This window comes from Tamandua tetradactyla, chromosome 3 (genome assembly GCF_023851605.1).
Source record: "Tamandua tetradactyla isolate mTamTet1 chromosome 3, mTamTet1.pri, whole genome shotgun sequence".
Classification (NCBI taxonomy): domain Eukaryota; kingdom Metazoa; phylum Chordata; class Mammalia; order Pilosa; family Myrmecophagidae; genus Tamandua; species Tamandua tetradactyla.
Genome location: NC_135329.1, coordinates 198391127 through 198463215, shown reverse-complemented (window position 1 = coordinate 198463215; position 72089 = coordinate 198391127). Strand labels below are relative to the sequence as shown.

Sequence of the window (72089 nt, the reverse complement as noted above, 5' to 3'; positions counted from 1 at the left end):
TGTCATGAAGGATGGCAGCTGTGCTGGCTGCAGATCAGTCCTGATTGGCCTGGAAGGATGGAGGGAGGGCCAAGGAAATGAGCCCGCCAGGGAAAAGAGTCTCCACAGAGTATCAAGTTGGTGAGAAAGTTTATGGGGGGTGGGGTGGGGAGTTGTCATTGCGATGATGGCAAATAGTATCAAAATAAAATAAAGGGGAAAAAAAATCAGATAAAGGCGATTAGAAACTCCAGGAAAGATGAAATGATGAGCAAAAAGGAAACGCAATCACAATGATAAAATGAGTCTACAATGAGCAATCTTTGCCTAGACATAGTATAAACAGCACTGACTGATTTCCAACTTTTAGAATCAATGGACTTATGAAACACAAAGTCATGGTTCTCGGAAATCATGTAAATATTATTGACCTTGATAATACAAAAGGAAAAGAATAGAAGAGAGATATTAGAAGGTGAAAGGTCAGAAGAGAGCTGAAGGAAAAGATAGGGCTGTTAATATAATTTTTTAATAATCAGGGAGTCAAAAGATCTGGCTATAGTTGATCAGCACGGAATAAAAAGGTTTGCATACTACTGAAGCTACAAATATAGCCCAATGAGCGATTATAAATAGTGATATGATTTTATGTATTGATAGAGTCAGTGTCATAGGAGCCGAGCCCATTTAATAGTGATTAAATTGATGTCACAACAGGAGCAGCTTTAGCGGTAACCACAAGAAGAAAATGATTGCCTTTGAGAGGCAGGATGCAAGCAGTAGGGGAATAGATTAGTAAGAGACTATTCCTTTTCAGCATAAATATTTTAGTTCTACTTGATTTGAAAAAAAATCATTTCAAAACATATGTTGTATGAATGAGGTTAACAAGATTCTTACTTATTATCGTCACATCCCGTGTACCTTAAAATTAACTCTAAAATAGAATACGTGAGTTTATGAACAACCTATCATTTGTGTGAAATTTGGGATATATATACTTGTACATGTGAAAAAAAGATGTCTCTGGAAGGCAAATTAAAAGAAAAAAAACTAAAAACATCTCCTAGGGGGAGAGTAATTGAGTGGTTAGAAGCTAGAGGAAAAGTTTTTTGTTTTTCGTTTTTTGCTTTTTAAATTTGTATTAGAGAAGTTGTGGGTTTACAGAACAAACATTAATAAAATGTTTGTTCTCTACACCACCCCACCACCAATACTTGCATTAGAAAATTTCTTGCAATTGATACCACTTTTTTTGTAATTCTACTATTTTTTAACAGTAGTTATATGTTATAATTGATGAAAGATTATTAAAATGGTACTAGTAACCATTGTCCACAGTTTACATAGGGATATTTTCCCCTACGTTCCGAACCTGTTTTTTTTTTCCATGCGTATGTTTATTTAGTTACTCATCAAGCCATACACTGGATCAAGGGAGTGTGTCACCAGGTTTTTACAAGCGCATGGTCACACAATAAAAGCTATATAGTTACACAATCATTATCAAAGATCAAGGCTACTGGATTACAGTTCAACAATTTCAGGTATTTCCTTCTGGCTATTCTAATACACCAGAAACTAAAAAGAAATCTCTATATAATGAGTTAGTGGTATTAATCATTTGTTAAATCCTAATTTCTGTCCCATGGAAGAAGAGTTTTGACTGCATACACTTTCATATTTTAAAACGTTGAACCTTGGAAATACAACAATGATTCAAAATAAAAAATATATATAAATTCAATAAAATTTGTTAACATTTGATTGCAAATATTTTTGCATTATGATCCCATAAAGAACATATGACTAAAACATAGGTTCTGGAAAAGTAACCTATTACAAGTAGCCAAAGTTTTTTTTTTATTAACTTTTAATTTTGAGATAATTTTAGACTTACAGAAAAGTTGCAAAAAAAAAAAAAAGTACAGTGTTCCCATATATCCTTTATCCAGCATTGTATATAACCATAGTATAATACCAATTCAGGAAATTAACACTGAACACTGGTACAATATAATTTAATAAACAAAAAGGAATTTTCAGCCAAAGTATTAACTTTAATATTCATGTAAGAGTTTATAGATTTCTTTGTTGACTGCCAAAAAAACGAAAATCCAAGCATGAAAAATAGATCAGAACATGTCTAAACATTCCATTGTCAACGTAGAACTGGAAGAAATCTAATTGTCTAAAGTAGGGGAAAGAATCTATTAGGACTGCCTGATTTGTACCATTTCTCTTCTTCCCCCACTTTGTTTGGTAGTGACAATTTCCCCAATACCTCATCTACTCCTCACCACATGCATTTCCATGATTTAAAACTGCAGTTTGTTTCCAACTGACCCAGGCAAAGTAGTGATGTATTTATTTCTTCCATCCTTCCCAAACTCTTCATTCTATGAGTTCCTGGTTTGTGTGCTATTCAGGCATGCAGCTCCCTTGGGGGAGCATGGGGGCTGGTATATCCTCTCCCTATGAAGACCCATACTGTTCTCCAGCTCCTATACACTCTTCCAGATCAATCTTGTCTGGCCTTAATTACTGCTTAATAAATAGTTGATAGGATGTTAGTACTGAATGAATATGCTGCTCTAAGGGGAATTTACCTGGAATATGAGAATTCTGTAGGCAGCATGGTACAGTGGGATGGTGTTCCATTGGGATGGAAATGGGGTCAGAAAACCTGAGTGTCTACAGAGGTGTCACCAATAAGCTGGGTGACCTTGGACAAGTCACTCAACTGTGCTGGGGCCCATTTTCCTGTGATGCTAGACTGAGGCTAGATGCATACTTCTTAATATTCTTGGTTTTAAGGACAGTTTTGGAAATCTGATGAAATAAGTCCTATAGATTTATACCCTCTAGAAAATGCATGTCTGTGCTTATACATTTGTGTATTTCCTATCCCTTTCACTTTACCTTCTAAAGAGGATTTTGTGTTTGTTCTACTTTCCTCAGGACCCTTGTTATACAGGTCAAAGAAATGTACACAGAAAGGAGAATTGGAAGTAACAAGAGAGGCTGGATTGATTTATCTAAGAAAGACCAGGATGCCAATGTAGATATTAAGAATAGACATGAGGTGGATAAATTATACTTCTTCAAAATGAAATCTTTTTGTGCTTCAAAGGACACCTTTGAGAAAATGCAATGATAACCCACTAAAAGGGAGAAAATATTTGTAAATTATATATCTGATAAAGGTCTAATTTCCAGAATATATAAATAAATCTTATAACCCAACAATATGAAGACAAATAGACCAATGTAAAAAGGAGCAGAGAACTTGAATAGCCATTTATCCAAAGAAGGTATACAAATGCCAATAAACACATGTAAAGGTGCTCAACTTCCCTAGGCATTAGGGAAATGCGAATCAAAATCATAAGACACCACTTCACTCACACTAGGATGACTGCAGTCAAAAAGATGAACAGTAACCAGTATAGGTGAGAATGTGGAGAATTTGGAACCTTCATATCTTGCTTGTAGAAATATAAAATGGTGCAGCCATTTGGGAAAGTTTGGCAGTTCTTCAAAAGGTTAAGTATTGAGTTACCTTATGATCAGCAATTCCACTTCCAGGTGGATAACTAAAAATGTATGCTAATAAAAAGTATACATGAATATTCATAGCAACACTGTTCATAATAGCCTAAAGATGGAAACAATCCAAATGTCCATAAGCTGATGAACAGATAAATGGGATATGTTCATACAATGTAATAATATTCACTGAAAAAAGAAATGAAGTGCTGATAATGCCATAATGTGAATGGTCCTTGAGAACATTAAGCTAAGTGAAAGAAGCCACACACAAAAGACCACCTATTATATTATTCCATTTACATTGCAACATCCAAAAAAGGCAAATCCTTAGAGAGAGAAAGTAGTGTTTTCCAGGCACTGGAGAGAGAAAAGAAAGTGGAGGGACTGCTAATGCATAGAAGGTTCCTTTTTAGGGTGATGAAAATATTCAGGGGTTAGAGAGTTGTGGTGGTTGCACAACCTCGTGAATCTACTAAAACCACTGAATCATAATCTGTTGGGGATTGAATCGCATCCTCCATAAAGGGCATGTTCAGGTCTCAACTCCTGGTCCTGTGAATGGGAACCCGTGTGTAAATAGGACTTTGAAGATGTTTTAGTTAAGGTGTGCCCAAACTGAATGAGGGTGAGCCTTTATCTAACATAGCTGAAGCTCTTATAAGCAAAGGATGGTGGACACAAGGAAAACCACTGGGAGAAGCTATGAAGCTGGAAGCCGACGGAACACAGAAGAGAAAGGAGAGGCCATCACCATGTGATGGAAAAGCCAAGGAGCACCAAAGATTGCCAAACAACAATCTTTGAAGGATATTGTTGAACCTGTGAGCCAATAAATTCCAGTTGTTAAGCCAATCATTTTATGGTATATTTATAAGCAGTTAGGAAATTAAACGTACACTTTAAATGGATGAATGGCATGGGATTCATCAGCTCATATTTATCTCAATTAATAAAAAAAAAAATCAACCTGGGTGTAGAAAGAGAGAGAAGGAAGAAAGGAGACAAGAGAGCCAGTCTAAGTTGGAGTTTGAGGAAGGAAGAGGGAAAAATTTCAAGGTACCCGTCTTGTTGTATGGGATGTTGGGGAGATAGGTGGGTAAAGAGAATTTTTAGGAAGTTTGATGCGTATCTAGTATATATCCACTTCCCTCCTTTCGTAACTTATTCTAGAAACTTCAGAAAATGCATATTTTTTTCAAAGTGTTTGGAATTGGACTTGTGAGTTTTGGGATACTGAACTGAGTCTGGCTCCAAAGTAATCCACCTGTTTTGGGGTTACACATTCATTGAATCAACAAATGTTTATTTAGCCACTTCTGAATGCCAATCCCTGTTCTATGAACACCGGGGTGCAGTGGTAAACAAGAGGCACTGCCCTCCCGGAGCTTACAGATCAGTGGTATGTATGTGTGTGTATGTGTGGCTGGGCTCAGATCTGATGAAAAAGTAAATACATATGATAGTTTCAAGTGGTGATAAGTGCTATGAAGAAAAAGAAGATATGCAAAAGTAATAAAGAGCTACAGGATTCTGAGGGCTGCATTTTCAATGTTCATCAAGCCCCTAAAACCTATGAGTTCAGAGATCTCAGGTTCCAAATTCCTGGACAAGATCATATCTATGTATTTCCTTTATTCAAAAGAAATGTTGCCATTCATGGAACACATATGAGAGATGTTAAAGTGACAAGCACTTCAAACTAAAAGTAAGAATTAAAATATCAGTTCTTTGAAATATGCCAATTTGGAATTTGCACAAAGAGGGTCTTGGCTGAGATTTAGTGTTTTTTTTTTATCGTGAATAAAGAAAGTTTGCAAAATAAATAATGTTAAAGTCAAATACTTAGCTAATTCCCTCAATCAACTATTAGGCATTATAGGAGGGTTTGTTGTGCCTACGGCATAGAGACAGACACATCACAGATCCTAAAATTGGAAAGATCTAGATGTTCTGATAATGACTTCAATCCCTCTATTGTACACAGGAGGAAACTGATATTCAGAAGCTTAAGGAACTTGGCCAGGTTTCCGCAGTTGTCTGGTCATGGGGCTGGGATTACAGTTCAGGTGCCCTAATTCCAGGTTCAGTCAGAAGCATTCATTTAGAAATGACTGAGATGTTAATGTCAGGTCGTCTATTTACTAAAACTAGGACCCAAGGTTCCCTCTGAAGCAATACGTTCCTTCTTAGTTCTTAGAACTTGTTGGTTCTGCCAGTTAACAATAATGAAACAGCTTTTTGTTTATTGATTTAAAAACAATACATTGCTCTGTAATTTTGACTTTTTTGCAATTAACAGTGACAGATCGGTTTTTTCACTCACTCACCACTATGCTAGGAACTGTTAGGGATACAAAAGTAATTCAGTTTCAGCACCTGACCTCAAAAAACTAATAGTCTAGAGAAGGAAATAAGACGTATTCACACATAATTAAAATGTAAGGTGGATCTTGATGACACCATTAGATGGTGCCAGCTGTCATGAAGTTCCAGGGGAGCAAGATCATGTCTGGTTCCGGAAAGGAAAGCAGGAAAATACATTCTGACTTTACAAAGCTTCAGAGAAATAACTGTTAATGGAAACAGTTTTCATGCAACAAAAAGAATACAAAGTGCAAGATAAATGTAGCAATTTTCTTAAAAGCACCTAAACAAACTGTCTTTGTTCAACCACAGGGCACATTTTAAAAATTGGTTTCTGGGACTTTTAAAACATTTAACCAATACTGTGAGCAAATTTCTTGGCAACTTCATCTATAATTGTACCTAAGTTGACTTCACTGATGTCTACACTTAGAATAAAGTTAGGGTACTTTAAAGAAATTCAGATTTCTCTATATTGATAACTTTAGGCTCCATATTATAAATTGGCAGCTGTGACTGTATAAAGACCCCCACAAATGCCAGTGTTAAATGTTTTTAATGAGGCTTGATAGTTTACAAGGGAACGGATGCTTTTAAAGAGCAGTTTTATTAAGGTATCATTTATATACAGCAAAATCCACACTGTTCAGGTGTACAATTCTAATGAGTTTTAACAAATGGAATGCTCTTGAATGTGTTTCCCACAGTCAGCTATTAGCATGCTAAAAACCTGCAGAACCAAATAGAAACAGGGTCAGCAATAACATAAAGCAAACAATTCTACTGCGTGCTCAGCCACTAGAGCCAGCCTTTTACATGAATCATTTCAACCACTTTCCCCTGTAGAAAAATCATTTTTATAATCCCTACTTTATAAAGGAGGAAACTCAGTTTGGAGAGGTGAAGTCTCTTGGTCAAGATTGCACAAATCAGGAAGTGAGGAAAGTCTGAGCTGGGCTCCCACTAGCCAGCTCTACTGCCCAGAGAGATTTGTGTCCCTTTCTTTCCTCTGTCACTAAGTAGTTTTGTAATTTGGGGAAATTCATTCTGCTTGTTAAGACTCTTCCTCCTCTCTATAAAGAGAAGATTGGACTAGCTTTCTGGTTCCCCAGACTCCTCTAATTCACTACCAGAACCTCACATCATCATTCACAGGTGGAACTATAACATCCTGACCAGTAATAGCCCCAGGGCTGAAAGTCTTAGACAAACAGCCTGAGAAGTTAAAGAAACAAGTAGAAATGCCACGCGCGCATGGACAGCCCAGTCTTACCTTCCCCTTGTTCCTCACTTCGTAGTTGGCCTAGGAGATGAGTACAATGCCATCTAGTGAAGTTCAAGGAGGCCAGAAAAAAACAAATGCTGGGCAAGTCCATTTGCCCTCAGACCAGTAGAACAAGGTAACCTTTGTCTTCATCCCTGGCTTCTCTGGGCCTGTCACATCTTCTTAGAACATAAACAAAGAGATTTGAGTTGGCTTAACCACTATTATTCTCTCAGATTTCAGTTCTTGCATTTGCCAAACCATCCTTACATCACGTCACCTCATTTGCTTACTCCTCCCACCTTTCAGCAATAAAAGTCCATTATTGTCAGGTAGGCTCAGAGGGAAGTGTAAACCGAGAATGGGGAGCTGGGAACAATAGGTGCAACTATTCTTTCTGCAGCAGTACAGGAGATTGAGTCTGGGGCCTGGAGTCCAGAGACCTAGTTTCAAATTCTGACTCTGCCACCAAATGGCTGGGCATTTGGGGGCACTCCATTATCCTCTCTCTGAGGCTCCATTTTTACATAAGATGGGATTAATAATAACATCTGAATGCTGCTGTGAAGATCAAGAAAGGTAATTCACATAAAAAGCCATGTGTAAATTCCATAGCATGGCTTCCTGGCAAGTTTTACTTGATGGCACTCAGAGTAAAGGATTACATTTGGACAGTGCATTTGGGGTAAATGGATAAGACAGCCCAGAAGGAGTTCTCACAACCCCAGAGTGTCCAGCAACCCTAGAGACTCAAGACATACCAGTCCCATTTGGCTGTCCCTGGGATGAGGGGATGAAGAAATAGTACATGATAGGTTCTTGAATCAAACAGTGTTAAGGAACACCTCTGTAACAAACTTCATACAAATGTTCGAACGGAACAGAGTGATCACACTGATATGTATAAATCATTTTACCTTCATCCAATTGCTCTAGGGGACCATATAGCACCGTTTGGGCCAACAGTGTAGGTGGGAACCTTCTGGGTTGTGAAACCAACCAGAAAACTGGATTGACCTTGGCTTCACTGTTCTTACATAATAGGGAGACTCTGTTGGATAGTCACTGGTACTGGTTCAGGGCTTACTGATGCCAGGGCTCTGGCTGTGTCTTTGCAATTCTGTTGGCTCTGTTCTTGTGAAGTCAAGATAGCCGCAGGGAGAGCCAAAACGACATTATCACACAACATGATCACACTGCACAGAGGCAGAATGCAGGACGTCCCTCCTTGGGCGCCAGCCCCTCAGTGGGCAGGAGAAAATGTTCCAGAAGCCCCCAGGCAGATTCCCTCGTCCCTCACTGGTCAGAACTGGGAGAAAACCAAGAAGGCAACTATCCAACCTGTTTAATGGGAGGCCAGCCAGAGAGAAGGGGCTTTTAAAAAGCAGCCAATTAGTAATGTATGGCTCCATGCTTTGCAGAGAATTCTGGTTGTAAGTTAAAGGGAAAAGTAAATTTTCATTTTCCAACATTACCCAAAAACTTCCCATTATTGAAAAATGTAAACAACATTAAAAAAAAAATAGAGCATTTGCAATTTGTACAAAACCTGCCAACCCTCTGGAAATATTTAGTGGCTTGGTCTATAAAGGTTTTCTCAGACTTCTTCAAACAAGAATTCTTGCTTTCCCTCTGGAAAGTTCCAAGGTTCTTTCAAGTTCCTTCATGTCTTATGTGCACGTGTTCTCTTTTAAACGGTCTTTCCCCTGCTCTGTAATGCTACTCTTCTCATCAATGCCTCACAGAGAGGCTCTACCTTTATATCTCAACATCTTATTGGGAAGGAGTCTTTGAGACATGGTATTAATATTTTGTATTATATAAAGGTATATATATGATATTTTAAAATAATATTAAAAGGGTACAAATGTTAAAAAATATTTTGAAGTTAGTGCATGCAAGGAGTAAGTCAAATAGTATTGGCTTATAATAAAAAGCAATAGTCTCTGAGCCCCCGGTCTTGGGGTTTGTTCATATAAAACTTAACCCCCACAAAGGATAGGTCAAGCCTACTTAAAATTAGGCCTAAGAGTCACCCCCAAGAGAACCTGTTTTGTTGCTCAGATGTGGCCTCTCTCTCTCAGCCAACATGACAAGCAAACTCACTGCCCTCCCCCTGTCTACGTGGGACATGACTCTGAAGGGTGTGGACCTTCCTGGCATTGTGGGACAGAAATCCTAGAATGAGCTGAGACTCAGCATCAAGGGATTGAGAAAACCTTCTCAACCAAAAGGGGGAAGGGTGAAATGAGACAAAGTGTCAAAGGCTGAGAGATTCCAAACAGAGTTGAGAGGTTATCCTGGAGGTTATTCTTACGCATTAAGTAGATATTACCTTGTTAGTCAAGATGTAATGGAGAGGCTGGAGGGAACTGCCTGAAAATGTAGAGCTGTGTTCCAGTAGCCATGTTTCTTGATGATGATTGAACAATGATACAGCTGTCACAATGTAACTGTGTGATTGTAAAAACCTTGTGTCTGATGCTCCTTGTATCTACCTTGTCAACAGACGAGTAGAACATAGGGAATAAAAATAAATAATAGGGGGAACAAATGTTTAAAAAAAATAGCCTCTTCAACCATATCATTCTCAATTCACACTCTCAGAGACAATAATTTTTAACTCATTTAGCTTTTCCTTTACATATTCACACTTCTACAGTGTGTGCTTGAATTGCTATTTCTGGGTTTTCCTATTTTATGTATTATCTGTTGGCTTTCTCTTTGCAGTAGGGGGATGTGGTTCTCTCAGACACTCCTGTACCTATTATTCCCCTCCCCCATCATCCCAGTAGAGTTATGTCACTTTCTTCTCTTCTAAATGTTCCTTCTTACATAGAATTCTGTTCTTGTTTCTCTGCTACAGAATTGTCTCTTACCTTTCTGAGGATATAATGACTATTTTCTAAAGTCTTATCTTGCTGTCTCTTTCTCTCCCATGTTCCTTGTTAAGTGATTCTTGAGTGACCCTTCTGTCACTAGAAAGCTCTGTGTGAATGGGTAGAGTTTGCTGGTTTCTGGGTCTCACCATAGTATGGTAGATGGGGACCCACAAGATTTGGAATCTGTATGTCTTCCCTCTCAGATTGGTCAGTTTCCCTACAGAGGAAGCCTCTAGTCTTCTGCTGGAAAAATAGAAAATTGACTGCTCAGGATTCTGGGAACCTAGTGTAGGAAGGGCCTGTGGGGTTTACCATTCAAGATGAAGATTTTCATTGCCTTTCTCCTCATATGGGATTTGATGTCCAGGGCTGAAAGTCTCCCTGGCAACATGGGACATGACTCCCAGGAATGAGCCTGGCCCTGGCACTGTGAGACCAGCAATGCCTTCCTGACCAAAAGGGGGAAAAGAAATGTAACAAATAAAGTAACAGTGACTGAGTTCAAATGGAGTTGAGTGGCCACTCTAGTGGCTACGATTATGCGAATTTCAGCTAGATATTGCTAATTACCATGGTTTGCCAAACTCCAACCAAAACCATTCCCGCTAACCCTAAAGAATACCCAGGGTGCTTTTGGAGATCCTACAAAAATTTCATGTGCTATGTTTACTTTACCAAAACCTAAAACCTTCAGATGGTTCCTGTTCTAGTTTGCTAGCTGCTGGAATGCAATATACCAGAAACGGAATGACTTTTATTAAGGGGAATTTAATAAGTTGCTAGTTTACAGTTCTAAGGCCAAGAAAATGTCCCAATTACAACAAGTCTATAGAAATGTCCAATCAAAGGCATCCAAGGAAAGATACCTTGGTTCAAGAAGGTTGATGAAGTTCAGGGTTCCTCTCTCATCTGGAAGGGCACATGGCGAGCACAGCGTCATCTGCTCGCTTCTTCTCCTGGCTTCCTGTTTCAGGAAGCTCCATGGGAGGCATTTTCCTTCTTCATCACCAAAGGTAGCTGGTTGGTGGACTCTACTTCTCGTGGCTATGTTGTTCTGCTCTGCTCTCTCTGAATCTCCTTCATTCTCCAAAATGTTTCCTCTTTTATAGGACTCCAGAAACTTATCAAGACCCGCCCAAATGGGTGGAGACATGTCTTCACCTAATCCAATTTAGCAACCACTCTTGACTAAATCACATCATCCAGGGAGATGATCTGATTACAGTTTCAAACATACAGTATTGAATAGGGATTATTCTACCTTTGTGAAATGAGAGTTTGATTAAAACATGGCTTTTCTAGGGGGCATACATACTTTCAAACCAGCACAGCTCCTAGGCCAGATACGTCCTGAAATCCAAAGATACCAGTTCCTCCAAGAACGTCAATCAGTTCCATTCTTTTTCCCCATATTGTCGACACCCCTTTTCAGCATGAAAAGAGTCAGAATGGACATAACCCAAATATCTCTAAAGATTGGGAGAAGGATCAAAGGAGAAGGAGGAATTATAACAGAAAAGTTAGGATTTAACAAATGAGTGCGACTACTGAACCGTTATATTGATATTTCTTCTTAGTTTCCAGTGTCTTGGAGCAGCTAGAAGGAAAAACCTGAAATTGTGGAATGATAACCCTACCAAACTTTGAAATCTGTTCTATAACTACTTGTTAAAATGTACTTTGAAATCTATTTTGTGTGTGTGTATATGCTATATTTCACAGTAAAAAAAGTGTTTTAGAAATCTAATAAACAGAAAATATATGAAACAACAATAAAAAAATGAAGATTTTAACTCAATTCCTTTAAAGGCAGATCAGCACTCCTTCCACTTCAGTTGAGCCTGGTGCCCTAGAACTCACAGCTTCCCTAGAATTTACTCAGGCAAAGGATGGACAAGCTGCAGGAGCTGGGGCAGGGACTCTGGTAGTCTGCTGCTTAAAGAGACTATGGCCTATTCATTATTTTTGGTCCCTTCTACATTCAAATTTCAGAGAAAGGTGATGCCTTCCATGGCTCAGCCGTTCTGAGATTCTGCAGTGGGAATCAATTTCTTATTGGACTCTCCCCCTCAATTCCCTCTGGCATTAAGTTTCTGCCTTCTCTGCTCTGCCAAGTCAGTTACCTCTTGTCCGTCTGCTTTCCATTTTGTAAAATAGTGTTGACATCAATTACTCCTCTTCGGTTCTCTTTGTTTTTGTTTTTGTTTTTTAACTTTTTACCATTTTTATTCCTTTATTCTTATTCAGCAGAGTGTCATGAAGGAGTAAAGGTTAACACAAACTTTCAATTTATCATGTTTAACTGAAAGTAAAATGTAACATTAACTAGTTCCATCCCCCATCCCATATTATTGACAGTCACTCCAACAAGAAAAAGTTAGAATAGGCATAACCCAAATACCCCTAAAGAGTGAGAGAAAGATCAAAGGTAATGGTGGAGTTATACAGAAAAGGTAGGGTTTAACAAATGAGTATGATCGTTGAATCATTATGTTGATATTTTGTTTAGTCTCCAGTATCTTAGAGCAGCTAGAAGTAAAACCCTACAATTGTGGAAGTGCAACCCATACCAAACTCTGAAATCTGTCCTACAACCTAATTGTTGTGACGTGCTTTGAAATTTATTGCTTTTTTGTATATGTTATTTTTCACAAAAAGTTGATTGTGATTATTGAAAAAATGTACATATATTCCTTCTATCCTCTAATGTTCTGGAGCAGCTACAAGGAAAAATCTGAGATGATGGAATAGTAGCCCAAGACAAACTCTGGGATCTGTTCTGTAACTACTTGTTGAAGAGTGGTTTGAAAACTATTGCTTTTTTCTTTCTTTGCTTTGTATATGTTATATTATACAATTAGAAAAAGTTTAAAAATTAAAATTAAAAAAAAATTCCACCCAACAATATTGAATCAGTATTAAAGACATGGTTTTTCTGGGATACACAACAGTTCTAAACTGGCACAGTACCCAATTTTAGCTGGGCATATGGCTAAGTATGACTAGGTATATATGTGAGTGTGTATATTCAGAAAGACAAGAAAACAATTTTTTTTTTTTTTTATGAGAAACACTATACTTCCTAGCTTCTTTTGCAACTTGTTCTGGGATATGACTAAGCTCAGGTCAAGGTAATGAAAGCGGATGTGCTGGGTACCACTTCTGGGCCTTAGCCTTGAATACTATTTTGTGCTTCTCCATTCTCTCCTTTGGCTTTCCACAGGGGCTGGAATGTGGATGTAGAAACAAACAGCTTCAACTGTGCAGATCAGTACAATGTCTGGGGGGTGAGAGAGCCACAAGATGAAAGGAATTTGGTCTCAGAATAAACCAAGAGAAGAACCCCAACTTTCCTGGACCATTCACCTCCAGACCGTTACATGGGAAAGAAATGAACTTATTTAGGCCTCTGAAGTTTGGGGTCTCTTAGCTGTAGCAATTTAGCCTGCCTCCTAATGCATCCCAGCTCAGCTCATGGCTTTGGTTCCCAAAGCAAGTCCATAGATGAGCTGCATGTGGATCACCGGAGATGCTGGAAAAATACACAGATTCCAAGACTCCATCCTTAGAGATTCTGACTCCAAGTCAGTTTGGAGTCAGATTCAGAAATATGATTTTTTTTTAACTATCTAGTTTTTTTTTTAACTAATAGATTTTTAAAATATAACACCAAGACTATGAACCACTGACCTGGCCCAATTTACTGTAAAACATTTTTTTTACATATCCATATTTTTTTCTTTTCTCATTTCCCCCATCCCTTTTTTTGAGTGTCATATTCTCTTTCTGACTCTTTTACTAAAAATCATACGTAAATGTTATTGCAGTGGACAACATTATTTTCCCCCAGAATTCATTCACCCTGATTTTCCTCTGGGGAACTATGCAGCTTCTATCCTCAGTCCACATGGTTCAAGCAAATCATCCAGCCCCATAACACACCAGCTCTAGGATGCACACTCAACCACTCATCCAGGCCAGGCCAACCAGCATTTTCTCAACTCTAGACCACAGTGATGGTCCAGAGGTGGACACGTAGCCCACATCAGTTTAACAAGACTCAGTTCAAGGAAAACCACAGCTTTTCCTCAGGAGATGCTGAGCTGGTAGGATGTGTGCCCACAGCTGCTGGTGGCATCTTACCAGCACAAAGAGAGTCTGAGCATGAAGTCAACTCAGTGGAGAGAAAAGAGAAGACACGCGTAAGACTGAGTTCTGCTGATAGCATTTCCGCATCTTGATCCATGTCTGAATCCTTGGACTTTTCAGCTATGTAAGTCAATACATTTCCTTTTTCAAGGAGTATTCTATTAGAGTTATTGAATTATAAATTAATTTAATTATTTCAGGTTAAGCTTTTCTTGCTTTTGCCGAAAGTCTCTAAAAGGTCTATATAACATAGATATTTATTTGTGTTCATATATATTTATACAGACACATACATACAATGTGATCACAAAATTAACTGTCAAGTTCAAAGAGACCAGCCTATCTGGTATGCTACAGCCTTGTTTTAACTAGTAACTAGGGTAGTTTTATCTTTGAATTTTCAAGAATCCAACGCGAACAGCCCTTTCAACAACTCCACAAACGTCTGTGTTGTTGATTTTCCTCTTCTGATTACAGGTCTAGACTCTTCTAGAGTTTCCTTGTGAAAGGTTTGATCCTGTCTTGTAGGTAGCACAAGGCAACTTAAAATAAAATATGTAAAATATATACATCCCTTGGTCTAGGAAATCAATAATAAAGATATTCTGAGTTAAAGGTATCTGGTAAAGTTCAATTCATTCGTGACAGAGAACATGAAAGCAGGCTTTTCTTGCTGACCTTAGGGAATTAAAATTGGCCTGATAAGTTGAGCTTCCGTCATCACTTCTCAGTGTTCTGTATTCGAGGCCCTCCGCCTATTGGCCGCCACACTTTTGCACTGTTGGGGAGTCTCCCAAAGCCAGCTGCGCCCCCATCGCACACCACAGGGCTTGGGTGGGCAAAGTGTTGCCCCAATCCAGCTGGCTGACTGTTTTTATACAGCCCAAGAATTAAGAATATTTTTTACATTTTTAAATGGCCGAAGAAAAACCAACGGCAGAATAATATTTCGTGAAAATGATACGAAATTCTTATTTCAGCGTCCATGAACAAAGTGTGATTGGAACACAGCCACATTCACCCATTTATATATTATCCACGACTGCTTTTGTGCTGCAACAGTAAAGTTGAATGATTGTGACAGACATCTAATGGCCTGCAAAGCATAAAATAGTTACTATCTTAGTCTTTACGGAAAAAATTTTCTGACTCTTGGTAAAAGAATGGAAAGTCAGATACTCACCTTCTTAACCATATTTGTAGCTGGAGTGATCCATGTAATTCAGTGCTGACCAAGGAGATGAAGAGGCAAGTTTGCTAAAGGAAATTAGTAAAGATAGTGTGCTTCCTAATAAAGTAAAGCAGAGAGTAAGCTTTTTTCTCCTTCTTCCTGCCTTAAACACAGATGTGATATCTGGAACAGTGGCAACATTTTTGCCACCGTAATGAAACAAGCATGAGGTTGACAGCATTCCTGTATGATACATTACTGGGTATTTTGATCCAAGATGCAATGCTTTCTTAAATCTCTGGAATGGGAATTACTTGAGGCAGTCTATAGTTTCTCTAAACTTAGTCTTAACAAGGGTGACGGGGAAGACAATTTAGACAGATGCTTCTTGTGGGAAACTTTCAGTTTCTTTAGGAATTTGACTGTGGTCATGTAACCCCAAACTCCAATGGAGGGGAGTTCAACCTCAGCTCAAATGAAATCTGCCAAGGTACTTGAAGTGGGAGGGATGCCCAAAACAAATTTAAGAAGCTGTTTTCAAAGGTTGAATGTTCCCATTTAACTGTGGGAATGATGTAAGGCATGAGTGATTACTCACTCCTATTACTCACTGGTTCTTCTGTATAGGAGAGATGATTTTATTGATGTAAATGAATACTCAACTAGAATTTGATGTACTTATATTCACTTCTCATTTTTAGTAAGTTTCCTAAGTGGCAATTTAGACTAATCAATCTCTAACAGAGCTATTACATCTACAATCCTTTTGGGAATAAGGTATTAAAAAAAAAAGATAAGATTAATATAAAGATACATATCAACATCTAAAAGACAGAGAAACTGAAAACTTAGAGCAAACACTATATAAAGATCAGGGCATTTCCCAATATTACAGACATATAAGTATATTTTGAGCTTTTACAAATTTCAGAGTCTAAGCACCATTACACTGAAAATATTTTAGAAATCCTTTCTAGAAGAAAATCGTCTCTTCTCATAGAGATGGAAGCTAAAGTTCAGAAAAGCTGATTACAGAGCAAACCTCCATAAGACTCAGATTCCTAGGGAATCATTCACTCAAGTTAGTTTAAGGCCACTCAAGCAAGACAGTGCATTAGAGAAGACTCAACAAAATCTCAGCCAAACATATGGAAACATTCCAAGCCTCAAGGCTGTCATTCTACATTGTGCTCCTAGTAATGGAAATTTCAGGGTATTATAGTATTTTTGTCTCCTAGGCTTCTTAAAGCAGATACCATGAAATGATTCAGCTTAAACAATGGGAATTTATTATTTTACAATTTTGAGGCCATGAAATGTCCAAATCAAGGCCTCATCAAGGCAAGGGGCTGCTTTCTTCCCAAAGACTCGCTGCCAGCTATCCTTGGCTCCATCTGCACATGGCTGTGTCTGCTAGTCTCTCTCTTCTCTTCTGGGTTTTGCTGCTTTCAGCATCTTGCTTATGTGTCTCTCTTTCTCACTCTCTAGTCACTCTGTAAAAGACTCCAGTAATAGTATTAAGAACCATCCTGATTGAGGTGGGTCAGACCCTGACTGAAGCAACTTCATCAAAAGCCCCTACTTAATTGGTAGAGTCCCTTGAGGGTCTGGAGTGAAAATGTGGAAATATTAAATTTTCCCACCTGGGAAACCCCTGGTACTCTCTCAAACATTAGGAACTCACAAGAAAATGTGCCAAGGCCTTGATTTTGAGGATTGTCTTTACTAAACTTATTTCTGTAGCAGAGAAGCTAAGAAATTATGCCTAAGAATTGCTTTCAGGAAACCTCTTTGGTAGCTCAGATATGACCCCCCCCCCCCCTAAACCCAACGCTGCAAGGACAATCCTAATCCTCTCCCCTATGTGGGATCTGACATTTAGGGGTGAAATTCTTCCAGACAATGGGGAATATGATTCCCAGAGTTGAGCCTGGCCCTGGCACCATGGAATTGACAATATCTTCCAGACTAAAAGAGGAAAGAGAAATGTAACAAAATAAGCTATCAGTGACTAAGAGAGTTCAAATGGAGTCAAGAGGCTATTCTGGAGGTTTCTCTTATGCAAGCTTCAGCTAGATATTGCTAATTACCATGACTTGCCAAACTTCAATCAGGAGCATTCCTGTTAACCCTAAAGAACACCTAGGGCTCTAACTGAGACTCTACAGAAGTTTCATGTACTAAGTTTACTTTCCTGAAAACTATAACCTCCACTGGGTTCCTAAGCCAGATGGGCTAGCCTTTCCAAGAATATCAACGAATTCCATCCCCCTATCCTGTATTGTTGATACTTCTTTGCAACATGAAAAACTTAGGATGGGCTTAGCCCAAAGATTCTATAGATGGTGAGTAGGATCAAGGAAGAAGGAGGAGTTATAACAGAGAAGACAGTATTTAACAAACGACTGTGATTGCTGAATCATTATAATGATATATATTTTTTTAAGTTTCCACTGTTTTGGAGCAGCTAGAAGAAAAAAACCTGAAAATGGAATGATACCCCATGACAAAATTTGAAATTTGTTCTGCAATTAGTTGTTAAAATGTACTTTGAAAATTTTTGCCTTTTTTTGTATATATGTTATATTTTACAATAAAAAAAGTTTGTGTTTTTTTTTTAAAGGCCCTATTTACAGTGGATTCACACTCACAGGAGTGGATTAACTACAAGAACATGTTTATTTCTGGAGTACATACAGCTCCAAACCACCACATACAGGATATATAGCTAATTTGGAATTAGTGATTTTTCCAAAAATTAGTGTAAAAGCTGCTCTTTAGAACAGCAAAAATTGTCTCCTTACCATCTTTCCCAAAGATGGAGAGAGCTGCTGGCTGGGCACTGGATACCTGGGCCATAGGGTATTCTGCCTTCATCCCTAGGGTGACCAGCAGTCCCAGATCGCACGGGACTGAGTGGGTTCCAGGACATGAGCTTTCACTGCTAAAGCCAGGAAGGGCCCAGGCAAACTGTGCCAAGTTGGCCACCCTGTCCTCACTCCTTTGCCCGAGATTTCCCTTAATGTTCACCTCACCTTTCTTCATCTTTGCAAGTTCAATTCCATTTCCTCCATGACTCCCTCCAGATCTCCCCAGTCAGAATTCATCTCTCCACGTATGTGCTCAAAGCACCAGTTGGCACTTCCCTTATAACACTTGCATCACACTTTCTCATATTAGATGCTTTTCTAAGTCTGGGCCCCAAGAGGACAGCACACAGTCCCATACCTTGGTTGATTTCATCAAATCAAGGCTTGATCAACACTGTTCCACTGAAAGGCTTCTGGGAGAATATTCAGGAGAACTGGGTCCTGAGCATCTTCCCCCAGGCTGCACCTACACTCCTTGCCTACACTGGCAGAAACATACCTTGCTGCTCTAGCCCCAGATCTTCTTAGGATCTTTGACTCTCCAAGAGATGCAGGAAATTCCAGCTGAATCAAGTAACCACAAACAAAGCTGAAAGTAATTCTTCAGCGGATTCTTGCCAAATAATTCTGGCAGAGAACTAGCCCTGGTGGAACTTCAGTGAATTAGCAGAAAACACATTACATACCCCAGATAGACGATCAGACTGAAGTCACTGCATCCCCATGTTACACAAAAAAACTAGAGCCCAGAGCAAAGAAAGCACAGGCAACAAGGAAGAGAAATTTCTCCTTTGAACTAATGGCCTCAGGGTAGTTTCTAAACCTATCAAGATGTGGAAAGGGAAATAACCTTTGCAATAGACAGGCCAAAAGGATGTGGTAACAGCTTCACAGAGATTCAAAAGTTCAAAACTGTCAGTTCCTTATGAAAAGCATTTTCTCTGTCCACAAATAACAGGGCACAATACTTTACATGAGCTCTGTCTCTAAACATCTAAACTCAACAGTTGTAGCAGAGGCCTCCTGAAGGTTTGTTTCATTGAACTCTCAACAACGACTGTAGAAATATATAGTTCTAAGGGACACATTGCTTGTGCAGGTTTGAGGAAAAGCAATTTTATTCTTCTATTTTCACTTGGCCATTTGATCTTTGAACTAGTTACCAGAAAATCATCTACCTACTTGGCACACTATTGGGAAAAATTGGGTTTGGGGTCTTCCATATTTTTATTTTTTTATTTTTTAACATTTTTTTATAGTACTGTATAACATATATACAAAGCATAGAAATAAAAAAACAGTAGTTTTCAAAGAACTCTCCAACAAGTAGTTACAGGACAGATCCCAGAGTTTGTCTTGGGCTATCATACAATCCTCTCATATTTTTCCTTCTAGCTGTTCCAGAATATAGGAGGCTAGAGGGCTTAAAATTGTTTTTGTTTTTTTTGAGGGGGTGCATGGTCCAGGAACCGATCCTGAGTTATTATTTTTTCTTTCTTTCTTTTTTTTTTTGTGCAAGGGCAGGCACCTGGAAACAAACCCAGATCTCTGGCCTGGCAGGCGAGAACTTTGCCTGCTAGGCCATTGTGGCCCAAATTTTTTTTATCATAGCAATTAACTTTTTTCCTTCTTTTTTTGTGAAAAATAACATCTATACAAAAAAGCTATAAATTTCAAAGCACAGCACCACAATTAGTTGTAGAACATATTTCAGACTTTGACACTGGTTACAATTTCACAATTTTAGGTTTTTACTTGTAGCTGCTCTAAAATACTGGAGACTAAAAGAGACATCATTTTAATGATTCAGTATTCATATTCATTTGTTAAATCCTATCTTCTCTATATAACTCCACCATCACCTTTGATCTTTCCATCCCTCTCTTTAGGGGTGTTGGACTATGGCAATTCTAAATTTTTCATATTGAAAGGGTTTGTTACTAATATGGGGTAGGGAGATGGAACTATCTGATGTTCTGGAGAGGTTGGGCCCTCTAGGTTTCAGGACTTATCTGGACCAGGGACCCATCTGGAGGTTGTAGGTTTCTGGAAAGTTACTCTAGGGCATGGGACTCTTGTGGAATCTTATATATTGCCCTAGATATTCTTTAGGATTGGCTGGAATGGTCCTGGTTGGGGGTTGGCAGGTTATGATAGGTGGCAAGGTCTAACGGAAACTTGCATAAGAGCAACCTCCAGAGTAGCCTCTCGACTCTATTTGAACTCTCTCTGCCACTGATACTTTATTAATTATATTTCTTCTCCCTCTTTTTGTCAGGATGGAATTGTTGATCCCACGGTGCCAGGTCTGGATTCATCCCTGGGCGTCATCTCCCACGTTGCCAGGGAGACTTTTACCCCTGGATGTCATGTCCCATGTAGTAGAGAGGGCAATGATTTCACTTGCAGAGTTGGGCTTAGAGAGAGTAAGGCTGCATCTGAGCAACAAAAGAGGTCCTCCAGAAGGGCTGTCCATAATTTTTATTTAATATTCTCAGGGGTCTAGGTAGAGACTGTGGATTCATAACAATTATTGGATAAATAGCAAAGGTCCATACCGTAGTGGCCATTAGGTGAGGTTAATAAAGTTGTACATTTCTAATGCAGGAGTCACTCTTGCATTAAAAGTTATATCTTCTTACCAACAAGAGGATGTACCTTCCTTCAGGTGCTCTTTCCAAGGTCACATTTCACTTAGCGCAGATGGTTCCCTGCCACTGCTCCTGAAATGAAGGTCTTCGGGGCAAGGACACACACATGGTCTTGAAAGGACACTCAGCCACACCAGGGGATGGAACATGTCGGGTCCATTAGCATGAAATGTATAATGCTAATATGTCTTCCACTTCTCTTCTTCTGTCCTTCCTGCTCAGTGGAGTATCACCTCTTCTCCCTGCAATTCTTCCCTACGTTCATCCTCCTTGATCTTTCCTCTGACAGAATGTACAAGTTTCTCAGTTGCTTCTCGCATTCTGAATTTCCCTTGGTTCTCCTCTTCTACTTTTAGTTTTATTTCTCCTGAATTAGGGACAAAGCAGAAGCCAATGGGATGGGGAAAATCAAAGAACAGAAAATGAGAGGAGTTTGGGTGGATGCCCCCTCAAGGCCTTCCTTGGTCAGGAGGTTTATTCACACCCTCTAGAGCTGGACGAAGTGCTCTTAAGGTGAAGATATGTTTGTGTCCTGGTTTGAAAGGGTAAAATTTGATGTTGCTTTCTATAGAAACATCATCAAGTGCCATTATGTCATATTCCCTGTGTTTACTTATAAAAATGGCACTAAGTTCCATCAACCATATATTCAAAATATAAATCAAACTCCATCTTTAAAGTTATAGCCAGTTCCCAAATAAACCACATTTTCATTTATTCCCAGTGGTTTACAATTTAAAATTTCCTTTATTTGGGTATTATCTCAATAACAGTAAAATATATATTACCCTTCTGCAGATCCTGCTAAAATTCTTTGATTTGACTTAAAATTTTATGTTCATTTTATCTACATGTAGGTGTATTGTAAATTGGATTCAGTGTTATTTTTAAATTGTCAACTTAATATTACAAATTGTATGACGCTGCTCTTATACATTCAATCAACCTAAGAGAATACAGCATTCCTTTATCTCCGCATCACACATAAAATGCCAATTTCAAGGCCAAATTGAGAATCTAATTTCCTTTTGATCTAAAATGTTTTAAAGATGTTGCCAGAAAATTGGAGAGAAGGCAAGGGTGGGTGTGTCAAATAGAAGTTTCTTAAATTTGGAAAATGTCATATGGAGAAAAAAAATTTTTTAAAGGTACACACACTCGAGATGAAATGAATTAAAAAATACATTTTGGAATAATGATCTTTCCCAGCTAATGCTCCATGTGTCACAGCCATGAAGAGTCAAAACTTTTAACTAAACAAGTGTGCTGAATATAACATGTTAAATGCTTAACTTTGACAGCACGCTAAGTTAATGCCTAACTTAGTCCCAAACTCTTTGGCTTTGTCTTCACCGTGGGTGACACACCTCTGACATTCTGCTATCTCACACTCACACCCTGGGCCTTGTTCTTTGTTCTGAGGTTGGCTCCTGTGCCTACTGGATTTGGAGGGGCTGCTCAGAAATGTAGATGGCTTTAGAATAGAATCAAAGCTAGGTAGGTCCATAAAGAACCTTAATGAACAGGTCCCACCCTCTCACTTATGAGGTGAAAAATATAAAGTCACTTACCCAAGAGTCCCTCAGCAAGGTAGTGGCAGAGGCAGCACACACCCCAGGACTCCTGAAGCCCAGGTGCACTGGCCACCCTCAGGGTGACCTCAAGCAAGGTCCTTAGATCTCCGAGCCCCAGTTTCTTAAGGGATGAAAATAGTACTAACCTTATAGGGTAATTTTAGGAGTTAAACTACCTAAAGGATAGAGTACTTAGCCTAATATGTGGCACATTGTAAGTGCTCAATAAATGTTGACTATTGTTTTCATATGCTCATATTTACTAATCACAAAATTACAGCAATAATACACTGGAAAAATTCAAGTCAAACAGTATTTTACACATTAATAAAATGGCATGTTCTTTACCCACAAAATGCTTAAAAAGAGCATTGAAAATAATTATTTAATGGTGTCTTGTTATAAAGTCTCAAAAATCAAAGCATACTAAGAATCACCCCCCAGAGAATCTCTATTGTTCTCAGGTGTGATTTCTCTCCCTAAGCCAACTCAGCAGGATACCTCACTGCTCTTCCCCACTACGTGGGACCTGACTCCCAAGGGTGTAAACCTGGAAACATGGGACATGACTCCTGGGGATGAGCTGGGACCTACCATCATGGGATTGAGAAAGCCTTCTTGATCAAAAGGGGGAAGATAGAAATGAGATAAAGTTCCAGTAGCTGAGAAATTTCAAACAGAGTCTAGAGGTTATCCTGGCTATTCTTATGCATTATATAGACAACTCTTTTTAGTTTGTTGTGTATTGGAATGGCTAGAGGAAAATACCTGAAACTGCTGATATTTGTTGATTCTACTAGTCCAGTAGCCTTGATTCTTGAAGATGATTGTATAACTATATAGCTTTCACAATGTGACTGAGTGATTGTGCAAACCTTGTGGCTAACACTCCCTTTATCCAGGGTATGGACAGATAGTAAAAAATAAGAACACAAAAATAAATGAATAAATAAGTAAATAATTTTAAAATTGGGTAGATTACTAGTGGTCAATGAGAGGGAGGGGTAAGGGGTTTGGGATGTATGGACTTTTTCTTTTTTCTGGAATGATACAAATGTTCTAAAAATGATCAGATGATGATCATTTGTGTGATGATATTGTAAGCCTTTGATGATATACTTTGGATAGATTGCATGTGTGTAAAAATATCTCAAAAGATTAAAAAAAAAATCAAGGCATAAACTTTGCACAAGGTGCTGGCATCCAAAGGAGACAATTTCTTACCCATCTTCCTGAAAGTAATCTGTTACTAGCCTTTGTTTCCTTCCATAGCATTCTTTTTAAATACTTTTTATAATGAACAATAAATGAACACACAAACTTTCTTGACACACAAACTTTCTTGTCATGGCTACAATCAATGGCTCACAATATCATCACATAGTTGTGTATTCATCACCATTATCATTTTTTGAACATTTGCATCTCTCCAGCAAAAGAAAGAAAAAAGAAAAAACTAATACATCCCATTCTCCTTATCCCTTTCTCTCATTGACCACTAATATTTCAATCTACTCAATTTATTTTAACCTTTGTTCCCCCTATATTTGTTTATTTCTTATCCATATTTTTTACTCATCTGTCCATACCATAGATAAAAGGAGCATCAGACACAAGGTTTTCACAATCACACAGTCACATTATGAAAGCTATATCATTATACAATCATCTTCAAGAAACAAGCTCTGGAACACAAACTGGAACACAGCTCTACAGTTTCAGGCACTTCCCTCCAGCCTCTCCAATACACCATAAACTAAAAAGGGAATATCTATATAATGCATAAGAATAACTTCCAGGATAGTCTCTTGGCTCTGTTTGAAATCTCTCAGCCACCGACACTTTATTTTGTCTCTTTCTCTCTTCCCCCTTTTGGTAGAAAAGTTATGTCAATCCCTTGGTGTCGAGTCATTCTAGGATTTCTGTTCCATGTTGCCAGGGAGGTTTACACCCCTGAGAGTCACGACCCACGTAGAAGAGGGGAGGGCAGTGAGGTTGCTTGCCGTTTCGGCTGGGAGAGCGAGGTCAAAATGCGAGCAACAAAAGCGGTTCTCTGCGGGTGACTGATAGGCCTAATTTTAAGTAGAATTAGCCTATCCTTTGCTGGAATAAGTTTCACAGGGGCCAACTCCAAGATTGAGAGCTTGGCCTATTGATTTGGTTGTCTCCCCTACTTGCGAGAATATCAGAAATTCTCCAAATGGGGAAGTTGAATTTTCCCCTTTTCTCCCCATTCGACAAATTCATTCCTGACACATAAGAAAAGGAATTTTGTCTAAGCTTTTTCTTCTCTTATTTTAGCAAGTGTATAATTGCCTTGATTTTTCAAAGCAGCTTTATTGAGATATAATTAATTTACCATAAAATCCACTCATTTGAATTACAGAATTCAGTGGTTTCAATATATTCACAATTCTACAACCATCACCACAATCTAATATTAGGGCATTTTCATTGTGCCCAGAAGAAACCTCGCATTTATTAGCAGTGATTGACTTGATTTGTAATCAATAAATTTTTTCTATCAGTTTTTGAAAAGTTTTTCATCCTTATTGCAGCCACATGACCCCATGTTAGTTTCTTGATCTGCTTCTTTTTGTAGACCCTTTTCTTGATTCATACTTAAACATCTGTGGTTATCTGTTTGGCCCCCATTTATGTTTTGCCTTTTATCTCATCAAGAGAATTTTAAATACTGACTCTTAAGTATAAGAATTTTCAATGCTCATGGAGCATTTTGTTGCAATTCTCTTGTTTATATTCATCCCCAAGACTAAATTCAATCAGCCTGTCAAGGTGTGAGAAATGGAAACCATTCCATCCACGTTAAAAAACACATCAACACATTTATAACATGGGCATAAAACACATTTATTTTTCCCAAATGCTACCCTTTGAGAAATTTTTAAAAGCACATAACAACAGTGTGTACAGTCTAGAAAAGATAAATATTCACTGTCTCCTATAAAGATTTTAACAAGTAATAAGCTATATTATTCCATGGCTTTGAATGATAAAAAAGATGAAGCCTCTTAGATAAATTTCTCCTACTTTTATTTTGAGAATTAAATTATTTCTTAGAAATACTAAAAGCAAAGCTCACTGAGAACCTGGAGAAATTTCATAGCAATTTGTGTTTTACTTATACAAAGAAAGTGAGACAATCATGCCAGCATACCACATTTCCTGGAGGAATAGAATCAAGTAAGGATAGTAAAGAAAGAGGAAAGTCGTCAGATAAACTACATCTCCAATAGATATCATTACCATGACAGGGAAAAGGTTAGAGACCATAGTATACAGAGGCAGAAGAAGCTTTGGTGATCATTCACTCCCAATTCAATTTACATATGATGGCTCAAAGCTTCTCTGAGGCCCAAAGCCACTAGCCCTGTCAGTTGGTGGAAGACAGGGGCTCTAGGAAGAAACAGAAAGCTAGAGAGTAGAAAACAACGATGTAGGTATGTTGGACATCACTGTACCTCCACATGGAAGGGCATGGAATTCAACCAGGAAGACTTAAGTCTCCAAGCTTGTCTAGAAATGAAGCAGGCAAGAATTATGCAACTCTTGGGAACAGAGAAGAGGCAGGGACAGCGTTGCTTCAGGAGAGCCTGTGATGATTCCTCGCCAGAAACTAAGAGATTAAAAAAAAAAAAAAAAAAAAGCAGCTGCAACAACCCAGCTGGGTGAGGCTGGAGCCTGAATAGACTCTGGAGTTGGGGCTGTCAATGAGGCGCTAGATGCTTTATTTCCGCCACTGTCCAAGTAACAGTATTACTTTGGCCTGCACAAAAGGTCACAATTCAACCACCCATCAGTTGTCCAGGCGTAAGGCAGCTTGTCTATTTCTTGCTGTTTCAATACATAAGACTTTAGTAGCTAAGCCCATTGTTGAAAACTTGGACTTCATACAAGACATATTACTAAAATAGCCCTTGTGAAAGGGAAAAATCAACAATGTAGTGTACTGGTTTGAAAAAAGAAACATGTTCTCAATACCAATAAGACAGAGCTTGCTTCAGAGTCCTTAAATTCCTTGCTTTAAGTGTACCTTTAATTCATATTCCACTTTTTTTTTTGCTTTTCTGTCTTATAGCAGGATTCTTAGGTTATATAATCAGTGATCATGGAATAGCAGAACCTCCTGTTCAATCTGGGTCACAGAAATATGAACATAAAGCCTGTGCCAAACCATATTAAACTTTACTGGGTCCCGACTCTTCATTTGCAGAAGGAAGAACCTGGCAGACTATGAAGTCCCTCTTAGCTCTAAAACTTGGGTTCTATCATAAAATCCACCAAACTTCTGGTTCATGCCATAAGCATTCATTGAGAGAATGCTAAAAGTGTCAAGGTCAAAATGCAAACAAGGCAGATTGTTCTATGGAGAAAAGTTTTATCCCATGGGTTAACAATGGCTTGATACAAAACTTTCTTCCTCTCTTATAAGATATTAAGGCACTAAATTGGAGGTATTTGGGAAGGATTAGCAAAAATACTCAAAATGCTAGAGCTATCCCTTTGTTTTAAATATAAAGAACCCCTTAGGTATCATCCTAGAGAAAGAGGCCAACTGGCTGGTTAATTTAAATTTGACCTGTTCTTCTCCCTAAAAAATGCATCCAAATGCCACTTGAAGTAACTCCCCCCAGACCCACAAATAGTTGTTTTATTATTTAGTTTTAAAAATATAAATATGAGACTAATAATCTTGGGCTATTGGAAAAACAACAACCAATCAACAAATTCTGTCAATACTGTCAGAGGCAAAGAAACAGCTAATGTACCCAAAAATCATTTTTAAATTTATTGCAAACTTTGGTGTTCTGCATCAGTGAGGTAGTTTGAAAGATACTTCAAGTTAACTGAGTAAGGACATTACCAGACATCCACACTGCATCTCACATGCCTCCTGTGATATTATACCTTCTAGGTAAGGCAGGGATTATCCTTTAACCCTGTGCATATATAAAGACTCACCCATTAACCCAGAAAGACCCACACTTTCATTGTAGTGGCGAAGGGTTTGCATTAAATCACCCAGCTTCCTCTGTTCTAGTTTCCTTTGAGACAGAAAACAGGCTTGCCTTCCCGAGCATTGAAGCAGCAACCTTCAGTATAAGTGTAACAGCGCTGATTATTGACAATTTTTTATACTTCTGGGTGCAAGACAAAGGAAATGACTCAGCCTGTACCCGGTGTATAAGAGAAACAGGGGGGAAAGAAAATCCAACTCAACCAGCATAAATGCATATTTCCTCAAGGCTGTAAGCCCTGTTTCTCTTAGTGCTTTAAGATTTTTTTTTCTTTTGTTGTTACTGTTTTGCTTTGCTATTTAAAATTATGTGCACTTGCAAAATAAATGGGTACATTTAAAATAGAGAAGGAAATCTCCATCAAATCGTACCAGGGTATTCAGTTTATGGCCCACTTATCTGTTGTAGCACAAGTTAATATAAAAAAAAATTCTTTTGCGATCTGTAGGACTATAGGAACTTTGAATATATCAAAGGGCTTCTGGCATGGCAGGATTAAGGCCTCTAGAGACCCTATAAAGAGATAAGCCCTCCAATGTATATTCTTAAATTAGATTTTATATATGCCAAAATTAAAGATGCTTCTGCCTAGATTTTTTTCTAATGGCAAAATTTTGGATTAAAAATGTAATCAATTTCAATTTCATCTGCTCCAAAGAAGGAACAGAACTTTTCTCAGTTTTTAGTGCCCTGGCTTTACTAAGCATGAGACTGAACCAGTAGTCCAACTGATGCTCAGTGGCACCATGTGATGGCTTTAGTTATGTACCTCAAATTTAGACATGTTCTTGGTCTTAATTCCTGTGGATATAAACTTACTGTAAAAGAGGATCTCTTAAAGACGTTATTTTTAGTTAAGGTGTGGCCCAGCTGAATGAGAGTGGGTCTTAATCTGGATTATGGTAGTCTTTTCCGACAGAATAAATTCAGGAATAGTGAGAGAAGACCCTGGGAAAGAGTTGGACCCCAGAAGTCACTGGAATGGGAAGAGAAAGGAGAGGGTATCGCCATATGTATGTCCAGGTGACAGGAGAGCCAAGAAAACACGAGACTCCCAGCCAGCCAAAATACTACCCACCCTGGGAGCAAGCGAGCCTTCCAATCTCTGAAACTCTAAGAAAGTGAGTTCCCACTGTCTAAGCCAAACTTGTGTGGGTAGCTGTGTAGCCTGGGAAACTAAGATACCCTGTCATTGTTAACAGGAAATTAAAATTCCTACCTATGTGAAATTGCAAAAACCCATGAATCATGGGCCTTTAAAAAACTTCTCCATAGGAATGAAATCATGATTTTGTAATAACTTATAGGCTTTCAGTTGTTGTGGTTATTTGTGTTTCACAGCCCTGTTCTAGAGGACTGACCTCTGACAAACTGGGGTGCAACTTTATTTAAATGGTACTCCTTTTACTTTACTTTGTCCAAAAAGAACTTTATAGTGAACTTTTCCATATCTACTGCAATATATTGTCTCCTATTCCCTGCTTAGACAAAAAAAAAAAAAAGATCTAATTTTGAGGCCACAGGTCAATGGACTCTCAGATCACTCAACTAATGGGAAGCCAAAGGGATGCAGGCTAAAAAAAATCCTTATTTAGAAGAACTGAGAAGGTTCACTTTTTTGCATATGAAATCCTTTCCTACTCAAGGCATCGGCCCAGTACAATTTTGTTTTGCTATTACCCAAACCAAATCCAGAATCTAGGCCAGGGCTTGAAGTTTTAAAAACCAGAGGCCTGCAGACAGATTACCACTAAGTTAGGAGGCAAAAGTCACCCACAAACACCTAGAATGGAAGAGGCACGGAAGCAAACATCTGCAATAAAGATCGTTGAAAACTGTACATTTTTCTTATTGAGTAGTGACTTAACACACAGTGACACTCAGAAACCTCTCTCTGACCTGCTCCCTGTGAACCTGCCCGCAGTATTGACTACCAGACAGGACATCAGACCCAGCAAATTATCTCCTTCTGAAAGTGGGTCCTGTCTTATAATAGGTTTCATCCTTTGGTAAACATTTAAAAATTCTTGGCCTGATGTCAAAATGTGTTTGTGTGTTCATCTAGAGACGCATTCATTAAGCAAGTACGTACTGTGAGCTACTAAGCACTGGGAGCTGATGCAGGTATTAGGGAGACTGCGGGGAGCAGGGCGACAGGCTCCACTCTCACAGAGGTGACATTGTGGTTCAGAGAAGACTCAGATGACTCAAGTCCACTGTGAGCTGCACACAGCTCCCTGGAGACGGTGCTTCCTTTCATAGCCCATATTACGACAAAGAGGCCATTTGGGAAGGAAATTAAAACTATTTATGTTACCATGAAATCCTTCTGGAATCTCAGTGTTCCAAAACATGTGCAAAAGCGTGTCTTCTACATAAGGCTCCTTGCCAACAGCAACATATTCCTAAGCATGAATAGAGAAGAGGTGTATTCCTGTCCACATGGGTTTCCATATGGCAGATTCATCTTATTTCCAAAACGTCATAAAAAATCTGCAGCACTGTGAAAAATACATTGGTTGGCATGACCTAAAGTATCAGATTATCTAAGTATATAAGTAGTGAAGTAACATTTTTTACTAACAGTATAGTACTAACATTGTTGACCAACAAATGGCAAATCATTTTACACATTTTCTCCTTTATGTTCTGGCTGGCCTGAACGACAGTTGTCATAGTCGTGAAACACCACCGAAAACTTTCGTGATGTTTAGGAAAAGGGTCTAATTTTCTCATCACCCAAAACAGAAACTCTGTATTAAAGGGTCTACATTGTTTGGAAACTGTAGGAACACATAATAATTCTAAAGATTTCCTAATCAGTAAAATAATTTAGCCTTCCTAAATGAGGACGATTACTATGAGTCTTATTTTCCTCTCCAGCCTTATCCTATTATCATCTACTGCATTTTTATTTACCACAGATATAACATCATCTGTCACCATAAATAATGCTACAAATTAATACTACCAATAATACTATAAATATAGCTATAAATTTGATGCCACAGTCAGAGAAAAAAATAAACACTCAAAATATTTATTCTCTCAAGGGGATGTTTGTGTTTCATTTATGACTTCTAAGAGCACAATCATTTGAAAATGAGAGTTTTGTCCTCTGGAATACCATACTTTCCTTTGTGCTCTTCAAATAATTTCCTTAGCTCCTTCAGATAGGTTTGATGCAGCTCATCGATCTGCTCTGGGGTTGGGTGCAGGGTCTTATCAACAGGAATTGGGCAGCCCACTGCAAAAAAGAGAATACATCATCAGTGGGAAACCCAAGCCACACCACCTCCCACTCTTGCCGCTAACAGAGAGCTCTGGAAAGAATTGCCAATCAGAATCCACTCAGGCCCGCTAGTGCCACTCCTTTTTCATCTTATTGGCTGCCTGCAGTGGTCACACCATCTCACTTGATAGTAGAGAACATTCCTTCTCTGCAGACACTGGACTGTCAGTGCCAGTGGTTTTGACTTTTGAGTCAAATGAGCCACTGTGCTGCCAGCAGCTGTGAGGCGTGTGGACATAGCTGGGTGCCACATCACCAGCATTCTCTTTCTGGGCAGCTGGCAGACCACAGTGCCCTACTATTACTGCTGTAAAATCTTTGACTCATCATCAAACCCCCACTCAGACTCTTTAAATAGTTTTTCTAAAAAATAATATATATATATATATATATATCTTCACAGCTAAGTATCTGTATTAAAGAAACACATGCAGTTATGAGGATTTCAGTGTTTGTAACAATGAAAAACCAAAAGCCAACTTAAAGTCTCAATAGAAGAGCTATTATATAAGTCATGAACTATTCATTTAATGGAATCCTAATCAGCAATTTTATTTAAAAAATGAAATAATATATATGTGTAGACACCCACATATATAGATATCTAAAAGTGAGGGGTGGCGGGGGGAAGCAAGCTGTAAAAAAATACAGTGTGATTCCATTTATGAAAAAAAGTCATCTTTCTGGGTATATATATAAGCATTTAATGCATAGAAAAAAATCTGGATGTCCTACAGAATAAATACAAACCAGATTAATTTTTTAAAAATAATAAAGAGCAGGGGAATGGTTATCTGGAAGTAAATAATTGAACCAAGAAAGCATGGAGCAGGGGTGGAAAACTGGCTTCCCAAAAACAAAACGCAGCCTGGAAATACATCCTGTTTGACTCAAGGGATGTAAAAGAGATTTCTAATCAGTTGTCCATATTCTTAAATTGTAGTGTTTTACACATCACAGATGCAGGTGCTGCCCCTGTCCTCTCAGGTCCCCTGGCTTCCCGAGCCTAGGGATCATACCTGCCTGGCACCTGCATCTGTGAAGCCTCCTGGGGTTCCAATGCCAGTGCCTGGCTGGAACTGGTTACCACCATAGCAGTCTAGGAATCAGGGGAAAGAGTAGACAGAGGGCTCTGGTCAGAAGGAAGTTTAATCTAAAGTTCTCAATTTTAAAATAGGGTGAAATTCATGGGATCGACAACGCCTGCCTGACCAAACAGGGGGAAAGAATTGTAACAAAATAGAGTACCAGTGGCTAAGAGAGTTCAGATAGAGTCGAGAGGTTATTCTAGAGATTACTATTATGCAAGCTAGATATTGCTATTTACCATAGTTTGCCAACCCCCGACCAAAACCATTCCTGCCAACCCTAAAGAATGTCTAGGGCTTTATCTGAGATTCTACAAAACTTCCATGCACTATGATTACTTCCCAGAAACCTACAACCTCCAGATGGGTTCCTAGGCCAAATAAGTCCTGAAATGCAGAGGGGCCAGCCTCTCCAGAACATCAGCTAGTTCCATCCCCCTGTCCCATATTAACGACAGCCCTTTCCAGCATGAAAAAGTTAGAATGGGCATAGCCAAACACCCCCAAAGATTGGGAGAAAGATCAAAGGAGAAGGAAGAGTTATAATAGAGAAGTTAGGATTTAACAGATGAGCATGACTGGTGAATCATGATATTGATATCTTTTTTAATCTCCAGTTTTCTTGGAGCAGCTAGAAGGAAAAATCTAAAATTGTGGAAGTATAGCCCATACCAAACTCTGAGATCTGTTCTACAACTAATTATTGCGACGTGCTTTGAGATTTACTGCTTTGTTGTATATATGTTATATTTCACACACACAAAAAGTCTGGAAAGGGAGACAACAAACCCATAACAGTGGTTACTTCTAGGGAAGGAGGTAAGAATGGGGGACTTTCACTTCATCTCTACTATAGGAATTTATTTACAAGATTACAAATAAATGATTTAAAACAAATCTTGTAATTTCTATGCGTAATTTAAAAGTGTTTATATAATATATATTTTTCTCACTTGTCACAATCTTTTTTTTTTTTTTTGGTCACACATTTTTAGAGAATACGAAGATACATGTGGCTTTGGCACCTGTTCTCCTGGGTCCTCTCTGCTATCACTGTGCCCCTGCGCCCTCTACTGGTCGGAAGCTGCTATTGACTGCCAAGGACTGAAAACACGCAGGATATCCAATGACCCACTAAACAGCAAACTGCTTCTTTCTACCTTTGATTAGTTTAGACATGAGGTCATGTGGAGCGGTAGGCGAGGGAATGGAACTCGCAGGGGAGGAGGTTTCCTTTGACCTGCCACAAGTCACACCATGCTACATGCAAGGCTTAGATCCACATCCGTGAGATAGGTGGTTAGTTAAGGGAAAACCCAGCAATTGTTACATAACAGAGAAGGAAGGAAGTGATGGATGTCATTTATAGGGGAAGCAAAGGGACAAAGAGAAGGAAGTGAAACAGACACACATGTATATATTTGCATGCATACATTATAATATATCCTTATTGCAACATTAACATTCTCAAATTGGTAAGTATTATATCCGATATAGCCTTAAGAAGCTCCTGTAGTAATTTTCTTTGATAGCTTGGATGTCAAATGTATATGTGATAGACATAAGTCCTTTGTAATTCAACATAAAGAATCAGAAACACAACCCTTTCAGTTGTGGCTGGGAATATGGATTAGAAGAGGCCAATGTAGTTAGGCGATAGAATCAGGAGCTGGTGTGGGGCGCAAAAGGCACCCGGCTAGACTGAGCAAGTTAGCTTCCTCTTTGAATTTACGTGTCTCATGTATAGAATGAAAGAGTATTCTTGCAGTTTCCCTCTAGCTCTGAATGTTGTTGTCATTTGATGGAAAAATTTAGAAATCTTCATGCAAATTAAGAAATCTACTAGCAAATTCTTGGTTTTTTAGAAAAAGCTTCTTTTTCGTAGTGCTTTTACTAACAGTGAAATTTTCCCTGTGTAGAAAATTTAACTATTTGGGTTGGGAGTCGGGGACTCAGAAAGAGACAAACGGGTCTAAGAAGATTCAGTGTGTGGTCCCAGCTTTTGTTAATTAGGATGTGTGAGTTCTTAATTATTAATCAAGTCTTCTTTTCTAGCAGCTATTCTACACCTAATTTTACTACTGCTATTTTCTCATTAATAGATGCCTCTTCCAGAGAGTTCAGAAATACCTGTATCTATTGAATTTATCATCAGAAGACATTTTCTCTTTAAATGGTGTGGCAGACCTTGTAATACTAGTCTTTCTCTTATTTACATGCAGAGAAACTGAGATGCTGAAAGCTCCGACTCAATAAGCAGATGAAGTTAAGATTTAAGGTCAGTATTCCTATCCCTCCTTCTTAAACTGACCCAAACTAGATTAGAGCATATGAAACCCTTCTCAATTGCTTTTCAGGGGTAAAGCCAGAGTTAACCCATATCACAGTTAATGCTTTTACCCAAGATCCCAAGGAATCATACGTAGCTCATAGAAAAGAAGTTATAACTCCCTAAGACATTAGTGGAAAAAACCTATTTTGGTGAACTTAGCTCCAAGTGAGCTACTTGGAGGGTAAATTGCACCTATACTGGAATATAACTATTATTTATTGAGGACCTACAAGATGCCATTAACTTGAATCCTCAGATCAATCCAGCGAGGTGGCCTTAATTGCTCCTGTTTTACAAATGAGAACAATGAGGCACAGAGAAATTCATTTAAATAGTCCAAGGAAAATCCCCATGAACCTGAATAGCAGTACCAGAAATGCAAAACTCTTGAGGAAAGGGCTTGGGTCAAAAGGCCGTAAGATGAACACGTGGAGGCAGGCATCCTTGGTCACTTTGCCTTCTGTAGAGGAAGGCAGGCAGAGAAACAAAGGACCAGGGCGTCAGCTTTTAGGGTCTCTATTTGCTTCACATCCCAGCCTTAAGGCAAAGGAGCCCTATCCCCTTAGGCCATCATGCAATGGGGCCTCAGTTCACAGCAAGAGCCTGGTGGGTTATAAGTGCCGTCACATTTTACCTGTTACTATCATTAGAGACTCAATGTCTTCATCTGCGAAACCAGGACGCAAAACACTCCTTCCATACCCAACTCCAGTGTAAGGGGACGAAGTAAAATGATCCATCTGGAATTGTGTTATTGCCAATGGGGATATTGTGAGAGGGGTCCCTGCAGCTCTAGAAGACAAACATTTTCTCCCTCTCGACAAAAAGGAGACTTTTTTTGCTGCTAACAAGAAGAAAAAAATGTTTTCAACATAAAACTAGAATAGTTGCACACTTCTTTTTACAACATAAAGGGAAAAACAGCTGCATCCGGCTGCTCTTGGAAATAGAACTTCTTGCCCTGGAAAAATCTTCTAATGCCTACTTGCTGCAGCAGAGTCAGGAATCATAGTTCTTGTTTTATGTTTTGCTGCTTTTTATAGATGGCATGCTTATTGGTTCCATTTTCCAAATTCCATCCAACAGTTCAAGATTAGTTATGTATTTATTGCCTTGCACAGAACTCTTGCTCCAATTTCTATGGGTGCTGTGCTGCATTCACCTAGGCTGAAGAATGAGCAGCTTCATGGGTTGTAGTAGAGTTTGGAAACGTGCATTGTTTTCTCTCACTGAGGCAAGCCATAGACCTCTCACAATAAAAAAAAATCTTTATTCTATTTTTCTGTAATTATGAAAATTCCATAGACTTAATCTCTCTAATGATGCTACTCAGGAAATACTTTCTCAAGACAGTATACAGCTGTACAATTAGAGAAAGAAAAGGTAGGGTGTTGTGTGGCAGACACTGAGGAACCAGCTAAAACGTGGGTTCAAATCCAACCTCTGGCATATAATGGAGGCTGGAGAGACACCCATTGTCAGTGTGTGTCTGTGTGTGTGTGTGTGTACATCTATATGCACATACATTAACATGCTGGTTATCTTACATTGTTATCTCCTTAAAGCCCTACTTTACAATGAAAACTTAATTAAGTTCCCTTTTTTTTTTTTGCTATTTCAGATAATCTGCTTACTCTGCTTTTTTTCCCATCTGTATATAATGATTTGACACATAAGGAATTACTTTTGCCCTCAAGTGATTTCAAATCAATTTAAAACAAAGTACATTCCCCTCGGTGGTAGTTAGGTTCAGGTGTCAACTTGTCCAGGTGATAGCGCCTTGTTCTGTTGCTATGGACTTGAATCATTAGCATGTGAGACTCATCTGTGGCTGAGTACCTCTTCAGTCACCTAAGGGGAGTGTCTTACACAGTGAGTGATGTTTAATTTAATTCCCAGGAGGCTTAAAAGAACGACCTCAATGTGGCACAGCCCAAGCACACCTCATATCAAGAGCCACAGTTCCAGATATATGGAGATGCAGAAAGAAATTGCCCCAGGGAAAGCTGTTGGAACCCAAAAGCCAGGAGAGAAGCCAGCAGACGTCACCATGTGCCTTCCCGTGTAACAGAATGAAAGCTAGCTGCCTTTCCTCTGAAGAACTATAAGTTTTTAACTAAATAAATCCCCTTTTATTAAAAGGCAATCCATCTCTGATGTGTTGCATTCTGGCAACTTTGGCAGACTAGAACACCCTTCCTAACTTTTTTTTTTTTAATCTCAAACCTATGGAAAGAATAATGCAATAAGCACTTGTATACCCTTCACCTAGATTCACCAACTTTCAATATTTTTTAGCACAGTTGGTTTCTCTCTTGTGCTCCTTCCTTCTCTTCTCTCTTTCTCTCCATACATGTGTGTTATCATTTTCATTTTTATAGAGCCGTTGAAAGTAATTGCAAACATCATGTGACATCATCATGTGATGCATCAACCCTAAATATTTCAGCATGTATCACCTAAGAATAAGGATACTGTCCTATATAACAACAACTCCACTATCATAACCAAGAAATTTAACATCTCTACAATACTATTTGATATTTAATCCATATTCAAACTTTAACAACTGCCCCAATAATATTCTTTATAGCTGTTTTCTCCCCTATTCCAAGATAGCTGTTGTGTGGCTTTAAGTTCCTCCTCCTTTTTTTGTCTTTTCATCCATTGATACTTTGAGAGGCCAGGCCATTTGTTTTTTGTTTTTTTCCTTTGAAAAATAACATATATACAACAAAACAATAAATTTCAAAGCACACCACAACAATTAGTTATAGAACAGATTTCAGAGCTTGGTATGGATTATAGTTCCACAATTTTAGGTTTTTCCTTCTGCTCCAAGACACTGGTGACTAAAAGAAATATCAATATGATTCAGCAGTCATGCTCATTTGTTAAATGCCATCTTTTCTGTTACAACTCCACCTTCTGCTTTGATCTTTCTCCAAAGAAAGAGCTGTTGATAATATGGGATAAGGGGATAGAAATAGTTGATATTCTTGGAGAAGCTGGCCCCTCTGGGTTTCAGGACTTATCTGGCCTAGGAACCCATCTGGAAGTTGTAGATTTCTGGAAAGTAATCATACTGCATGGAATCTTTGTTGAATCTCAGATACAGCCCTAGGTGCTCTTTAGGGATGGCAGGAATGGTTTTGATTGGGGTTTGACAAACTATGATAAATAGCAATATCTAGCTAAAGATTGCATAAGGGCAGCCTCCAGAGTACCTGTGGCCTCTTGATTCTAGCTGAACTCTCTCTGCCACTGATACCTTTGTTATAATTCTTTTACCCCTTTTGGTCAGGAAAGCATTGTTGATCTCATGGTTCCAAGGCCAGGTTCATCCTGGGAGTCATGTACCCTGTTGCCAGGGAGATTTTCACCCTTGGATGTCATTGTCCCATGTAGTGGGTAGGGTAATGACTTTACTTGCAGAGTTGGGCTGAGAGAGAGAGGCCACATCTGAGCAACAAAAGAGTTCCTCTGGAAGTAACTCTTAGACATGACTGCAGGTAGGCTTAGCTTCTCAGCTTCATAATTAAGCTTCACAAGAGAAAGATTCAAGATTAAGAGCTTGGCCTATTGACTCGGGAGTTCCTAATATTTGAGCCAATATCAGGGGTTTCCATGGTGGTAATGCTTAAGAGTTCCATATTTTTTCTCCCATCCCTTAACGGACTTTGCCAATACTTTTGTTTGTTTGTTTATTTGTTTTTGCATGGGCAGGCACTGAGAATCGAACCCAGGCTTCCTGCATGGCAGGTGAGAACTCTGCCACTGCACCACCATTGCCTGTCAGCCAATATTTTTTAATTATCTTCTCAACATACTCTGGGATGTATCTAGGCATTACATTAAACTATACAGAATTATAGGCCCTCATTCCCTTTCTGGGAGGCCACTTGTTTTATACAATGCCTCATATATGAATTTGCCTGGTTATTTTCTCATGGCTTGATTAGATTTAACATTTCAGCAAGAATATTTGCACAGGGATACTGAAGCCCATTTGAAAGAGCCCCACAATTGGGTTAAGACAGATTTCTGTTCTGTATCCCAACCCCCATTTGCCTAGCACCTGGAGTTTACAGAATGATTTTCCAAATCTCCTGTCATTTAGCCACAGAATAACCCAGAGAGAAAATAGCACAATTACTATTATCCGCTCTTTACCATTGTAGAATCTGAGGCTCAGAGAAGATAAATGAAACATCCAAAGTTACTCAGATTCAGACCTCAAACCCATTCCAACTCCTTCTACATATATGGCTGATGTGATGACGTATAGATGATATGTACCTTCTTCACGTCAAGTCAATTTGTGTGTGTTTGGTTGGTGCCTTACTGTTACCTGTCACAGTGGGATTACAGGGGAAAAAAACAATTTCTTGTTTTTTTTTATTTGTGTTCCCTCAATGTTGCCTTAAGAGTAAAAATGGAATGAACACTTCTGTCATATTGATAATCAGATGATGGTGTCTGTAGTTCATGAGAGTCTTGAAGTTAGAAGAATTGCAATTGCATTCCTTTGTGTGCTACATGCAAACATAGCTGTTAAGCCTGTAGAGGTATCTATAATTCAAAATAATCTACCACTGGGAAGAGGGAAAAAAAGTTCTTTATATTAAAATGCCAACTAGTACACGGACCTCATGATTTGACGCACTGAGAAGGATACAACCTATTTCTGTGGATTTCTTGCCAAAAATGTATCTGGAATATAATCATGAGGAAATATACCACCAAAGTTCAGGAACATTCTACAAACAATTGGTCTATGCTCTCCAAAACCACCTATGCCAAAAAGACAAAGAAAAGTTGAAGAACTACTCCAAATTAAAGAAAACTGAAGAGATATGAAAATTAAATGCCGGGCCATGGTGGCTCAGCAGGTAAGAATGCTTGCCTGCCATGCCCGAGGACCCGGGTTCGATTCCCGGTGCCTGCCCATGTTAAAAAAAAAAAAAAAAATTAAATGCCATGTATAATCCTACTTAGGGGACTCCCCTCCACCACAAAACAAAAAACAAACTAAAAAAAACCACTAACAAGTAACAAGGAAATTATTCGGCTAATTGGCAAAATTTGAATATAAATTATATATTAGATACTTGTACTGAATCAGTGTTAGATTTGCTGAATTATACTGCCATTATAGAAGAGAAAGATATTGTTCTTAAGTGATATATATGTAAAGGTAATTAGGAGCCAGGAGTCATGTCGTCTATGCTTACTCAGAGAGTTCATTAATAATAATAATGAAAAGTGCATTATTATAGCATTAGAGAGAACCTATAGCACAATGTTAACTGGTAAGTCTAGGAGAAAGGTATACAGGAGTTAATTTTACTATTCGTGAAATTCTTTCGAATGCTTGAAATGTTTCAACATAAAATTTTTTTAAGTGAAAAGTAACACATGCTATGAAACATGAAATTTCCTCTTTTAAATAGCAAGTTTCACTTCTATTTTTATTCTCATCCTCACGGAGCTCAGTAATGCAGAAATAAAAAATGCAGAATTAAAAGAAGCAATGTTCTTCCAAGAAACTGTGATACTTGACACATTTTCTTAAAGTCTGAACGAAGTCAACTGTCCCTCTGGCTGTCATAATGGATATGACATTTAAAACACTTTTTCTCTGTTACTATGTGAACATTTCATTGTATGTGATAGATTGATAACATTCATAAAATATATAAATTACAGACTATTTGTTAAATATATTAAGAAAAGATATAGTAGCTTCTTTGCAAGTTACATCCAATGAGATTGCCCCTCAGTAAGGAGAAAAGAAGATTTTGATGGAGGATGCAGAGAAATCTGATGATTTAGCAAGGTCTGGGGTAAGAAATATGTCGTAGAGAGTGACTCTGCCCTGAATATGGCACTTTGGATTCAGTAAGGACACATGTTTAAAGAAATGTAAAGGGATATTACAGTCTTAGTGAGAATCCCTTAAAATTGAAAGGAGAGGTCTTCATTGGTTGAGGTCACCAATGAAGACCAGGCTAAAAGATGCTTGGGAACACTTCATAGGATGAAGAATCTAGGCATCTCTCAATACCCGTGAGTGAAAGGATTATAGCTGAAGTGATCATTTAGAAGGAGTTCCGCTAAAATGTATGGAATTCACACCTGCAAAACTATGTACAGAGCTCTTGCCATGTGAGTAGTGCTTATTTATATTAACAAAGCTTTAGTTAAGTTGAAGGGGGAGCAAAGGGGCCACAAAATAACTTGCTGCTCTGCATTATTCCTGCATCCTGACTGGGATGGGACAGGAAGAGTTTTGGTCAGGGAGTCCACAAGAAACAACCCTGGGTCTAAAGGGCTTCAATTTTAAATAGAAACAAACCTCGTAATTTAGATCATTGTTTTAAAATCATATTATGTTTTATTTTCTGTGGCATCTGATTAATAAATAGCTTTATTTTTGCATATGGAATTGGAAATATTCTCTCCTTAACCTGTACTATTTCTCTCCTTAACCTTATTTCGTGTAAATAAAAGTTTTAAATGCACATAGTTTTGAAGATCTGGTTTGTACAAATCAAGTCGCTCTCACCATTTGGCTTCCACTCGGACATCATAAGAGCAGGCAACTGAGTTTCATGTATGTTCGTATTCTTAACTTCATTTTTAAAAGGCTTTGAGCGATAACTGGACACTGAGGGTCTTGAAGACTCTAAATAGTATTTCTGATATAATCCTTTCAGAGGGCTGTGGGGAAGAGTGGGTTAAATCACTTTTCTCTTACTCAGAATCTTTTAAGAGAAGCAAGTTGGGTAGGTATGAGTGAAAACAAGAACTGTACTTTTTTGGTGTTTATAACTAAATCAGATGCAGTAATTTCCATTTGACCTTTGACCAATTAATGATTTCTGTCAAGTGGCAAACCACGTTACTTCTTTACAATATGCTTAACTTAGCTAGGGGATAACTGTAATCATTAAACTCAACAGAACATTCTTTCAACATTCACAAGTTATTTCATGTGTGATTATGAATTTCTTTTCATTAGAATTCTTAGTTCCTAAAATCAATCTTAGCATTTTCTTTATATCCCCCAAAATATTAACTGCACTACTTTGCAAATGAAGGATAGAAATGATTAATTAACATGCCAAAGTGTAACCAGCTTATCTTGAAAAATATGATCGAAAACAAATTTATCTCAGTATTCCTATTTCACTAAGAATAAGGCTGCTACCATTCCATTTGAGTTAAATACAGCATTTAAAACATATGACCACATGAGAAATACCCAGCCCTTAGACCCTTATGATAGCAAAATCTTCTAGTGAAACAGACAAAAAACTTTAGACTATATTTGAATTTCATTTAATGGACTATCCATGGTAAATAGAGAGAGTGCATGGTTTTTGTTATTTCTGCTATCAGCACCAGCCTGGCACTTTCTCATTTCAGTGTTCCAGTCCCACTCCTACCTCCTTATTGCTTGGCCCCTCAGTCCTCTTTATCAACATGATCTGTCACTCTCCTCTCCCTCCTTGATACCCAAATATGCAACTTTTAAAAACAGTTAGCCCATACTGAAGCACATATAACTATAGCTAGTTTGCAAATGATTATCTAGCAAAAAGTTCAAGAAGTGTCTTTGCTATAGAAGCTGATGTCCCCAAGAATTGAACATGATGAAGACAGCTATTATACTGAACTTTCCATCAGCTAGCAAACCCTGATATCTTGTTAGTCAAGGAATTGTTATGCTATCATCTGCTGATAAAGAGAAACAGATTTGTTATAGAGAATTAGAAACTTGGTTTAAAAAATCAGATTCTACCAGTGGCTCAGTGGCTGTATTCTTGAAGGCAGTCAATGAATATAATAATGTAAGTATGCCTTATATTTCACAAATAAAAGGCATACTGTCAGTGAAGTTCAAATAACATCTATAGGATTATTATGTTAGGAAGTTCTTATTCAAAGCCACATCTCCTGCACTGGTACCTCCATCAATAAAAATGACTATCACTCAAAGGTATTTTTACCATTTTAACAAGCCTTTAGTCATTAACCTACATACCCACAGTGTTGATACATTTCCTATAGGGCATTAGGCCAAAATTGTACTGAAAAATTCCTCTGGCATGAAACAGTGGCAAGGTGAACCCCACGATCTTCTGTAGTTTCTTCTGAGCAGTTCGAAGCCATGAGCCCTCAGGGTTGTGAACTTGCTTAAATAGTTCATTTTCACCAAAAGAATACAGTGGGACCAAATGGGCCCTGCAAATAACACAGGGGAAGAATCAGTATTTTAGATGAAATGCATTTAATATTTTAATATGTCTGTCTGATTTTTGCAACTAATTCCTAAAAATTCCTTAATGTCCCAAGCCTTCCTATATTGCTAACTTCTCGTTCCATACATTGAAACCGCCTCATACTTACACTTGAAACTTTGGGGGAAGGCACTCTTTCAGCAGTCTAGCCATTTATGGAATTTTATTCTACAGAAAATCAGGGTTCCAGGAAGTTTCCTTTGCACCTATACTTTTGACCATTACTAATTTGTTCATTTGGCTGGAAATTTATACTGTGTCTATAAAACTTTGTTTTGGGTTGAAGGTGTTTGTTCTGCTTTCAGAGATAAATTTAATTGCTGGATGCCCTTGGATTGAAATTCCTTAAGCAAGAAGGTCTATTCCATCCCCCAAGAACATACACCCCTACTTTTATTGTGATTAATTTGGAGGAGGCCTGCCTTTAACAGCTAGAAAAAGTGCTTTATTTGTGTTCATTCAATAATGTCATAACTTCCCTGACCCAGTGACCTGAAATGAAAAGTCACTTACCCATGGGTCAAAGCCAATTTAACAAATCCTTTCCGTTCGCGGATGAACAGAGTAAAGTTTCCAGGATTGGCATCCAGAGATTCTTCTGCACCCCCAAGGACAATAACTGAAATGTTTCCACCTCCTTCCTTGCTCAGCACATGGGACACACTTTTCTTGGAAACTGAGACTGCCCCTTAGTGAGTAAAACAAAAGATGTAACTAATCATCCTTCTTTAAATTAAAAAAAATTTTAATCATAATGTTCCATGGCATCAGCAAATACTTAACTAAATTTCCTATACTGCTTACATTTGGAGCATTTTTCAGGCTTACAATTTTTGCACAGCCAAACCTTAGCTATGTATTCCACTAATAAGATCAAACATTTGGCAGTGTCTGAAGTGAAATGGAAATGTGAAGTTCCATTTTCAGGTTATCAAATGCCACCTGATGATCTACTGCTCATTTGGGCAGGTTCCACACTGCTCAATTCTATGGGACCCATTCATATTGCATTCAAAGTAAAAGGTGCCCTCTGGAGTTGCTCAGTGTACAACATACACAGCCATACGTGATGGCCTTGATCATTAACCTGGCTCAACCTTGCTAAGAACTGAAAATTATATCCTTCAGGGAGCTGCAGTAGATCTGCTGAAAACACAGTGGCTTGTTTTTTTTCAGATATTTTATATGGCTTCAAATAATTTGGACATTTGACAAATAATCTAGATCACCTGTCATATCTCTACATGGTTCCAAGATGTCCAGTTCAACTTTGCTAAATTGTTCATTTAAGACAGTTGCATAGCTGTTCAGTCTTTGTATTAGGTCTTCCCAGGTAAAAATAACTTTAAGTATTCATTTTCTGATTTAAAATATGCTATGAACCCTTTGTGGAAAACACAGTAAAGAATAAATCAAAGCCACAAACACATTTCGGAGCTATTTTAACGTCTCATGTTTCCTTCTATTCTTCATTTCACCCATCCAGAATGTATTCAACAGGCTGTTTATAAAGACATGCACACCTCATCTCATCTCTTGGAGGAAATTATATGATGATTTTACCATGGGTTCCTATTCTAGGGGGAACTGTAAAATTATGACAAGTTTCTGAATGACCAACTACCCTCTTAAGGAAAGAGGCAGAGGGTGATAGGTCAGAGGGTAGAGAACCTGAGCCAAAATGAATTTGAATTCAAAGTGTAGCCATCATCTCTGCTCTGTGAATTGCGTGAGAGCTGGAGGGATAAAGTCCTCAGTAGATTCCCAGACTCCTGGCTAGCCTGGCTTGCCTCTTATCTCTCTAGCACTTCTTTCCAGTTTCTTCTTCAGGTTTCCTTCTTCGGGTCACCCTTAAACGCTGCTCTTTCCCAGGGTTTCTTCATTGTCTCTAGTCTTCAAACATCATCCACACCAATGAATTCAAACACCAACTATGTGTGCTGAGTTCTCCCAAACCCCTATCTTGGGAGACCTTCTTCCTCAGGTTCCAGGCCCACATCTCCAATGGCCCAAAGGACATCTCTACCTGGATGTCTCAAGACACTTCAAACTCCATGTTCCCCAACTCAATACACTAAATTACCCCTTGCAGCATTACTTATCAAAATGAATGGGACCACCATCTAAGCAGTCACTCCAGTCACATTTATTCTTCTCTCTTAGCCTTCACATTAACTTGCTTATTCATTCATTCAAAAACACTTTCTGGGCGGTGCAATGGTGGCTCAGCAGCAGAAATCTTGCCTGTCATTTCAGAGACCCAGGTTCGATTCCCAGAGCTTCCCATGCCAAAAAAAATAAAAAAGGAAAAACACTTTCTGAGCATAAGCTACACACAAGACACTGTGATATACACTGAGGATATAGTGATGACAAATACAGTGGCTGACCCTATGAGGCTGAATCAATCACTAAGTCTTACTGAATCTGTCCATCAAATACTGTTCACATTGATCCTCTCTTCTGAATTTCCACTGCCATAGACTCTTCGATCATCATAGTCTCCAAGCTCACTCTCCTCCAACCTGACTCTGAGCTGCTGCCTGAATGATCCTTCTATCATGGAAAATCAATTAAGTCCATTCTTTGCTCAAAATTCTTCATAGGTTCCCTGCTGCTTACCTGGAGCACAAAATTTAAACTCCTCTGCATAGTATATACAGCTGTCGTGATCTGACCCCTGATGACCTGCCCAGCCTTAATGGGTAGATAGAAAGGAAGATAAGCTTTGAAATGCAAAGTCTTCTTTGGCCAATAACTAGTGAGTATAGACACGCTGAAATGGGCCAAATGTAATGGTTTGGAGGGGGAGTTCCAGGATTTATATCCACAGAAATCTCTTGGATAAGAGCAAAACAGACACCTGTCATCAAAGAACCCCTGAAATCCTACTGGTTCTTTACTTGATGAGACCTGGAGCATATGTGTGTCTGCCTTTCACATCTAGAGAGACAACTACCAAGGCTAGTGCAGAGAAGAAAGGCAGCCTTGGACCAGGGACTGTCTTGGAAAGCTGGGTCTGAAAGGGATTGAGGGCCCTCTAACCATAGAGACAATAACAGCCTAAATCTCCACTACAAGTTTGGAAATTTTTATTTAGCCTTTAGACCTTTTAAGGCTGTAGCAAAGAAAAAGATTTCATGATGTTATAAGCCAGTGATGATAGATAGGTTTCATCTCCAATGCCCCCTCTAGTAAATGGCAGTGGCTGTGGGGGTGCTGCATGGAGAAAGGCTCTAAGATTGTTTATTTGTGTCTTGACATGGGTCATGGAGAGGGGTATACAGACACCTCTGGTGCCATGAACTTTCCACTCCTGCTCTCATCTATGCTAGACAAACTCACCTGTCACTATACTTCGACTCAGCAAACAGTATACTGTAAATACATCTCTGTTCTCTTTTTATTTTTGGAAATTAAAATTTTTTCTTCCTTTTGAAAAGCTTCCACTCAATGTCTGCAAAACAAGGAAGAGACTTTTTCCTCCTTTATGGTATTTTGGGAATTTAGTGTGCCCTCCAGTGGTCAGATGCTGTGGTAGCCCAAACAGGACTCAAAGCCCAGAGCCATACAGTGATGTTCCATAAACAAAGTCTAAAAACCCAGCCATGGATCTTGGTCCTTTGATGCTTTAGTTATTTCCTAACAGCAATATAATGACAATAGATACCTGAGGAACTAGTAGGAAGTTTTGAAAATCTGGGAGAACTTAGAAAATTCTATCCTTGAATAAGCCACTTATTGATCCTGAAACTAGAAATTTTTAAATAGAGAATATACACTTTTCTTTATATTCAAGAAATGCAAAGACGGTAATTATCTACACAATGCTCATAAATATAAAGCGCTCTGCAAGTTACTCTAGTTCATGGTTAGTCAAAAGTTGGCCAAATTGTAAAATCAGACAAATTGAGCCTATGAAGTTGAGAGCAACTAACACAAGCTTAAAAATATGTAAAGTATCTTTATAGCATTTCAGCTTAATTTTATATTGGAATTGGCATAGTTATGGTTTCACTAATCAAAGAGTCTTCCACTGGTTCAGAGAAGCAGAAGGAGAACGGGCTGTTGTTCCACCTCTGATCATTATAAAAGCATACAGACAGCCTCTCCAATGGTGCAATTTATTACCTATTTGATCCATGATTCTTTCACAGCTGGATATACAGAAGGCATTCATTAACTCATTCTTTCGTGCAACAATTGGTCATTCCTGTGTTTCAGATACCATCATGCTAGATGCTTAGGATGGAAGAGAAAAAAAACAAAGAAAAAGACACTGTCTGCATCTCCTCAGAGCTTACAGTCCAGTAGAGGAGGCAGGAAACAGCTATAGAGCATGCCAAGTATCAGACAGGAATGAGGACACAGGGCTTTACCCGAAGAGACTATACACTCAACTGGGTTTGGAAGGAGACATTCTGTGTACTCATGTCACCCTATGGCACTGAAGAACTAGTGATCTGCCTTCACTTACCAGTACTCATCAGATACTCTCTGAAGAGAGGACATCGGAACCACACTGGGAGCACATGAAGATATTCAGTAAAGCCGGGAAATAGCTTTTTGAAGTTTGAATAATTCGTACAAAAATTTCCAAAGGCTCCAACAACCAGTATTCCATGGGGGTGAAACCCAAAAACGTAGTTGTGTCTTGGATCCAAATCACAAGTTTTGATGAGCTACAGTGTATTTATGTTGAGATAAAAAAAAAAAATGTTCCCTTAGTAGTTCCCAATGAGACACAAAAGAACTCATGATTAGTTCTTATGCTAAGAAGAAATGGAGAACATGATGTTTTATTTCTCTGGGTTAGAGCTCTTTCCAAATTTTTAAACTATCACCTGAGCCCCAAGCCCTTCACACAAGGCCTTCTAAATTTTGTCAATTTAGAGTCCATTTAATAACTTGTGCTGAACTGCAGGCTTTCTCCCTCCGAAAAGGAAAAAGCTCGAAAGATACGTGATGAAAACACACTTCCATTCAACTTAAAAAAGGACATGTAAACAATTAAGTAGTACTATATAAAGAAACATTATACAATACAAACAAATATAAAAATAGTACTACATAAAACAATACTACTTACATGAATTGGAAAATAGTCCTTAAAATACTTCCAAACTGTCCAGCTTCTGACCCAGTTGTATCTCCTGCCGCCTTGCTCTGGGGTACTCCAGTCAAAGTAAAGCCAGGTCAAATATGGGATGTAAAGGAACCAATAGTTGTATATGATGAGGATCACAATGAGCCCAATCAACACCTGTGCTGTAAGAAAAGACCCAAACCTTTTGGAGTCAAAGTTAGTTAGTATCTGCTCACTGTACTGTACAATCATTGGCCCACAGTAGGGGGATTTAACACATTTGGGGTATAGTGAACTAAGCTTCTGTTCAAGTAAGGTAATAGAACAAGAGACAAGTGACACTCATTTAACATTTACCAGGCGTTTACTAGATGCCAAGCATTATATTGTGGGCTCTGTCTAAATATTCTCATGTAATCCTCATTATAGCCTTAGCAGTTCCAAAGCAGCCACAGTACTCTGTAGACATGTTCCACCTCTAATATTTACAAAAGCACACACTGAGCCCTTTTTATAGAAGAGAAATGGAAACAGAGAGGTCAGGTTGCCCCAAGTCAGCCAGCATGTCAGAGGAAAACAAATCCAGGCAGTCTGACTTCAAAGCCCCACCACCTTCACCCCGTCCCTACACAGCCACTCGCATACGAGAGACGGAGAGGCCAAGGCTGATAGGGGGCTACGGAGGGTCTCCTGGCCCATGGCTTCACCCCAACTGAGCAGCCAGTATTCACGTGTTCACGAAGAAGAAGCATTCTAGTGACAAACTTTATTCTCAGGGACTCGGTTGCCAGAGAGAGAGGTTGCATAGGAAGTACTCTACATCTTAGCTGGTATATCACTCCTTGCAGCATTTCATAACGACAGCTCAATCCTACTTGTTAAGGCACTTAACATAGCTTAAAAATACATGATTCAAAAACTGACAAAATTCAGGTGGGAGTTACAAGAGTGTTTGCTTTAGAGTAATCTATTAAGTTCAGCTACACACTTGTTTTACGCGTGTGCTATGTATTACAAGAAAAATTCCTTTTTTTAAAAGTGAACTACATTAACCAGAGAGAATATAACGAAGATGCAGGCCTGGCACATAGTAATAAATAAATGCCAGCTATCACTAGTTCAATAAATACCAGCTATCACTAGTGCTGACTTCAATCATATATATACATATACAGAACATGTATTTATATTTCTGGTAATATAAAAATCAATAAATTTCCCAGTATGGATTTGAGCAAAGATTACAATTGAATCTAGTCAAAGGGCTGACTTGCTGCTCTCTCCAGAGGAGTTACAGGTTAACAGAGTAGGGGAAAGGTTAAGGAAGTCTGTGCCCTCCATGCCTCTGTGGGGTGTTTTCTTACATTTTGGCACTGTTGAGCAAGTTTCCATCAGCCCAGAAGCAAGGCCAAAGAGTGCCCTCTGCCCTCCTGTCTATCAGAACTGTTCTATTTTGCTTCACCTGCTTCCTTCCACTAGGTCTGAGTGCTGACAGTTTACTACCATTGGTTAATTTTCTCTTTATTTTAGTAAAACATGCAAAAATAATCTGGAGACACATAGGCCTCATTCTTCTATACCCAAAGCTTTATCAGATGGGGAGACACAGTAGGGCAGGGAAAGGACAGGTATTGAGCAGTGGCCATCTGCCTGTCCTTTTAGGCAGGCAATCTCATTTACTCCTCTTTGCAACCCTCAAGATGTTTATTATGGTCCCCATTTTAAATTGCAGAAACGTAGGCTCAGGGAATTTGAGGAACCAATGGACTTGAACCTGGATCTGCTTAAAACCTAAACCCATGAAGTGTTTCACAAAATCCTAACATGCCCCAACCAACTGTAAAAACAACAGTAGCTTATAAGTATTTATTACAAGTGCACAAGCAAGTTCATAAGCATAAAGAATCAGGTAAATGAAAGGCTCTGTTTTCCTCACTACAAAGTGGAGAAACTCAGACTAAAAGCAAATTGACTTAATTTTATTTGCAGAGTGAGCCTAGAGTAGATTCAGAAATAAAGTCCCCAGCTATTATTTCAAAGTTTTACTCATTTAAACACACACACTTTAGTTGAATACACATTGAGTATGTTTGTTTGTTTGTTTTTTGGCATGGGCAGGCTCCGGGAATTGAGCCTGGGTCTGTGGCATGGCAGGCATATTGGGTATTGTTCTAGTTTTCTAGCTGCTGGAATGCAATATACCAGAAACAGAATGGCTTTTAAAAAGTGGAATTTAATAAGTTGCTAGTTTACAGTTCTAAGGTCGAGAAAATGTCCCAATTATACAAGTCTATAGAAATGTCCAACCAAAAGCATCCAGGAAAAGATACCTTGGTTCAAGAAGGCCGATGAAGTTCAGGGTTTCTCTCTCAAGTGAGAAGGCACATGGCGAGCATGGTCAGGGTTCCTCTCTCATCTGGAAGGGCACATGGCGAACACAGCATCATCTGCTAGCTTTCTCTCCTGGCTTCCTATTTCATGAAACTCCTCGGGAGACATTTCCCTTCTTCATCTCCAAAGGTCGCTGGCTGGTGAACTCTGCTTCTTGTGGCTATGTTGTTCTGCTCTGCTCTCTCTGAATCTCTCATTCTCCAAAATGTTTCCTCTTTTATAGGACTTCAGAAACTAATCAAGACCCACTCAAATGGGTGGAGACACGCCTCTACCTAATCCAGCTTAACAACCACTCTTAAATCACATCACCAGGGAGATGCTCTAATTACAGTTTCAAACATACAATACTGAATAGGGATTAGAAGAAACCGCTGCCTTTACAAAATGGAATTAGGATTAAAACATGGCTTTTCTAGGGTACATAAATCATTTCAAACCAGCACAAGTATGTTTTTAATATTCATTATATATCCGGAATTGGACTGCCTAACATAGGCAAATAGCAGAAACAGCCACTGACCAACTCCTTGGGCAAGTTCCTTTACCTCTTGCACCTCAATACCCTTACCTGCAAAATGGGCTAATTAAAGCACTTGTCTCCAAGGACTTCTGGGAGAAAAAGTGACATAAGATGCCCAGGGCCTCGCACAGAGCAAGCATTGACAAATGTGACCATGTGTACCATTAGACATTTGGAAAATGCAAAAAGTAGAAACAGATAAAATATCAGCACTATTTCTGTCACCCACCCAAAAATTAGTACTAAAATTTTCTTTTTGATCTTTTTTGTCCTATTAACAGGCTATTTTTCTGTAACTTGGTTGACCTCATATATTTTCTTCTCCTATAATTTATCACTTACAATTATATCGCACTAGCAGTTTGGTATTATAAATTTGGTTTTATAACCTCTTCATAACGTTATTTTTATTGACTGATCAATTCCATTGATTGGCAGCATTAATTCAACCATTCCCTTATTTTTGAACATATGGTCTTCTAATTGATTTTTTTTTATAAACATAATCTTGCAGCAAGCTCCTTCATACATAAAATTTTCCCCACATTTTTATTACTCCCATAGGACAGTAGATGAATACTGGATCATGAAGTACAAATATTTTTGTCATTTGATACACTTCAATGCCTTGCAATTCAAAGAAGTTGTTCTAATTTATACTCCCACTTCACACATTGCATACATTTTTTTTTATTTCATGTCATAAACATTACCAAAATACTTTTTTAATCCCTTGATTCTAAGTTGAATCCAAAGAAGAAAACACTAAAACACTAGGTGACTCTACATTTACTTTTAAGCCAACATAGAGTGGGTATGATGATTGCTTAATATTTCTTTTTGTGAAATTTCCTGTACAGTGTTTTGTAGGATTACTACAGGCTAATGTGAGTTGAGGAAGACAATCTTTCTCAAACAATATTACATACTTATTATTATATTACAGATATAAGTGTTTTATACAATGAAGTTAATGCAACAAACTGCCTTAGGATTTATAGTATTTACATGCCATAAAACAAGCTTTATTGGGCTCATACTTTGTGCAATTTTAAAGAGATGACTATCTATTATGTACAACTATGTGTGTGCCAGTTTGAAACTATCATGTACCCTAGAAGAGCCATGTTTTAATCCTGATCCAAACTTATGGGGCAGACCGAACGTTTAGGGTGGGAAACTTTGATTGGATTGTTTCCATGGAGATGTGGCACACCCAATTGTGGGCGTGGCCTTTTGATTAGATGGAGATGTGACTCCAGCCATCTAAAGGGATATTGATTAGTTTACTAGAGTTCTTTAAAAGGGATAACATTTTGGAGAAACCTCAGATGCAGAAGCTTGGAAAACAGTTACTTCAGAACTGACAGAGACACAGATCTTTGGACATGCTTGGAGTTTGGACAGAGAGGGCAAATACGTAGACATGGGCAGAGCCCAGCAGATGATACCAGGTGCCTTCCTGTGAGATGTTAAGCAAGCCAGAACCTGGAGAGAGCCAAGGGAAGCCAAGAGATGTAGTCCAGCCCTGGAGAAACCAAGTGAGGAACCCCCACAGGAGCAGGGGCTGAAAGCAACAGAGTCCAGGAGCAAGGGACCAGCAGATGCCAGTCATGGGACTACCCAGCTGACAGAGGTTTTCCAGGTGGTATTAGCCTTTCTTGAACCAAGGTAACCTCTTATTACTACCTTAATTTGGACATTTTCATGGCCTTAGAACTGAAAACTTGTGATTTAATAAATTCCCTTTTTAAAGGCCTTTCCATTTCAAGTATATTGCATTCTAGAAGCTTAAGCAAACTAATACAGTACATATAATCAAGAAACATATTTTCCATAACTAAAATGTGCATTATTTTTTTAAATGTTTATCAATGCTATTTATTTTCACTTTGCGTCAGAACATCCAGTACTTGCTTATTTTCTATGTATGCTCAACACCTGTCTTTTATGTACAATATTAAATTTTTACTGTACATTAACTTCTGGAAAAAGCAAATAAATGAAGATTGTTTTTACTAGCTTATAAAGTATTTGAACGTGTATTTTTTGTATGAAGCAATTTTTTTGTCACAATTGTATCTTCCCAAATTTTAAAATGTCTTTTCATAAAAAACATGATGGCTAGCTTTTCAGATAAAAGCAACAAACAAACAAAAAACTAGGTGATAAATAAATGGAAGGACATACTGTGTTCATGGATTGGAAGACTAAATATAGTTAAGATGTCAATTCTACCTAAATTGATTTACAGATTCAATGCAATACCAATTAAAATCCCAAAAATGTACTTTTCAGAAATACAAAAACCAATAACCAAATTCATCTGGAATGGCAGGTGCCCCAAATAGCTAAAAGTATCCTGAAACCAAAAAAAGGAAGTCGGAGGTCTCACGCTACCTGACTTGAAGGCATATTATGAAGCCACAGTGGTCAAAACAGCATGATACTGGCATAAAGACAGATATCTTGACCAATGGAATAGAACAGAGTGTTTAGATGTAGACCCTCTCCTCTATGGACAATTGATCTTTGATAAGGCAGTCAAGCCAACTCACCTAGGAGAGAACAGTCTCTTCAATAAATGGTGCCTAGAGAACTGGATATCCACATGCAAAAGAATGAAAGAGGATCCATATCTTACACGCTATACAAAAATTAACTCAAAATGGATCAAAGACCTAAACATTAGATCTAAAACTATAAAATTTTTAGAACGAAATGCAGGGAAATATCAATTTTATAATAAGATTTAATAATGGTTAAATAAGGTTTCCTAGACCTTACACCCAAAGCACAAGCATTGAAGAAAGAAAGAAAGAAATGGGAAATCCTCAAAATTAAACACTTTTGTGCATCAAAGATCTTCATCAAGAAAGTAAAAAGACTTTACTGATAACTGACATTAGTAAATAAACTTGGACTATTTCGTTGGTAACAACGACCACCAGGAGATAGAAATAGGGTAAGATATTGGGTAGCTGGAGCTGAAGGGATACAGATTGTGCAACAGGAATGAATATAAAGACTCAGAAAAGGACAGCACAATACCACTTAACTGCAATACAATTATGTTAAAACACTGAATGAAGCTGAATGTGAGAATGATACAGGGAGGAGGGCTGGGGGCATAAATGAAATCATAAAGAAAGATAGACGATAAAGATTGAGATGGTATAATCTAGGAATGCCTAGAGTATATAATGATAGTGAGTAACTGTACAAATTTAAAAATATTTTTGCATGAGGAAGAACAAAGGAATGTCATTACTGCAGGGTGCTGAAAATAGATGGTAATTAATATTTTAAAATTTCAACTTATGTGTGAGACTAAAGTGAAAAATGTTTATTTGGTACAAAATTTATATTTTGACTATCTCATCTCCTAATATAACTTATGTAGATAGTTGGTTGAACAACATAAGTACATGGAACCTTGGGTAGGACATGAGATTTTGTTGGTTTGTCCAGGGTGATGCCCTGCTAAATCCCAGAATGATTTGATCAGTGAGTGGAAAAGTATCTGCAAAGTCCCCTTTGGGGAATGGTGAGAACAGGGGAAAATTCAACCTCCCCAAGTTGAATTCTTGATATTCTTACAAGCAGTGTGGACAACCAAAGCTATAAGCTGAGCCCCCAGTCTTCGGGTTTGTTCATATGAAACTTAACCCCACAAAGGATAGGTCAAGCCTACTTAAAATTAGGCCTAAGAGTCACCCCCAAGAGAACCTCTTTTGTTGCTCAAATGTGGCCTCTGTCTCTCCAGCCAATACAACAAGCAAACTCACCACCCTTCCCCTCTCTATGTGGGACGTGACTCCCAGGGGTGTGGACCTTCCTGGCAATGGGACAGAAATCCCAGAATGAGCTGAGACTCAGCATCAAGGGATTGAGAAAACCTTCTCGACTAAAAGGCTGAAGAGTGAAATGAGGCAAAGTGTCAATGGCTGAGAGATTCCAAACAGAGTCGAGAGGTTATCCTGGAGGTTATTCTTATGCATTAAGTAGATTTCACCTTGTTATCCAAGGTGTAATGGAGAGGCTGGAGGGAAGTGTCTGAAAATGTAGAGCTGTGTTCCAGTAGCCATGTTTCTTGATGATGATTGTATAATGATACAGCTTTCACAAGGTGACTGTGTGATTGTGAAAATCTTGTGTCTGATGCTCCTTTTATCTACCTTGTCAACAGACAAGTAGAACACAGGGAAGAAAAATAAATAATAAGGGGAACAAATGTTAAAATAAATTTAGTTTGAAATGCTAGTGATCAATGAAAGGGAGGGGTAAGGGGTAGGGTATGTAAAATTTTTTTTTCTGTTTTAGTTTAACTTTCCTGTTGTCTTTTTATTTCTTTTTCTGAATTGATGCAAATGTTCTAAGTGTTCTAAATGTTCTAAATGTTCTAAATGAATATGCAACTATATGATGATATTGTGAATTACTGATTATATATGTAGAACAGAATGAGCATATATTAGGAATGTTTGTGTTTCTTTCTTACAATATTTTTTATTAATAAAAAATTTTTAAAAAAAGAAAGTAAAAAGACAGCCTACACAATGGGAGACAATATTTGGAAATGATACATCAGAATATATAAAGAGATTGTTCAACTCAACAACAAAAAGACAGACAACCCAATTACAAAATGGGCAAAAGATTTGAACAGACACTTCTCAGAAGAGAAAATACAAATGGCCAAAAGACACACGAAAAGATGCTCAACTTCCCTGGCTACTAGGGAAATGCATATCAAAACCACAATGAGATATCATCTCACACTCACCAGAGTGGCCATTATCAATAAAACAGAAAACTACAAGTGCTGGAGAGGATGTGAAGAAAGAGGCACACTTATCTACTGTTGGTGGGGATGTAAAATGGTACAACCTCTGTGGAAGGTAGAGTGGCAGTTCCTTAAGAAGTATAGAATTGCCATATGATCCAGCAATATCATTGCTAGGTATCTACTCAGAGGACATGAGGGCAAGAACACAAATGGACATTCGCACACAAATGTTTATAGCAGCATTATTTACAATTGCTAAGAGGTGGAAACAGCCAAAATGTCATCAGCAGACGAGTAGCTAAGCAAGCTGTGGTATATACATACAATGGAATATTATGCAGCTGTAAAACAGAATAAAGTCATGAATCATGTAACAACATGGATGGACCTTAAGGACATTATGCTCAGTGAGATTAGCCAGAAACAAAAGGACAAATACTGTATAGTCTCACTGATATGAACTGACATTAGCAAATGAACTTGGAGAATTTCAGTTGGTAACAGAGACTATCACGAGATATAAATAGGGCACATATTGGGTAATTGGAGCTGAAGGAATACAAATTGTGCAACAAATTGTGAAAATTCAGAAATGGATAGCACAATACTACCTAACTGCAATACAATTATGTTAAAACACTGAATGAAGCTGAATGTGAGAATGATAGAGGGAGGAGGCCTGGGGGCACAAATGAAATCAGAAGGAAAGATAACAATAAAGACTGAGATGGTATAATCTAGGAATGCCTAGAGTGTATAATGATAGTAACTAAATGTGCAAATTTAAAAATGTTTCTGCAGGAGGGAGAAAAAAGGAATGTCAATAATATAGAGTATTGAAAATAGATGGTAATTAATATTTTAAAACTTTAACGTATGTGTGAGACAAGCAAAAAGTGTTTATTTGGTACAAAACTTATATTTTGACTAGTGCATTTCCTAATAGAACTTATGTGGGCAGCTTAATCGAACACCATAGTACTTGGAACCTTGTGTAGGACATGAGATTTTGTAGGTTTGTCCAGAGTGATGCCCAGATAAATCCCAGAGTGATTTGAACAGTGAATAAAAAAGTATTTGCAGAGTGCCCTAGGGGGAATGGTGAGAAAGGGGGAAAATTCAGCTTCCCCAAGTGGAGAATTCTTGATATTCTCATAGGCAGTAGGGACAGCCAAAGCAATAGGCCGAGCCTCCAATCTTGGGGTTTGCTCATATGAAACTTAATCCTGCAAAGGATAGGCTAAGCCTACCTAAAATTAGGCCTAAGAGTCACCCCCAAGAGAACCTCTTCTGTTGCTCAGATGTGGCCTCTCTCGGCCAACAGAGCAAGCAAACTTACTGCCCTCCCCCTGTCTATGTGGGACATGACTCCCAGGGTGTGGACCTTCCTGGAAACATGGGACAGAAATCCTAGAATGAGCTGTAACTCAGCATCAAAGGATTGAGAAAATCTTCTCGACCAAAAGGGGGAAGAGCGAAACGAGACAAAATAAAGCAACAGTGGCTGAGAGATTCCAAACAGAGTCGAGAGGTTATCCTGGAGGTTATTCTGACACATTAAATAGATATTGCCTATATCTATATTAGTTAAGGGGTAATGGAGAAGCTGGAGGGAACCGCCTGAAAATCTGGAGCTATGCTCCGGTGGCAATGTTTCTTGAAGACAATTGTATGATGATATGGCTGTTGCAGCGTGACTGTGTGGTTGTGAAAACCTTGTGTCTGATGCTGCTTTTGTCTACTTTATTGATGGACAAGTAAAACATATGGATTAAAAATAAATAAACAATAGGGGAACAAATGTTAAAATTAATTTAGTAGATTGAAATGCTGGTGATCGGTGAAGGGGAGGGGTAAGGGGTATGGTATGTATGAATTTTTTCTGTTTTCTTTTTATTGCTTTTTCTGAATTGATGCAGATGTTCTAAGACATGATCATGATGATAAATATACAACCATGTGATGATAGTGTGAGTTATTGATTATATAAGAACAATGATCATATGATAAGAATGTGTTTATATGTGGTTATCTATCATAAATAAAAAATAAATTCATGAAAAAAAAAACAACTAGGTGACTAGTTCACACCTAATTTCTATTTTTACCTTAGTAAGCAATCCAAGGTAATTTGATTCATCTAAATTGGAGGCCAGTGTGGAAGGGTAAGATACAAAAGCCTACTCCAATACATTGTGCAGTTCTCAAAACTGAGGTTGATGCCTTTTAAAATTGTATAGATTCACAAACCAAATTGCACTGAAGGCCAGAATTTCAGCTGGCTTTGCTTAACTAAGTACTTCCTGTACTAAAAGTCATAAGGCTGTTCCCTTTCCTATAAAACTCCCACAGATTTTAGCTCCAGGTAAGTGTTAGTTATTATTAGTTTGAACCATATGAAATTGTGGACATTTGACTGTTTGTGACCTAGAAAAACACCAGTTCCATATAGTTCAACACAGTAAGTTATCTGATTTATTCTAAGGTGCATAAATTACTTTGAGACAAATAATAAAAAAAAAATAGGTAAGCAGAAGGAAAAATATATGCCAAAATATTAACAACAGTTATCAATGGATAAGAATATGAAAATTTCTAACCTCTTCTAAAAAGTTCTCCTACATTTTCCAATTTTTCTAATAATTAGCATGAATTACTGTATATTAAAATTTTATTTTAAAAAAGAATGAAAATGGCTCCGCTAAATGGAAACAACTAAATAAAACTCTTCAGAACAGATCCACTTATATAAGAATATCCTCATTTTAAAATTATTATACATTAAATTGATATTTCTTTTAGTCTCCAGTATCTTAGAGCAGCTAGAAGTAAAAACCCAAAATTGTGGAATCGCGACCCATACCAAACTCTGAATTCTGTTCTACATCTAATTGTTTTGCTGTGTTTTGAAATGTATTGCTTTTTTGTAGATATGTTATTTTTCACAAAAAAGAAAAAAAAATGTTGATCATGATGATAAAAAAAAAGTATTCCTTCTAGGCTCCTATGTTCTGGAGCAGCTAGAAGGAAAAATCTGGAGATGATGGAATGGTAGTCCATGACGAACTCTGGGATCTGTCCTGTAACTACTTGTTGAAGAGTGCTTTGAAAAGGTTTATTTATCTTCTTTCTTTACTTGGTATATATGTTATACTATACAATTAAAAAAGAAAGTTAAAAAATGATTCTATTAAATTTCTGTAGCAGTCTGCATTAGAAGCAAATCTGTTGAAATAATGTATTTTCCTGCATTAACTTACAACCAATAATAAATAATTTAAAATATTTAACTTACATGTGTTTCCATCCTGTTCTTATACAAAAAGTTTTAATTTCCTCCTATAAAACAGCTTTTTATTGATCTATGTTATATATTCACAAACTTTGTAATCATCCAGAGTGTATAATCAGTGGTTCACAGTATCATTATATAGCTGTGCATTCATCATCACAATGATGATATGGATAAACAGGATTTCAACAAAATAAAAAACATAAGCTCTTCAATAGACACCATTATAGAATGAAAAGACAAGCCATGGACTGAGAAAAAAATTATGCGAAGCACATATCTGATAAAGGACTGTATCCAGAATATATAAAGAACTCCCAAATTCAATAATATGAAAAAGAGCAACCCAATTTTTTAAAAAAAGCAGGGACAAATTATTTAAACAGACACTTCAACAAAGAAGATATAGGACGGCAAATGAGTACATGAAAATATACTCAACATCATTAGTCATTAGAGAAATACAAATTAAAATCATGATATATCCCTAGATTTCTAACATTGCAAAAATTAAAGAGATTAACCATGCCAATGATGGCAAAGATGTATACAGTAACTGGAATTCTCATATGCTACTGGTGGGAATGGAAAATGGTATCACGACTTTGGAAGAAAGCTTGGCAGTTTCTTAAAACGTTAACATACATTCACCATATGATCCTGCCATTCCATTCCCAGTTTTACCCAAGAGAAAAGAAAGCATATGTGAAGATAAAGACTGTAGGTGAAAGTTCACAGCATATTCATAATAGTTACAAATTAAATATCCACCAAGACATGAGTAGAAAACTTGTAGTATATCCATCCAATGGAATGCTACTCAGAAACAAATAGCCATTAGCTATTGATACATACATGGAGGAAATAATACTGCTGAGTGAAAAGACAAAAAAAGAGTACATATTATGTGATTCCATTACTACAAAACTCTAGAATATGTCAATTATCTGTAGTTACACACACACAAAAAACATCCGTGGTTGCTTGGGGATGGTGGGAGGGAAGTTGGACAGATTATCAAGAAGTCTTTGGGGGTGATTGGAATGATCATTATCTGGATTATGGTGATGGTTTCATAGGTATATACTTATGTAAAAATGTATCAAATGGTACACTTTATTTAGTTTTTTCAATGAAAGAGTTTATTACTAAGTGCTTAGTAGGAGAGCAGATGGCCTAGTGACCCAAAATCTGTCTCCACGAACTGCAGTAATTTTGATAGTTTTACTAGAGAAAAAGATGGGCAGGGTTTAGGATAATGAGCACAGTGCCTGTAGGTGATATAACTAGAGTGATCTAATTATTATTATTATTATTTTTACTATTTTACTATTTTTATTGACAAAACAAGACAACATACAAACACAAACATTCTTAACATATGAACATTCCATACTTGGTGTACAATCAATGGCTCACAATAACATCATATAGTGGTACACTTTATTTTATGTGCGGTTTACTCTCTGTCAATTATACATCAATACAACTCTTTAAATAAACCCCTCAATAAAATTTTGAGCTTCAGTTTCCTCATCTAAAAAATAAATACAATAATCCCTGCTACATGGCATTGTAGGTAGAGGATGCTCAATAAATTTTGGCTCTCTCTTTTTTAGTTTTCTACTTTTCAGTTTCAATTTTTTGAATCTTAAGATTAGATGACAGGTACCTAATACCTATCTCAAGGGAACAGTGTTTGATTTGCTATTTTAAAATATACCCTAAGTGCTTACAGCTTAGACTCATTTTCCTGGTGGTGGAGAGGAAAATGCATTTCAGGGTTTTGATTTAGAGATCCTCGAAAATAATAATTAAAATCTTTCTTCTCACCATTGGAAGTAGCTGTTAATTAACTTCTTACTCGAAAACCGAAAATTAAACGGAAAATTAATAATCCTGCCTTTCCTGTAAGAATTGAAATATTGGGTAAAGTGGACCTAGACGATGAAGAAAAGTTTTTTGTTATAGAAATTCCAGTTAATAATTGACAAATGAATAACAGAATTTTACAGTTAATTAATTCAGGCAAGGATCATTAATGGTGGCTTAAGCTATTGGTTTAAAAAAATGGTGTTTTTTTTTTTACTGGTTAAAAAAAAACATTTGTCTTCGGGATAGTCAAGCTATTATCAATCTCTGTTAACCTACTGGTTATAAGGGGAAATGCGTGTCTTTAGAATGGGGGCTCAGCGGTTCCTACCCGAACTTCCTCGACACTAATGGCTTTGTGTTGAGTGCACAGCAGCACATAGGAAGAAGTCCCGCCAAAAAGAATCAATCTCAACCTAATCCAACTTCCTTTTTAGAAGAAATGCAGAAAACAATTTAAGCAACTAAACAAATTCCAAAAGGGAGATATCCTACAGGACAGGTAAGCTGACTTCCACAACGTGCCAGTAACAAGAAAACAGGAAGGTGCATGTACTCTCAACAACTAAGAGACATAAAACCCAAATGCAACATGCAAGTCAGGTTTGGATCCCGATTCAAACAAATCACTGGTAAGGATGCATTTTGGCACAATTTAGGAAATCTGAACATGAATTTGGATTAGATGATTTTAAAGAATTGTTAATTTTGAACTGTAATCCATAGCACACTCTGAAATATCAAACTCTGAAGTATATATGTTGTTCTTCACAATTAAAAAAAAAATTTTTTTTTTGAACAACGCTTAAAAAGACCAAAGAAGAAAGTGACAAATTGCCAGAGATCATCATCCAGAGATAACTAGGCATATATATATTTTTAGGCAGAGGTAGACAAATTTTACAGAAATGGTATCATCTTATACAAGCTGTTCTATCATCTAATTTTTCACTCAATCATATGTCATAGTGTGTATCTGTGTCAATAAATATACATCTAAGTCTCACTCTAGGCAGCAGAATAGCCTAACATATGGATAAAATACACTTTAACATATTGATGGACATTAAGGCTGTTTTCAGTTTTTCATCGTTGTAAACCTTGCTACAATGAACATCTTTGTGCATAAAAGAAAAGAATTGTTAATTTTGCTAAATATGATGATACTGTGATTATCTTAAAATATTTACTTTTAAGGTATATATACTTATGCCATAGAAATGTCATAGAATTGAGATATTATAGTGACTTATTTATTTATTTATTTTATTAATACTTTTTTTTTTTGCATGGGCAGGCACCAGGAAGCAAACACGGGTCTCTGGCATGGCAGGCTAGAACTGCCGGCTGACCTAGGGTGGCCTGCCCACTGTGATTTATTTTTAATACTTTCATAAAATAACAGATAAGACAAATACAGCAAAATATTAAATAACTGTAAACCTAGTGATGAGTTTACAGGAGTTCATGTTTCTCTACTTTTCTGTATGTTTGAAATTTTTCATAATAAAATTTTCAAAATATATGATAATACAAATGAGTATACAACTTGACACAAATATCAAACATATGAAATAAACACATTTCAATGAATCGTCTGAACAGCCACTGTAGCTCAGTTTAACTGAGGAATTGCTCATTGAGCAGTTGTCATGTTTGAGTCAGTGGTCCACTTACAAGTGGCACAGGTAGCTCCATGACCCACTTCTGAGCTACGTGACCTTGGACAATGTACTTCACCTCCTAGTTCGCTCATCTGTAAAAGGATACTGTAAGGAACACCCTGGTTAATAGGCGCATCAAGAAATGCAGAGTGGTTAAGCGTCTTCCCTTCTGTATGATGAAATGCAAGTTGTCATTCAACAAGTATAATGAATATCTTTCTCTGCCAAGGCATGGTGGGTGCTGCCCTAACTGAGCTTGCAGGCTAGGATGGCAATACAGACCTCACTCAAACAACCACAGACATAAAGCAAAGTACAGAGATATGCTGAATGGTCAGTCTGACTCCAAGTTCAAGTCTCTGCAGGGTCAGCAGAATGGTTAAAGCAGGGGCTCTGGGCAGACTACTTAGATTTGCATTGAACCTCTCTATCTCCTTCTACCTATGTAACCTAGAACAAATTATTGCCCCTCTTAGTTCTCTTATCTGTAAAATGAGCTCAGGACTAGTCACTGACAGAGTGCTAGAGGACTACGTGATGAGTTAATCCTCGCACTGTGCTTAGAACAGCACCTGGCACATACCATGTTACGATAAGTATTATCTATTATCTCTGTGCCCCTTTGGTCCAGAGCAAAAGGGAGTGTAAAGTCACCAACGTGGCCTGTCAGGGCTTAATGAATTACTGTTCTGAATTTTCCTTTTTCAACAAACTTTAGCTGCACAGTTGAGTCACTTGAAGAGTTCTTTAAAAAAAAAAATTCTGAAAAAAAACTAGAGAGGCAATGACAAGTAAATGCAATATATGATCCTAGATGAGAGCTAATAAAGTAGAAGAAAGGGCTCAAAAGGACATTATCGGGACATACGAAAAAATTGAAATATTGGCTGTAAGCTTATATTAATATTAAATTTCTTGAATTGGGCGGGCCACGGTGACTCAGCAGGCAGGAATGCTTGCCTGCGGTGCTAGAGGACCCGGGTTCGATTTCCGGTGCCTGCCCATGTTAAATAAAAAAAAATTTCTTGAATTGATTGCTGTATTTAAAGTGAGAACATTAGTGAATATTTTTATTCTTAGGAAATGAACATGGCAGTATTAAGTGTTCAAAGAGCATGATGTATACAACCTACACAGAAGTGTTCAAGAATGGGTTGGTAAGTAGACAGACAGGCAGATTGATTGATAGACAAATGGAGAGATAGAATGACATGGCAAATGTTGCAAAACGTTAAATTGTAAATTTAGGTATCTGGAGTTCTCTGAATGGATGGGTCTAAGTTTTGTAACTGTCTTTTGAATCTGAAAGTATTTCAAAGTTAAAAAGAAAACACAATAGACTTACTAGCTCTGAATCAGTTCGGCTAGGTTGAAATTACAATTAATAAGAACAGGATACAATTATTTAAAAATATACAAAAATGGACCAGAAATTCCATTTAAATTCCAATAAATCACTGTTATATTCTGTGATTTGAAGAAATAAGTGAGTCTGTTAGCCTTTCAGGAATCTGTGTTTAGGTTAATAACACAAACATTTCACGTTTTCTTCAAACTTGAAAGCAATAGTATATATACAATTATTTCATAATACAACTGTTGAGTTCATGTCTTTTTCTTGTAACAGCTCTTTTTTAAATTTGATTCAAGATTTTCTCCCACAATGGCTTTTCCCACTCTGAAATCAACCAAATAAAATTATGTAAAATGTAACAATGTTAAGCTGTGATTTGGGACAAAAACAGAGTCACTACTTTATTAGAAGAATTTTGTAATCAGATAATAGTATGTACAAAATATGAATTTTCTATCATACTTGAATAAATATAAATGTTTTGGTTTGTTTATGTACATCAAATAAGGAGACAAATAGGTAGCAAAAAGAATTCTGATGCATGCGCTCCATTCTGAAACAGATGAATTAGAAATTCTGCAAACTAGAACCGGGGCATCCCTGTTTTTTAAAAACTTCTCAAATTATTCTAATGTGCAGCCAGGGTTAAAAACCACGGAGCTGGGCGGGCCACGGTGGCTCAGCAGGTAAGAATGCTTGCCTGCCATGCCCGAGGACCCAGGTTTGATTCCAGGTGCCTGCCCACGTAAAAAAAAAAACAAAATAAAAAACAAACAAACAAAAAACCACTGAGCTAGTAATCTAACCTGCTTTAGAAGTGTACAATTCTACAATGCCATGAGTTTTTTGGTTTTTTTAATTATTTTATTTTAATAATTTTAATTAAATTAAAAATAATTTAATTAATTTTATTAATTATTTATTAAATTAAATAATTTAATTATTTAATTTTTAATTATTTAAATTTAATAATTTTAAATTATTAGACCTCACTGGCCCCAAGAATGTACAATCCAGGCCTCATGGAAGACAAATTATTTTAAACTTAAGAAGAATTTAAATTCCCATAGTAGGGGTTCCCAATAAACGATTTCTCTCCGCTACCACCTCCGCTCCTCATTTACTACAAGAGGAGAAGAAACGTGCAGAAATAAGGGTTCAGGTAGGGTTCGCTGTGCTCTCTCGGTTCAAAGCCAGACCTCAGATGGGTGATATCCCATCTACAGTAATTTGGCTCATGTGCGATTCGACGGTGGGCTTAATTTAGGAACCGGCAAGAATACATTCCCACATGGAATTATTTTCAGTAGAAGCCACCCAACCCAAAGTTTTGATACAGTCTTCTTTGCAAAAGGATAACTTTCTGCATCGGGGAGACCTGAAACACTGAGAAGCAAGCAGCACTATTTGCCAAGAGAGTGGGGAATGCACGGAATCACGTTTTAAATACGTGAGCACTGTTTCTCCATTTATGAATCAACACCATGAGAAATGAGTTGACCCACTTCTGAGAGGGTAAAGGCAATGTTCTACAGCTCGACAGTTGGTTACGTTTGGCTATAGACATTTGTCAAGACTTATCGAGCTCATAATTTTTCAATTTAAAACTGAGGTAGAGTAAAACTGTACAAGGAAAATAAAGTTGATAAACAGTCATTCGCTACGAAGTTCACATGGGGAATAAAAAGCAGAGAGGAGAGTCCCACATTAGCTCCACACATGCCCTCTCTGACCTGCTTGATCTGCTGCCAAGAGAACAAGGGCAGGGAGGTACTAAACATGCCCTTGGTCAGCGACTGTCCGGAGAGGGGGGACGGGGCCGCACGCAGGGGGCTTTTGCCTGACTCTCCGGCCCCCGGGGCGCACGGGCTCCTTACCCAGCAGCAGGAAAGACAGGACCCACTGCAGCACAGCCACGGTCTGCAGCCGCCGCGCCAGCGGGATGTTGAGCGGCGCGAATTCCACCTTCATGGTGCGGCTGCTGTGCACGCTGCGCCAACCGCGGCGGCCTGGAACCCTTGCTGCTCCGCGGCCCTTGCGGGAAGGAGGCAGCAGGACTGGGACCCGGCAGCAGACGGAAGAAAGGCGGCGGCCCGGGAGCTGGCGGGCAGTGGACTTCGCCTTGGGTGCGAGGGCACGCCCAGACCGAGGCTGGCGGCTGCCAATCACGCATGCTGGCGCTGGCGCTGGCCCCAAGTGTCCGGGGGAGAGGGCAGCTGTCGCCTCTGGAGCGCTTTTGCTGGCGCTACCCGACAGCGGCGAGAGCGCGCCAGGGAGGGCACAGGGAACGAAGAGAGGGGTCACGAGCGGCCTGTCCTGCACTGACAGCACGGGCTCCTGCCGCCCGGCGCGGGCCCTGGAATCGCCTCTGGGACCGACCGTCGTTCAGCTCATCGATCGCCCCGTGCATTGGGTTTCAGCACCCGCCCACAAGCACAAACCTTCCTCCGAAGTGTCTCCCGATGGGAGAGTTTATGAATTCTCCCTTGAGACCGGGGTAATTCTCAAGTGTATAGGCCTATCCAACCTGAGGGGTAAGCAGGGCCATACATTGGTGCCAGGTAACCCTTGAGTTCCCTTTTCAGCTACCAAGCAAACAGCAGGCCTGTTAACTCAATCCGTCCCAATAAAGTCACTTTCCTGCAATATTATGGTTTGGAGACATTGCTCTGGAGGCAGCCATCCCATTGTCCGTGTGTTCAAGGGACTATGTACCTGGGAGTGGTTCCCTTGTTCTTGACAGAGAGGGGCTGTCTGGCTTAAGATACCATACCCAGGTGTTAGACATACCATGCCCTCTTAGAGTTGTAAATGCCCCTCTTTTTCTCTAAAAACTTAATGTTTTGTCTTAGTGTCTGTTTTATATGTTGAATGACTCTCTCCATTGTTATAATATAAAAGAAATCCTATGTCCTATTAAGCTACACAATAACAGAGATACAAAACAAACCACAAATGCATGTCTGGAGGAGTATAATAATTTAGAAAGTACGTAATTTGTTTGACCACATATACTTAATGGTATTCAGATAAAATACATGTTGTAATATTTAGCGCTTCTTACCTGTTTTCCGGAAGATGTATGATAAATGTTCTAAGCATTCGCATTGATATCTGCCTGCTGGAGGTTTGTCATTTTCCTCACATTCTATGGAGTTCCTGGCAGTTTTCTTCGCAGCATTTCTCTTGTGAAGGGGTCTAGGAGAGAAAACTGTTTAGAGGGTGCTATTTTTACCCCACGACGATGTATCCAGGGTCACACTCACATCAATTCGACAGAAGAGTTAAGTTGTTAATAAAATTTCATAGGGACCTTCCCATTTTGGTCCCAACTGCTCTGCTGGATGCTGATTTTTCCATTTTGAAAAAAGAAATTGGTCCCCAGGCTTAAAACAGTGTAAAGGAACTTCTGTAGGAAAACAGAGCTGAGTTGAGGCATAGTGGTGAACTGCCTCTAGTGTAGCCCCAGTGACTGAACACGCCTCTTGGTTTCTAACTGGTGGACTTGCTCACCCCAGGTATACATGCTACCTTGTTTTAGGAATGGTCTCCCATATGCCATTTCAAATGGGCTCAAGAGGCGCCTGCTGGGGCAGGGGGCAGGGGGGCTCTACCCTTACCCACATCAGAGCCACTGGGACTACCTTGTCCCATGAAAGATTCATGTTTGACTTGGTTTTGTTACCATCTTCTTCAGAGGATGATTCATATTCATGGTTTTTCCAGTAGATTGTGGTTTCCAAGACGTGTGTAATTTCCAATGTATGTGCAGTGCTTCTGACAATTCCTGTGAAATGTTTTATGTAAAAATCTCCCCCACCCCCCATTATCACTTAGAATTGAAAATGGGAGTCCAAACCGTGGGACAGGCTCACTCTGTCTTGCCTGGAAAGGCCTCTACCCATCTGGTAAATGTATCTACAAAACAGGAAGATACATATCATTTCCACATGCTTTCAGCACAGGAGCAAAGTCTATTTGCCAGTCTTCACTGCTGTTGTGCCTTTGTCTTGTACTCCCTTTCTAGCGGGCAGAGGCCCAGGATTTGGGTTGTTTTAGCACAAATTAAACAGTTTTGTGTTATTTTCTGAATGGCTTTTTGCACCTTAAGTCCTATCTCTTCCATAATGTCATCTCTTCCATAATGAGTGCTTTGATGTAATTAAGAAAGAACTCTTTCCATTAAGTGTTCAGGAATAAGAATTATTCCATCTTTATTATAAATCCATCCCTCCTCCAATCCTTTGTGTGGCACGTTTGATTGAGAATTAACATCTGCTTCATCTAAGTCAAAGCCCCATACTTTTACTCTCAACAAATCATGGGCTGAGTGCTGAAAAGTGCTTTTTGGTTTTGCATCTGGCATCACACGAAGTACTAATGATGAGGATGGAGGTTTTAGTTTAGCTGCTGCTCTTGCTTCTAGATTTGCTATTTGATTACCTTTGTATAGTCCGTTTCTCCTTTCTGATGTCTGTAGCAATGTATTATGGCAACCTCTTTAGGTTTAGAAACATTCCAGCTTCTAATAAGGCTAAGATCATGTCTGCATGTTTCATTTTTTTTACTAGATGATAAGAGCCCTCTTTCTTTCCAGATGGCTCCATGAGCATGACTATATTAAAAGCATACTTAGAGTCTTATATATGCTTATCTGCTTATCTCTACATCCCTTTCCCAGATGTAGAGCTCTGGTGAGTGCAATAAGTTCTACCCATCGTGTGGATGTACCTGGGGAAAGGGCCCCCCTCGCCAGTACTGTTTGCAGAGTTGCCACTGCATAATTAGCTTTTAGAAGCTCTAATGGTTGACCAGTAGACTAGTAAAGTTTGGGCAGCTGGAATAGACTTAATCAATTATTTGTATACAGTCGTGCACAAGTTCCCCTTCCCCACTTGGAAGGTAGACAGGTTTAGATTAGAAGAAGTTTTAAGTGATTTTAGGATTATCTAGTAGAATAGCTTTATATTTACCTAACAGTCCAGCAGTGAGCCAATATCTGCTTTTCTGTTGTAACAACAGCCGTATAAACTGTGGCCTGTGAGCAAAGGTAGGTGTCCTAGAGTACATTTTTTGAACTTCTTTGGCAATGTCACAGGTGGCTATATAGCCCTTAGGTATACTGTAAATCACTGGATACTGCTGATAAACTGCTTCAGAAAATAGGCCATAGGACACCTGGCATTTCCTAATTTTAGAGTCAGCACTTCTAATCCAATCCCTTGTTTTTTTCACATATGGAAAGGTCAAAATCTTTTCTTGAGTCAGGGAGGCTTAGGGCTGGCACCGTTAAAAGTTCTCTTTTATTTTTTTGGACAGTATTTTTACAGTCAGTGGTCCAATTTAGAAGTTCTTGCTCAGATTCTGTGAAGGCTTTACATAGGGGTTTTGCTGTGGTGTCCAAATTCTCCAGAATCCTACCACCCCTAAAAATCCTCGAAGCTGCCTTTGTTTAAGTGGCTCTCCTACTCAGGCTAAAGCCTCTCTCTGGTCTGGCAGTAGATTTCTCTGTCCTTTGGTTAGCTCAATGCCTAAATATTTTACTGACTCCTTGGAAATACGAACCTTTTTCTTGGAGACTTTGTAACCTCAGTCTGCCAAGAAATTCAGAGTTTGAATAATGTGCTTATCTGACCCCTTTTTTGTACAAATTGCTATTAGTATATCATTTTCATACTATACAAATACTAATCTGTGTAAATGTAACCCCCTTAAATCTCTGGTTAACACTTCTCCAAATATTGTGGGAGCCTTTTTAAATCCTTGTGGAAGACCAATCCATCAATATTGCCATTTTAGGTTAGTAATGGGGTCTTCCCATTCAAAAGCAAACAGTTCTCGAGACCTTGGGTCCATGGGTATGCAGTAGAAAACATCTTTCAAATCCAAGATGGTGAACCAACAGAGATCTTCAGAGAATACAGTAGGTAAAGTATATGTATTCAGAACTACCAGGTGGATGTCTTCTACAATTTGATGACTGGCCTGGAGATCTTGTACAAACCCGTATTCATTTAGGGTGCCTGTCTTTCTTCCCAACAATGGTGGATTATTATATGGAGACTGGCAGGATCATATTAAATCATATTTCAGAAATATCTCTATAAAAGGAGCAATTCCTACTCTGAATTCTAGTTTAAGTGGGTATTGTTTAACATTGAGTGCTATTTGAAAAGATTTATATACCCTAGAAATGCCATGTTTTAGTCCTAATCAATCTTACAGGAGCAACCATTTCTTCTAATCCCTATTCAGTACTGTAGGTTGGAAACTTGACTGGGTTGTCTCCACAGAGATGTGACTCAATCAATTGTAGTTATTAAACTTGATTAGATGGAGACCTGTCTCCACCCATTCTGTGTGGGTCTTGATTAGTTTCCTAGAATCCTATAAAAGAGGAGACATTTTGGAGAGAGCATCCTTTTTGAGAACGAGAAGAGAGCTGCAGAACCAATACAGAATAACAAGTGAATCACAGAGTCCACCAGCCAGACCCTTTGGAATTGAAAAAGAGAACACCGCTGGTGAGTTTCATGAAGCAAGAGGCCTGGAGAGGAAGCTAGCAGATGATGCTGTGTTCACCACGTGCCTTTTCAGGTGATAGAGAAACCCTGACAGTGTTCATCATGTGCCTTTTGACTTGAGAGAGAAACCCTGAACTTCATTGTTCTTCTTGAATCAAGATGTCTTTTCCTGGATGCCTTAGATTGGACATTTCTATAGACTTGTTTTAATTGAGACATTTTCATGGCCTTAGAACTATAACTTGTAACTTATTAAATTCCCCCTTTTAAAAATCCATTCCATTTCTGGCATATTGCATTCTGGCAACTAGCAAACTGGAACACAAGGCATACAGTGGTGGCTTTTGATGTTTCACTTGGACTAGTCTTACAATTTTTGTACACGCAGGGTTCTATCAGCTGCATGACTCTACTTTTACAGTCTTCAAGATTTCTTCTGGAAGACGTGCGGCCTGCTTATCTCCTTCAATGAATAGCAGGGCAGTTTGCAATGCACAGCCTCTTCCTGGAGTCACCTCTATGAACAAACAATCTGGAGAAAAAGTTGTTTGGCCATTCAGCTTGGTTAAAATGTTCCTCCTAGCAAGGGAACCGGATATTCTGGTACATACAGGAACTATGCTTTAATGCAATATACCAGAAACAGAATGGCTTTTAAACAGGGGAATTTAATAAGTTGCTAGTGTTGTGGGGCACACCGAAAAAGAGACCACACAATTCAAAACTGCAAGCCAATTTGGAGTCTTTTATTAGCCAGCTGGCGACTGCCTCAGAAACCTCCAAGAAAGAGGATTCAGAGAGCAGCCCCTAGAGGTTTTCAAGGTGTGCTTATAAAGGCTAAAATCATGCTGTGGTTTGTTTTTTTTTGCAGTTGCTAGCAAGCAAGCGGTTCACAGAAGCAGAAGAATGCCATTAGCCATTGCCAAAACCTATCCCATCCCCACAGTTTCTTAGCATTGGTCATTGTTTAACTCTCGGGGACATTCCGCCCCACTGGTGTGGGGACTGTCCCTGCTTGGGCTTGATTGATTGCTCCTGCTTGGGCCTGATTGATTGCTCCTGGCCCTCTACATTCCCCACTGGTTTTATGAGAGACTCAAATCACTGTTTCTTCATTTTGATTATAAATCTGTTGATATTGGGTTCCAAGAACTAACAGTTTAACAGTTTGTATTTTTCTTTGCACGTATGAAGTTAGACGGTTGATTACACAGGGTCCAAACATTAAGCCTAATAACATGAGAATTAGGGGCCGTGCTGCAGCGGACAAGAGCGTGGTCAGCCATGGGGACCAGGAAAATAAGTTTTCATACGAGTTGGTTTCAGCTTGTCGGCGTTCTTCCCACTCTCGTAACCTGCTATGGACTGGGGATAGACGACTTCTAATTATTCCAGAATGATTGGCATAGAAGCAGCAGGTTTCTCCGAGGGCTACGCATAACCCCCTTGTTTCAGAAATAGGAGGTCTAAGCCTCTGCGGTTTTGGAGGACCACCTCGGCCAGTGAATTTAGGGAGTTTTCCAAACGGCTGATGGAGCTTTCTAATTCACTAAGATCCAGATCAACTTGTTTACTAAGAGTTTTAAAATTTTGGTCCCCAGTGATAAGGGCTGAAGTCCCAACTGCAGTTGATCCTGCAATGCCCAGTCCGACAAGGAGGGTTATTAAGATTGGGGCTCGCTTGGCCCGGTAAGTGGTTTCTAAATGTTCCCTACCTCCTTCCCCAGAATAATAATATACTTGGGGGATAATATGAACTAAAATACAAAATTTCTCCTTGACTGCCATTATTGGGGGAGTTATACAGGGGGTAATACCGGATGTGCAGGCAAACCAAGTACCGTCAGGGGCTACAAAGAGGCGGTCCCATCCACCTGGGGTTGAAGTTAAAATGCCCTTTAGTGACATGATGAGACCGCAGGAGTCACTATAGGGGGATTTGGCTAGATTAAAATTCTCAGAATAAATACAGTTTCCCTGCCCTTGGAGATCTCCTAGGGTGAGTTTCGGTTCCTGTCCCCACCTGCAGAGGTGTTGGCCTTGTGCTTCCTGGACTGAGAGGTCTCTGATATGGGTATCTG

At 38.5% G+C, this 72089-nt stretch overlaps 1 protein-coding gene and 2 long non-coding RNA genes across 4 annotated transcripts; 1 reads left to right on the top strand and 2 right to left on the bottom strand.

Annotated features, from left to right (window-relative positions):
- Nucleotides 1-6513: 6513 nt before the first annotated feature.
- LOC143676585 (uncharacterized) lies at nucleotides 6514-9571 on the bottom strand. Its single transcript, XR_013172200.1, has 3 exons — nucleotides 9495-9571; nucleotides 7169-7338; nucleotides 6514-6625 (listed from the first exon to the last, which is right to left on the bottom strand). It is a non-coding gene; the product is annotated as an uncharacterized LOC143676585 (long non-coding RNA).
- A 20942-nt stretch (nucleotides 9572-30513) lies between these two features.
- Nucleotides 30514-65672, bottom strand: MOGAT1 (monoacylglycerol O-acyltransferase 1). 2 transcript variants are annotated; one of them, XM_077155263.1, is made up of 6 exons: nucleotides 65362-65672; nucleotides 47603-47801; nucleotides 46991-47195; nucleotides 43027-43201; nucleotides 42258-42457; nucleotides 30514-30742 (listed from the first exon to the last, which is right to left on the bottom strand). In XM_077155263.1, exons 1-6 carry the CDS (start codon nucleotides 65655-65657, stop codon nucleotides 30588-30590), a joined length of 1230 nt encoding a protein of 409 aa, XP_077011378.1. In that variant the 5' UTR covers nucleotides 65658-65672; the 3' UTR covers nucleotides 30514-30587. The 2 variants fall into 2 exon arrangements, with proteins under 2 accessions (XP_077011378.1, XP_077011379.1); XM_077155264.1 differs by having other exon boundaries at nucleotides 47603-47781; nucleotides 65362-65555.
- On the top strand, nucleotides 33272-36266 carry LOC143678153 (uncharacterized). Its single transcript, XR_013173094.1, has 3 exons — nucleotides 33272-33350; nucleotides 34098-34153; nucleotides 36107-36266. It is a non-coding gene; the product is annotated as an uncharacterized LOC143678153 (long non-coding RNA).
- Nucleotides 65673-72089: the final 6417 nt, after the last annotated feature.

Bases quoted from the DNA above. Each gene is read 5' to 3' on its own strand.
- MOGAT1 (XM_077155263.1), bottom strand. From the start codon at position 65,657: ATGCGTGATTGGCAGCCGCCAGCCTCGGTCTGGGCGTGCCCTCGCACC. The intron at 43,202-46,990 runs GTAAGTGAAGGC...TTACTCACTAAG, and splicing joins AGAGTATCTGATGAGTACTG to GGGCAGTCTCAGTTTCCAAG. The intron at 42,458-43,026 runs GTAAGTGACTTT...TGTTATTTGCAG, and splicing joins AAATTGGCTTTGACCCATGG to GGCCCATTTGGTCCCACTGT.